The sequence below is a fragment of the Bos mutus genome, chromosome X, assembly GCF_027580195.1.
Source record: "Bos mutus isolate GX-2022 chromosome X, NWIPB_WYAK_1.1, whole genome shotgun sequence".
Classification (NCBI taxonomy): domain Eukaryota; kingdom Metazoa; phylum Chordata; class Mammalia; order Artiodactyla; family Bovidae; genus Bos; species Bos mutus.
In genome coordinates this window covers 34,348,095-34,417,336 of record NC_091646.1, presented here as the reverse complement: position 1 = coordinate 34,417,336, position 69,242 = coordinate 34,348,095, and the positions used below count along the sequence as shown (strand labels likewise).

General features: G+C 55.6%; 2 protein-coding genes across 7 annotated transcripts; one reads left to right on the top strand and one right to left on the bottom strand.

Annotated features, from left to right (window-relative positions):
- Window positions 1-9,201: 9,201 nt before the first annotated feature.
- On the top strand, window positions 9,202-50,223 carry ATP2B3 (ATPase plasma membrane Ca2+ transporting 3). Its single transcript, XM_070365498.1, is given in 22 exon segments — window positions 9,202-9,409; window positions 12,824-13,021; window positions 13,258-13,515; window positions 13,721-13,846; window positions 13,970-14,095; window positions 16,815-16,856; window positions 17,963-18,127; window positions 18,417-18,631; window positions 19,116-19,358; window positions 19,683-19,924; window positions 22,212-22,345; window positions 22,348-22,445; window positions 27,102-27,281; window positions 27,398-27,485; window positions 28,169-28,275; window positions 29,087-29,278; window positions 30,652-30,865; window positions 31,586-31,797; window positions 32,959-33,066; window positions 34,425-34,607; window positions 39,602-39,715; window positions 49,797-50,223. Coding segments are annotated over 22 exon segments (3,774 nt in total). The 3' UTR covers window positions 50,118-50,223.
- Window positions 50,224-57,146: 6,923 nt separating this feature from the next.
- CCNQ (cyclin Q) lies at window positions 57,147-66,766 on the bottom strand. 6 transcript variants are annotated; one of them, XM_070365774.1, is made up of 7 exons: window positions 66,508-66,657; window positions 64,817-65,007; window positions 63,698-63,881; window positions 62,293-62,425; window positions 60,657-60,884; window positions 59,811-59,846; window positions 57,147-57,648 (listed from the first exon to the last, which is right to left on the bottom strand). In XM_070365774.1, the coding sequence occupies exons 3-7, from the start codon at window positions 63,865-63,867 to the stop codon at window positions 57,559-57,561; spliced, it is 657 nt and encodes a 218-aa protein (XP_070221875.1). In that variant the 5' UTR covers window positions 63,868-63,881; window positions 64,817-65,007; window positions 66,508-66,657; the 3' UTR covers window positions 57,147-57,558. The 6 variants fall into 6 exon arrangements, with proteins under 6 accessions (XP_070221875.1, XP_070221871.1, XP_070221873.1 ...); XM_070365770.1 differs by lacking the exon at window positions 64,817-65,007 and having other exon boundaries at window positions 66,508-66,766; XM_070365772.1 differs by lacking the exon at window positions 64,817-65,007 and having other exon boundaries at window positions 57,147-57,588; window positions 66,508-66,765.
- Between the last annotated feature and the right edge of the window lie 2,476 nt (window positions 66,767-69,242).

The window sequence follows — 69,242 nt, the reverse complement described above, 5'->3', positions numbered from 1 at the left end:
ATGTGAGGCCACCCATGTAGGAGTGTGGACTTCCCCCCAGAAGCATCCTAGGGACTCAGCTCCTCTCCAGGCCCCCCACCCAGGCCTCGTGGTCCTCAGGAGGGATTTGGGGCCTGGGTCGGCTTGAGGATGGCCCCAGAAATGGGGAAGCATGTGAAAGGCCCCCCCAGGGGTCAGCCCCTGGCCAAGCAGAATGGTCTGCCCTCCCTGGTGGAGCCTGGTCCCAACCCGTGAATTCTGGTCTACAGGTGTGGCTGCTGGGCTTGAGAAAACCCTCCAGGGAAACGGGCCCCTGGAGCCCTTCCTATGTGGGCAGTGTGTGGTGGTAGCAAGTTCACAGCAATGGCACCAGGAGGAACAAGGCACCTTTCCCTGATTCCGAAGTGGAGACCAAGAGAGGTTGAGAGATTTGTGCCTGGCCTCACTCTAACCCCAACATCCCCAATCTCTGAGGTATATGGAAACAGATTTCCTGTCTGGTCACTTTGGTGAACTCTTTGAATTGGTTTGAACCACATGTTCATCACTTTTCTGGGCCTCTCTGGCCCATCACTTGGCAGATGAGCAATGTAGAGTTCTCCGCAATCAGACTACTTGAGTCCACATCGGCCACTGCTCATTGCTGGCGGTGTGATCCTTTTCTGTTTTAAGAATGATTTATTGACTGCAGAAGACTTTCGTTGCAGCCTGCAGGGTCCTTGATCCTCACTGAGACATGTAGGAGCTGCAGTTTCGGCATGTGACCTCCCAGTTCCCCAACTGGGGACCAAACCCAGGCCCCCTGCCTTGAGAGTGCAGAGTCCCAGTCACTGGAGCACCAGGGGAAGTCCCTGGCTTTTTGATCTTGAGTGAGTTCTTTAACCTCTGTGCCTCAGCAGCTTAGTCCTGATTTGGGGATAATGACTCCTCCCGCCTTTGAGGCTTGGGGCACAGAGGGAATGTGGAATTCCACCATGACACAGAAAGGTGCTCGGTATTGCCTGTGACCCGATGGCTTGTCTGTGTCTCTCTCTCCAGTACTCTGCTGGTTCTGTCTTCTCCTTTGCCTAGAACTTCTAGGACAATATCAAATGACACAGATGAGAGGGAGCCCAGTTCAGAACCACCCCATGTTCCAGGGAACCCATGGAAATGTCACAGATTAGCAGGTCATGGAAACTTCAGGGAGGCCTCCTGGCTCTCCGAGAACCAGAGCTGACTTTGGTCAGGGAGGTAAGGCAGGCATCTTACCTGCTGGCTGAGTTCCTCCCTATATACCTGAATTACCCAGGAGAGAGACTTAAGCTCTGTAACAGAGACCTAGCTTAATGAACATAAAAGCGAAAGGGAGAGAGGATTTCTTCTGTGCGTAAAAGTCTAGGGAGGCAACCTTGGGCTACTTGGCCATCAGGGAACTGGCTTCTTTGCATGGCATTGCCATCCGTGACATATGGATTCCACATGCCAGATGGAGCAAGAAAACTGCCTCTGCTCCAGTCTTCACATCAGCATTCCAGCCGGCAGGAAGGAGAGGGGCAGGGGAGAACACATCCTTCTCTTTAAGGACACAACCCTGAAGTTGGCTCTGTCCCATGTGCTGAGAACCCTTAGTGCTGCCTGAGAGTAATGCAGTTCCATGTCCCTTTTGCTCGCATTGGCCAGGATCTAGTCACATGGTCCTCCGTAGCCACACTGGAGTTGGGGGAGGATAGTTGTTAGCTGGATGACTAGACTCCTAGCTAAAGATTAAAATACGACGTGGGAAGATGGGAATAGAAATCAGGGAAAGTCTAGCAAGTCTCTGCCACGAGCTCTTGGGGATTCGTGAGCAGCTCCTAAGGCTGGATTGTCTGCTCTGGCCACACCACCTTCTGGTTCCTTTGGAGAACAGGGTGGTGTCAGCACCTCTGAGGAAGTGCACATGCGCAGCAAAGAGAGAGGGGGCACCCACGGAGGCCCTGGGGGCCACACGGCTTTCCAGAAGGGGACAAGAGTGGTAGCAGTGGCTGCCAGCAAGTCTGGCCTCTCAGCTCATCTGTTTCTCTGCCATGTATTGAGGCAGCCACACAGCTGAGGCAGGCTGTGGGTGGTGCTGAAAGCCCCCAAGGCCGCAGAGTTCGGGTGCGGGAAGGTCTGCTTAGGTCTCTATGCAGGCAGGTGCTGCTCCAGGAAGTTAACATTCACATGGGCCAAGTGGTCAGCTGATCTGCCGGTCAAGGCAGTGGAAATTCTGTGATGACTGTATGACCTGGGGCACCACAGGAAACTAATCTGGATACAGAGCAAAGGGGCCACATGGCCTCTTAGGTTTCTTAATTGTGGGAAAGCACACAGAACTTCCAATATAGCATCTTGACCATTTTTAAGTGTCCAGGTTGGCGGCATTAAGTACATTCACGTGGGTGTGCAACCATCCCCAGAACGGTCCATCTTCCCCAGTGGAAAATCTGCCCCATTAGACTCTAACTCCCCCTCCCCCAGCCTATGCCCCCTCCCCATCTTCCTCTCAGTCTAGGGTCTGACGATTCTAGGCACCTCATACCAGTGGAGTCATACGAGGTCTGTCCTTGTGTCTGGCTTCTCTCACTGACCATCACGCCTTGTCGGTTCAGCCGTGTTGTAGCGGGTGTCTCTTAAAGGCTGAATCACACTCCATTGTGGGGCTGGGCCACGTTCTGTATATCCAGGCATGCATTGATGGAGTCTTGGGTGGTTTTAAATGTTATAGTTATTGCGAATAAGGCTGCTGTGAACACGGGCGACGAATATCACTTCAAGGCCCTGCTTTCCCTTCTGTTGGGGAGATTTCCTTCTAGTAGGATTGCTGGATCCTGTGGTAATTGTACGTCTACAGTTTTGAGACCCACCTGAGGGCAAGAGCTGAATCAGGGAGAGCCCAGTCCCTGCCACCTCTAGGAATCCAGACTTGTGTTTCTCTGGATTCTAGAATCCTTCTGGAGTGGACTGTGCTCAGTAGGGACCTCCAATGTCCAGAGTCCATGCATCTGTGATTCGGTTGACCTCACATGGTCCTTTGAGTCTGTCCCTGGGGCAGCCTGGGTGTCCTGGTCACAGCACGAAAGGGGCAGCCCCACGTAGGCGGAGACAGGAGCGGGTGCTGCGCATGAGTTTAGGGAGAGTATTGACCCTTTTCTGCTGTTATTGTTTTTGCCCAAATCTGTTCCCTGGGAAAGCCACTTGGCGGGTGCACAGATTGTACCAGGAACAAGGGGGAGGGAAGGCATGGAGGTGGGGGAGGGGAGCTGGGCTGTCCCTTTAAATCTGTTTTCTCTGTTTTAGTTCCTTCTTTTATCCCATCCTCCTCCCTCCACTAGCAAAGTGTTGGAGCTGTGAGGGCCCAGGAGCTGCAGTGATGGCGCCTCTGAAATATTAATGAGGCTGTTCTCTGCCTCAGCGCCTTCCCCCCCCAGCCTCCCTCCCTCCCTCCCTGGCTGAAACCAGGCCTGGTCCTTGGATCCCTCCTTTCCCCTGCCCCGGTGGTCGTGGTCGCCAAGGTGCGTTGGGCAGAAGGGAGGGGGTGGGGCCAGCAGGAAGGCGAGGGCCTGGGCAGGGGTGGCTTGGGTGAAGTCAAGAGGGAGGGGGTGCTGGGACCCCCGGCCCACCTACCTGGGATCACGGGGATCTCCTGGGCAGGACAAGGGGAGGACACCCACTCCCCTGAGTCTCCAAGGGCTCCCGGCCCCAAGCTCATCTGCAGGTTCCAGGTGCCTGGACGTATGGAGAGGAGGGGACTGTTATTTCAAGAAATCCCCACGGCGAGTCTGTGTGCTCAGCCCCCTGGTCACCACACAGCTGGGTCAGCCAGAAGGGCACGTGCAGGGTGGGTGTCAGGTGGCATCTGGTGCCCTGGGACTCTGCCTCGGATGGGACTCAGATGGGACTGGGGACTCTACCGTGGGGGTTCTGCTCCCTGGCGGGGGTGTTCTCAGCCCCAGCTTACTGCCAGGAGGGCCCAGGGACTTCTAGCTGGTGCCACCAGCCACGATCAGTCCACCCCAGGGAGGTGGCAGTGCCAGTCACAGATGCCCGGTCAGCCCTGTGGGCGCAGATGTCCCCCACCCCTTGTCTCCTCCACGAAGACGTTGGGGAATCAGAAGGGCTATCTCTCCTGGCAGCCTGGGGTGGTCTGACCCTCCCTCTGGGGACATGGAAGGCAAGGCCTAGAGGTCTGAGCCTCAGTTTTGCCTTCTCCAAAATGGAGTGAAGGCGTCTCTTTGCCCTCCTGGGGTGTCTGTGAGGAGGCAGTGAGGGAAGCCTCTGGAGCCGGGGCTTGGGAACGGCAGCACCCCCATCTCATTCAGAAAGCTCCTAGCTGCCCAGGGCCCCAGGGGGAGGGGGTTCACAGGAGGCAAAGTGGGGGACCCAGGCAGATTAAGTCAGAGGTGCTGGGACAGCTCCCAAAGCCGGTCAGTGGTGGCCAGGGAGGGCCAGCACAAGGCGGAGAAGACTCCTGGGTTTCTGGTTGAGTGGGCATGAGTCACAGGGCCCAGGGGCAAGAGACATCGGAAAATCCAAGAGTGAACTTGAGCAATCTCCAGCTGTGCCCCACGCGACCCCCCCACCCCCCCAGGTAGCAGCCTGTTGAAAGTCACACAACCAAGGGAGGTAGGTCAGGAAGCCCCCAGCAGGTCGGCTCCTGCCACCCCACCAGTGCCAGCCAGTTTGGGCCAGGATGGAGCAAAGGCCAGAAGGTCTGAGTCCCCTCTCCATGGAGGTTTACAATTCAACTAAGCCAATTAAAGTTTGAGAGATGGAAGTGTACAGAAATGGTATGTTCCCTGCCCTTTCAGTGCCTACAAACCGTTCTAGGCAGCCAGCCCAGGCCAGGAAGTCTCTGTCAGGCCTGCAGCCCTGATAGGCCTGATCACTTCTGCTCTTGGCCATTTCGGGATGACTGCTGTCCTTTTTTTCAGGCGGAGGGAGGCCATCTCCCAGGCTTATAGGGAAACCAAAGGATATGCTGTTTGGTATTGATCTTACTGATGACTCCTATACCTGGTAGCCTGTGGAGTTGATGAAGAGGAACGTTCTTAAGAGCACACTCTCCAACGTGGGAGGGTCAACTTATCATCCCTGCATCCCACCTCTCGAGGCCCCTGGCTTCTCTCAGACCACCCAGGCCTCCACTCACTCACTCGTCTAGGTCCCTGTCCCCAGCCACAGCCCACAAAGTGGGCTCCCCACCCACTCAATAACCACGTGTCTCAAAGAGATGATGACCCAAGCATAGGACAGACCCACTCAGGTCGGCGCCCTGGCAAACAGAGTGAAATAAAGATTTGGCCGTGGGATTCTAAACTCAGTGGCAGTTGGTTTGGGCGGGACTGTGTGGAGAACCATCCATGTGAATTGCCACTCAGGTTTATCAGAGGCCATCGGGGGAGAGGGGGACAGGACCATGTGCTGACCGGGCTACGGGATGGAGCTGACCAACCAGCACAGGACAGGAGCTGAGGGGGCCTTTAAAGAAATGTGCAAAAGGGAGGTCTAGGAGGACTGATGCTGGGGCATGCTTTCTGGGCAGTGCAGCTTGGAGGCACAGACTGACAACTCCTGAACCAGGCCATGTAGTGACCAGTCACCCAGCTGGAGGGAGACCTATAGGGTGGTAGACAGGGAGATCCCTGGGGCCTGCCTGGCAGGCGCTGAGGGCCAAGGAGTGGGCCACAGCTGCAGGCAGGAGGCCAGGCCGCAGCGTGGAGCAATGGCAAATCCAGCCAAGGGACCGCAGCGAGGGGCTAGGAGAGCTCTGTGCCCTCAAAGAAGGCCAGGCCTCAACTCTCAGCCTGTTCCCCTTACCAGGAGTCACTTTGGAGCCAGTAAGGCCACAGCAATGTAAGGAGCAGCTCAGAGCCCCGGTGTGGCTGGATCTGGGCAACCGCTGTTGCTTAATGGAGGAGGATGAAGGCACCCTTGGGTGAGCCCTGGTTGTCAGGGCCAGGAGGGAGGGTGCTGTGCCCTAGAAGGGTGCAACCTTTGCCTGGATGAGCCCACCTGACTCATGTGGGTGGGCCTGGGTGCCTTCCAACCGAGTCTTGTCTGAGTGAGTGTAGAGGCCAAAAGGATAAAAGGAACAGATTGTTCACCTGGCTTCCCTTTTAGAACAAAGCACTGGGGAGGTGGCTCAGTGGGGGGCCACAAAGGCACCCAGCTTGTCCTTGGGACCCCGGGGTCGAACTCACAAGATCTTGGAATGCAGGCCAGTGGCCTGCCTGCCAAGGGCATCACAGCCCAGGGTGAGTGCCGGCCGGAGCTGGGGACTCTGCTCAGGGACAAGTGACTCACATATTTGCCAGATGCCCCCCAGCCTCCCGAACTCATAGTACCCCCAGGTTGATCAAGCTGCCTGTCTGAGCCCTGGGATCAGACTCCTGAGGGTGTCGGTGCCCTGTCCATGGGCCCAGGGCTGATCAAAGCCGAAGCCAGGGCCTCCATAGATGGACAAGACCCCCCTCTCCCCTCCAGCAACCAACAGTCAAAGGGGCTGGGGTGACTGAGCCCAACCTGGCCAGTTTCATCCAGGGTGCTCCCTACTGGGAGTGTCGAGGCAGGGGCACAGAGCTCAAGGCAGAGAAAGCAGGGCGGACAGGTATCCCAGCACAGGCAGCACCTAAGCAAAGGTGGAGAAGGAAGCTGGGGGGGTGGGGTGACAGTTCGGGGCATCTGCAGAGGACTCAGGAGTGTGACTGACAGTCAGAAGCTGCCATTTCGGCCTCTGGCGCTTCCATAAAGAGCCTGCAGTCAGAAGCAGGAGACCCAGATGTCCCTGTGTCTCTGCCCCTTCACCTGGCCAAGTGACAAATAGGAGGGGGATTCCTGCCGTGCCTGCTTGGGTGGGTGGCGCCTTCACAGAGCATCCCAGAAAGAGCCCACCTGGCCTCAGACTAATGCCTGGAATCCTCGCTTACTTCAAGTCCCCTGAGCTCCAGGCGCACCCTGGGGTCCCCACTCCCCCTTCTCCTGCAGCCCCAGCCCTCATCTCCCGCCTCCCTCCCCTATTGTCCGTCATCAGTCAGCAGCCCTCTGCTTGGTGGTGGCCTCTGCCACTCTCGGTGGCATGGGATCAGCAAGCCCGGTTTCCTGTCTGGGACCCTGTCCTGTTACCTGCCTCCTTCCTGGTCTCAGAACACTCTTCCCTCCAGAAAGAATGGCTCACTCCTCCATCCCAGCCCCCAGCTGAAACTGTGCCCCCACCCCAGCACTCTGAAGCTGTTATGGCCATGTGTCTCAGCAGCAGGACCCTCTAGGTACCCACCTCCTGGCCAGAGAGTGCAAGGACCTGTTCAGTCCTGCCCACCCCTCCGTAGCCAGCAGGGATGGCCAGCACGGACACAGAGTAGGTGCTCAGGAAAGATCGGTCAGATGGCGAACAGGAGGGACAGGCAGTGGGGAGATGCGTGGGAGCCGGAGAGGACCATGCATTTGCGAGTCTGCCATCTTGTTCCCACGTCTTCTGGCAAGGAAGGCTGCTTCATGCAGAAACTGTCTAGAGTGTTAACACTTAAGTGCCCAAACTTTGACAACCTGGCTCACTTTAGATGGCCATTGGCTGAGATGCCTTTCAGACTACACCTCCGAGGCAGGGACCGCCTCAGTGTTTAGAGGAACTGAGAGCCCCTCTGTGTTCTGAGCCCCCTTGGGCCAGTGAGCAATGAAGGAAATGAACCTTGTTTCCCAGAGACCTTGGTCTCAGCCCCTGAGTACTGGGGCACATCCCTGCTCCTGGCATTGGCCGGCCTCTGAGAGCAGCCACGGCTCTCCTGAGATCAGAGGCCACACACCTCTCGGCCATTGTGTTTCCATGGGCAGATCTAGATCAGAAACCTGGGTGGGTAGCCAAGAGCTGCTTCCAAGAGGATCCTTGTGAGCTGGGAGCTTCCCCAAAGGTGAGGGATCCAGCCCAACTGAGCGACGTTGCCAGGAGGCATCTGCGCTGGTGTGAAGGCCAAGGCCACATGCGCTGAGACTCGTTCAGTCCTGGGAGCTTAGTGCGTGGCCTTGGCGATGCTGCCACTCCGCGCAGGCCACCAGCTGGGATGAGAGGAGGGGAGAGACTAGCTAGAGAAGCTCGAGACCCAGGACCAGACAGCCCAGCGGCCCCTGTGGCCCACACCACCAGACCCAGTGAGGGCTGCGGACGAGGCAGCCAGGGGTACCGGAGTTCCTTGGGCAAGTTTCAGGATGCTCCGTGGAGGAGGAAGGTGGATGGCCTGGGACTTAGCCAGCTGTTGTTAATTTCGGGGAGACCCCAGCTCCTCACTTTGCCATCTGGAGGGCCGGAGGGTGTGGGAGACGGGGTGGCACTGTGTTGTGGGGCAGGGCGACAGGGAAGTCACCCGTGACCTGTGGCTGTTTTCCGCTTTCTCCTCCGCTCTCCCCTTCCACTCCCTCCCTCCCTGCCTCCTTCCCCTTCCCTCTGGCCCTCTCCCCTCCTTTTCCCCTGCCCAACCCACCCTCTCCCTTCCTAGCCCTGGACCCCAGGTGCCCCCAGGGCAGCAGAAACACCCTGTGCACTAAGCCCTGACCTAGCGCCCAGCTGGCTCTGTCCATGGCTTGCCCTGTTCCCTGGACCCCCGCGGGCCTGAAACCTTGAGCCGCAGGGGCCCCGCCGGAAGACCACTGCCCACTGCCGTCAGGGAGGAGTCTTAAATCAGGCAAGCGAGGGAGTATGATGGAGCGTCTACGCCGGGGCAGGACCACCCACTGTTCGTTCCATCCCAACATGTCACGCCTGCTCCAGTGTGGGGGCCCAGGTGAACTTGGGGGACAGCGAGAGCCCCCATGTCCCAGGTTGCCTAGTGCTGGCAGCTGCAGGTCCCCACTGGGAGGCTCTCATTCTTCCTCCTGCCCCCAGTGGCAAGCCCTGCCAGCTTGTGTGCTTGTGGTGGGCAGGACTGAGGGGTAACCTGGCAGGCAGGCCTGGTAGGCATGAGGGCCTGGCCTGGCCTGGGGGTGGTGGTAGGGGGGCGGGGGAATTTTGCACCCAGTGAGTCGTGGCTCGACCTGAGTGCACATTTGCAGAGAACGTTCCAGAGAGGGGACCTTGGTTTCGTCTCAATTGTGCTTCTCACCTCCTCCCCAGGTGTCTGCACTTGGCCCCCCTGGCTACACCTCACCCCGGTGCTGGGACCTCGGGGGGCCGCCTGCCCCCGGCGGAGGCTGCACCTGCGAGAACACCCCCGCCCCCGTGCCACAGGCAGGATGGGCGACGTGGCCAACAGTTCCATCGAGTTCCACCCCAAACCCCAGCAGCAGCGGGAGGCCCCACATGCAGGCGGCTTCGGGTGCACGCTGGCCGAGCTGCGCTCCCTCATGGAGCTCCGGGGGGCCGAGGCACTGCAGAAAGTCCAGGAGGCCTATGGGGACGTGAGCGGGCTTTGCAGGAGGCTGAAGACCTCACCCACCGAGGGTAAGTCTGCCAGCAGGGCGGGTATGCCAGCGGTGCAGAGCCATTACCTCCCCACACTCCTCCCTGAAGAGGCTCCATAGCCCCAGGGCAGACAGGGCTTGCAGTCGCTTCCCAGAGGCACTCTTCACTAAACCATGACCACTATTGTGCCCTTGTGCCCTCCCTGGGCAACCATTTTCCCCTAGAGTGGGAGATGCTCTGCATGGGGCAATCTGCCCCGCTGCCCCCTGCCTCCATCACCAGTGGTTCCCACTCGCATCTCTTCTCTGGATGAAATAGCAATGAAGTACCCAAGCTGAGTAAGGGAGGAAGCTGGCACCGAATGGCACATGCTGGCAGGATGGGCCCTAAACTGAAACCTCAGCAAGGTTTCAGGGGCAGCGGCCCTTGACCAAGTGTTCCCCACGTGCTGTCCCCCTTCTGTGTCCTCCAGAAGGTTCTGGGCGTGGAGGCCTTATGGGTCTGCTGGGAGGCCAGGACCCCCTGGGGGGCAGCCAGCCTTGGCCCCGGATTTCACCAGCTGGAGCATTTCTGGCCTAGCTGTCACCTCCCTGGCAGGGCTACTAGGGCTACCCCAGGCCGGTGCCAGGATGATCCCCAGCCAGCGCAGATGGATCCTGTCGGCCCTGTCTCAGCTGGCACACCTTTGTCCACCAGTGCCCTGGCTGCCACCCTTGTCTCCTGCTCCCTGGCTCCATCTGTGTGCAGATGACACCAGGGCTGCAACAGGGGGTAAAGATGCGCCCCTGCTCCCCGCAGAGGAGGTGGGCCTGAGGCTGGGTGAGAGCACACCCACCTGGCCAGGTCAGGAGTACCGAGGACCTGCCTGCGTCCCTCCTGCTTTGTGCTCTCAAGGGCCCCAGCCTGGTGCAGGTGTGCAATCAATCATGGGCAGATGGCTTGGCTCGGGGCCAGAGGATCTCTATCCTCCCCTCCTCCTAGCCTGTCCCCGCACCCCCAACTTGGGGCTGGGTGGAGGGAGGCCCAGGGTAGAGGGCCATTTAGCCACCAGGGCTCTGGCCTCTCCCAGATAAAAGGAAGCAGATGGGCTTCAGCTGGCAGCTCCTTCCTCTGCCTGTCAGGCCTTGTTAAATATTTAAAATGTCAAGGCCCCTGGGAACATGCCCGATTCTGCCACAGCGGCTCTGGTGCTCACCCGGTGGAGGAGCAGGCCTAGAGAAGAGCAGGTGCCCAGGTGGGTGGCCCAGCCATGGCAGAGGGAGCCAGCCGGCCCGCTCTGCATCCAGAAGAAGGCTCGGGTCCCGGCCCACCTAGATGCTCCCACTGTCATTCAGACACAGTGACCTGAGCTCAAGGATTTGAGTGGGGGGGGGGGGGGCGGTTGGAGAGCAGCTTAGCTGAGCCTCAGGGCCCCCACACACCCCCTGGCAAGGTTGGGAGGAGGCAACAGGCCAAGCAGGTGCATGCTATATTGGAGGAGGGGACTTTGGGTTTCCTCCCAGCAGTAAGTGCATCCAAGAAAATTCCAGAAGCTGGGAGCCTAGGCCAGGCTAGGGTGAGCGGCCCTTCCCCTCGCTGGCCTCCACTGACACTCATGGAAAGGAGAGGCAGATGAGCGGAGAGCCGCGCGATGTGGTCCTAATCCAATTCTGATGGCATCTGGCCTCTGGTCCGGGCAGGGTGCCCATCTGTGTCCATGCCAACCGCCGGCTGCTGCCCCTGCAGCTTGGACCAGGGCAGGACCAGTGTGTGCTCGGAACTGGAGGGGCTGCTGCTGGCTGTCTTGGGTTGCCCCCGTGAGCACTTCTCCGGACCCCGGCGCCAACAGGAAGGCCAAGGCCTCAGGCTGCTCTAGGGCAAGGGAGAGAGAGGCATTGTGGCAGCATCAAGGGCAAACCAAGGCCAATGGACAGGCCAAGGGAGGGAAAGAGGAAACTCCTGGGGAAGGGGCCCTGAGTGCCCGGCTGGTCAGATGGGGCTGGGCAGGCAGCATGCAGATTCTTGAGGCGTGACAGGGGCCCAGGGGCTCTCTAGACAGTGGGTGGGGCCTCTGTGGTTCTTGGTGGCTCCAAGTCCGTGCCCTTTCCCAGAGTGGGGGTAGTGGAGACCCTGGGTGTCTGGGAGATTCAGAGTCCAAGAACCTTCTGAGTAGTAAGCCCACTTTTCATATCTTCTGTAGGTCAGGGGAGTGGGACACAAGCCCTCAGCTGGGTCCCCGGGCCCTTAGGAGCTGAGGTTCTCAGTTTCTCCTAGTGGGAGACCACAGCCTCCAAAAACTTGACCCGCGGCCAGGCCCAAGCACAGTGAGGCCAGCGGAGGAGGGCAGAGGCAGCTGTGGCTGCTGCTGGGGGGAGACAGTGTGTGGCCTCAGCCTAGCTCAGAGGGCGTGTTCCTGTCCGCCCTTCCACCCCGACGGGCTCCATCATCCCCTTCCCGGAAACCAGCTTTCCCTACCCAGCACATGCCCACCCTCCTTCTTTCAGACTCCTCTATACCACCCTCAGCACGTTCATCTTCTCAAGTCATCTGGAACCATGTCTTGGGTGGCTTTTCAAGCCAACAAGGAGCACCCCACGGGCTGGGATCCCAGCCCTTCTGGTTGCCCCACCCCAACTGCCGCCCCTCCGCACTGGAGGCCATGGGAGTTGTAGCTCCTTAGGGCTGGCAACTGCAAGCCACGGAGTCCATGAGGTGTCAGTGTGGGGCCAGGCACTTGGGGGCGCCGAAAAGCCAGAAAGCTTTGGGGCGGAGGGGTCCTGTGGAACGGCCTGGAAGGAAGCCGAAGCCCAAGAGCCGAGGTGGGACCAGGGCACTGTGTCTGCCGCTGGGGTAGATGGCCAAGCGTATGTTTGGCCTTGGGAGGCAGTGGCCTGAATGCCAGTCCCATGTGGAAGCTTTCGCTGCCTTCAGGAATGAGCCTGAGGAGACTCACCCTGTGAAAGCAGAGATCCAAAGGCCTTGATGCTGACCTGGGTAGGAAGTGGGTTGTCCCAAGAATGAGAAGTCAGGCCACAGATTCTGAAATGAGTGCCTGGGGCCACCCCTTTGTGGGTGTGGATTTTGCACCCTGCATTCCCTCCCTGCCACCCCACACACAGCAGCTTGTGAGGATGCAGAGGGGGGTGTGAGCTCCTGGCCCCACCCAGACATATGGGAGGGTGGTCCAGCCCTTCCTCATGCTAGGATCTCTGCGCTATCACGTGCTCGCACACCTGTGCCATCCAGACAGCTGGAGATGCTGCCTGCGCCCCCTATGTGCCCCCCAGGCTTTGCAGAAGGGCTCCAGGCGCTGGGCCAGTGCGGTTCTGCTTCCTGGGAGCTTTCAGTCTAGAAGGGAAGATGGGCGGATGTGGAGAAGGGACCGGGGCGGGGGGGGGCGGGGGGGGCGGTGCGGGGCTGGTCTTTGCCATCGTCTCCGTCTGTGCCTCTGCTCTGCATCCCCGCACTACACAGGCCTGGCTGACAATGCCAACGACCTGGAGAAGCGCAGGCAGATCTACGGGCAGAACTTCATCCCCCCCAAGCAGCCCAAGACCTTTCTACAGCTGGTGTGGGAGGCCCTGCAGGATGTGACCCTCATCATCCTGGAGGTGGCTGCCATCGTGTCCCTGGGCCTCTCATTCTATGCACCGCCCGGGGAGGAGAGCGAAGGTGAGGGGTGGGGCGTGGAGGGGAGGGGCGCCGGGGGCGGGGTGTTGAGGGGGCGGAGCATGGGGAGGGGCGGACTCGGAGGGGCGGGGCGTGGAGGCACACGGCGGGGCCGAGGGCTGCACCACCGAGGGGCCGGAGGAGGGGAGGGTCCTAGGAGGTACCGGCACCAGGAAGGAGCCAGTGAAGGAATTCATCTGTCGCCTCCGTCCTTCCCTTCTGTCCTTGGGCGGGCGCAGCCTGTGGGAATGTGTCGGCTGGGGCCGAAGACGAAGGGGAAGCCGAGGCGGGCTGGATCGAGGGGGCCGCCATCCTGCTGTCTGTCATCTGCGTGGTCCTGGTCACGGCCTTCAACGACTGGAGCAAAGAGAAGCAGTTCCGAGGCCTGCAGAGTCGCATAGAGCAGGAGCAGAAGTTCACCGTCATCCGGAATGGGCAGCTCCTCCAGGTGCCCGTGGCCACGCTCGTGGTGGGAGACATCGCCCAGGTCAAGTATGGTGAGTGCACCCAGGGCAGCACCTCCAGCACACCCAGCTGGGTGCTTCTGTGGGCCTGGTTCCCTGGCAGCTGGACGACAGGACTGGGGATGGGTGGCTACCCAGGCCCAAGGGGACATCCTCTGGGAGTGGTGGGAGGCAGTGGGGAGGAAGGCTGCTCAGACGCACAGACGGTCTGTGGTTCTGGCTGCCTGGCCGACCTTAGGAGACCTGCTGCCTGCCGATGGCGTGCTCATCCAGGGCAACGACCTCAAGATCGATGAGAGCTCCCTGACGGGCGAGTCGGACCATGTGCGCAAGTCGACAGACAAGGACCCCATGCTGCTGTCAGGTGAGCCCCAGGGGAAGCAGGGCTCCTGGTCCTGGGACGCCTGGGACAAGACCTGGAGGTGCTGAGCGTGCCTCCCAGCCCATGGTACAGATGTCTGTCTCAGCCTCTGTGTTGCTGTGCCAGGCACTCATGTCATGGAAGGTTCTGGAAGAATGGTGGTGACGGCTGTGGGTGTGAATTCCCAGACGGGCATCATCTTTACCTTGCTTGGAGCTGGTGGAGAGGAGGAAGAGAAGAAGGATAAGAAAGGTAAGGCAGCACTAACCGTTGTATGAAGCCTGCTCTCTCTTCTGAGCCTGCCTTCTGGTGGTCCCTCGCTCAACCCGTCCCTGCTCTGGCACTGACGAGAACCAGCCCTCGGCGGGTGGGAGCCCATACCCTCTCTCCTGGAATTCCTTTTGGAGGCCCCTCTTCTGAGGTCTTTTCCCCAAAGCCAGCACGTTGGGGCCCCCAGTCTTGTGTGAGACAATTTCCTTTGGGTGGCTGTGCCCTGAAGGCTTTCGGGAATATGTGCGCGGGCGCAGGTGTACCGGGGTGTGGGGACAGCCCTGCTTGAGCAGGAAGGGAGTTGGAGGGCAGAGACCAGCCACCCTGGCTTGGGAGAGTGCTTCAGGGCCATCCTTGAGGGGGGGGCGGTGTTCAGCCCCCATGGTGAGGTGCTGAGGGTCCCAGGCCACCATGACAGCTAGGTGTCACAGCTGAGGTGGAGGGCTCCCAAGTAGGAGGGCCTGGGCACCCTAAGGGCCATCACGGCAGAGGAAGCTGAGAGGGGGCTGGGGTCCTCACCCCAAGGGAAAGCACTGTCGAAGGACAGATGTCTTCAGAGATCCCAGCTCTGTATCCAAACTGGCACATGGCTACCCAGCTGCCTCCCCTTGCCACCATCCTGAGCCCCATACATGGCAGGTGACCCCTGCAGTCCTCACAACATCTGCTTACAATTCACCTTGCACTGACCTGGATCTCCCCTTAGGCCACTCCTGTGACAAAGCAGGTAAGGAATGGCGTTTGCTCCATGTGCATCCCACCTCTGAGTGAAGCCCCCTGAGCCCACTAGAAGTACAAAGACACACACTGGTACAGAGGGACCATGTGCCAGATGCCTGTAGCCAGGGTCCTGCAGACATAGGCAGTGGGTCACCAGTCACCAGCTCCACCCCAGTCAATCAAGGCCACTGGGCCTTGAGCGCAGGTGGGCTCAGTCTGCCAGCCCAGGAACACGGGGACAGGTCAACTTAAGGAAAGACTTCCTCATGTCCCCCTTCCTGGGCCACTGTGTTCCTTGGAGGAGATGGTGAGCTGCTATTGCCTAGAGGCTTCCCAGGGCCCCAGGTCCTGGCAGCCTGGGCCTGGGTTCCCTTCGTGGGTTCCCCTCCCTGCAGGGCTCAGCCCAGTGTCTCTGCACAGGCAGCACCCTGGGGCCCCCAGGACTGCCAGTGGGTGGGTAGGCAGGCCCCGGGCCTCCCCTAGGCTGGACTGGAGTCCCCAGTGACCCTCCAGTGACATCCTGATGGCTGCTTGGCAGGTCGCCCCCCTCCACGTTCCTTCCCGGGCTCCTCCCCTCCCACTAGGTCCCTTCAATGTCAGAGGCCTGAAGGCCTTGGTCCTAGGCCCCTTATCTTTGACCTCCAGCTCCCTGGGTCCCCACAGCCCCGGCTCCTGTCCCCCGCTTGCTATGTCAGGTAGAAGGTATCTCTAGCACCTGGCTTCCTAGAGGAAGGGAGCCCCGAGGGGAAGCTGACCTGGCCAGGCTCTGGGAGGGGGCGTTGTATCCACTACTGCGCACTGGAGATTGGAAGGTGGGGTCTCACTCTCTCCCCACCTCCACTGTGATCCATCCTGCCTGCGGGCTTAGCGCTCCCTGACCACCAAAGCCTGTTTCTTGCCTTCTGGCCTGACTCCTCGTGGTCCTCTTTGGGCTGACTTGTCTTTCCTCCTCCTCCCCTCCCTTGGCTCCTGACCCCTCTGCAGGCCAGGTCCAGCCGTCATCTTCTGGCTGGGCTCATCTCAAACCTCCCTCCCTCCTCCAGAAGGCTCCCCCCATCACAGAGCAATACACCTTCCTCGTGCTGGATTGTCACCCACCCCTTCGCCTCTGAACGCACCCAACCAACCCCCCATCAGGGTGGGGAAGGAGCCTCTCTTGATTGCCTGGAACCCCCCCAGACTACACAGGATCTCCAGTGATCATGAGCTATTCTGTGGGGGCTGACGAAGCAGCCACGCAAGCCCTTCCTGCCTGGGATCAGTGGTCTTTGGATGTAGGGCTGTCTGTGTATGGCTTCTGGAGAGCTCTCCTGGGTGTAGGTGAAGCAAGAGGAGCTGGCGTACAGAACCCGAACCCCCAAGCCTGAAGCCCCTCACCTGCTGGCTCTCCTGAGCCCTCCCAGTGGGACAGTCCTTGCCAACCTTGCAAACCAGAGGCACGGCTGGCACCGTTTACATTGACACGGGGAAGCCAGTCACTGCCACCATTCCTAGCAGGCAGCTTCAGGCTTTATGGTGGCAAAGCACATCAGCAAAGGATCCCCGCACAGATCCACCTGGGGTCCAGCCCTGATGCTCCCTCCAGTGCTGTGGGTGTCCTGAACCTGGCCAACTCCTCTCCCTCCACAGCTGTGCTGTGTAGAAAGCTGATCTCTAGGCCACTGGGCTTAGGAACCATCTAGGCCAGGGAACCGCAACCCTCCGAGCCCTGGATAGATACCGCTCCATGTAGGACCTGGGCTGCACAGCAGGACATGAGCCGTTGTCTTCCATGAAAGCGGTCTCTGGGGCTAGGAAGGTTGGGGACCACCGATCTAGGCAAACCCTTTGTGCTGGTTCTGGCCCATGGGTTCACCGCCCACCCCTCCTCCCGCACACACTGGCTGCAGTGTCTTGTGCCCCGCTGTCCCATGTGCGTGTGTGTTACCAGGGCCACGTGGTGTTCTCAAGTCTCCGTGTCTGTCGTTCCTCTCCGTTGTAGGCAAGCAGCAGGATGGGGCGATGGAGAGTAGCCAGACCAAAGGTAATGGGCGCTCTGCACTCAGGATGGGTGGCAGAGGGTGCCAGGCAGGGTGGGGGGGGGCGCCCACCTCCGCTGCAGGGGCAGGACCTGGAGGCCAGGTGAGTGGGGTGGGCAGCCAGTCAGCAGACCCTGCCAGGAGTGCACAAAGATGGCCCATGAGCTCGCATCCTGGTGAGGGATCTGACGCTCCAGAAGACTCACCCAAGACCTTGTGGGGCCAATGGGTTCCCGGCTCATTGGCCTTTCTGCTGAGGCTTTGAGGCCTGCTGCCCTCTTGGATGAGGCAGACAAAGAGTTCAGAGGCTGCTGGTGGTTGGACGGGTGCTTGGGACTGGAGGTTAGTCCAATGGCCAGGGCTCAGGCTGGGACAGGGAGTGGCAGACTGCATTGGGGGCAGAGGCTAGAGTGGTCCAGCTAGGTGGGATGTTGAGTGTCACTGAGGCTGCAGCTAAAGGGCTAGGAGATGGGGCCACAGGGATTGGCTGACCCCACAAGGTGGCAAGAGGCGTGCAGAGTCACTGAGAGCCCGTTGAGTGGAGACAAGGATGAGTGGCAGCGTTGGGTGCCCCCTCTGGGTGGTGGAGGGACCATAAGGGGTGGTGAGGAACACAGCACCACTAAGTTAGTGTGCACCAGGGGAGCTGTGACGGGACTGCTAGTTCCAGAGAGGAGGTGGACAGACAGCTAGTAGAGAGGAGCAAAGGCCTGAGCCAAGAGCAGGAGAGGACAGCACGGGGATTCTTGGGCCTCCCTGAGGGGAGTGGGGACATGGCTTCGACGCCAGTGTGCCAGAGTCAGCTCTGGGTTCTGGAACATTCCATGGACCCCAGGTCTCCGCTCTTGGGTATTGAGGCTTGGGGCATCACAGGACCGGCCACTCTGTGTGCATGCCCCAGTTAGCAGTGCTTCTGTCTGTCTTCTCTCCCCCTGCGAGGCCCCGAGAGGAGCATCTCGGTCCTGCCCTGGACAGCGCCCACTTCAGGAGGGCCTGGGCTGATGAGAGAGGAGGGCTGGCGTGCCATTGCTTGCCCTGTGAAAGCCCCCCTTGTAGCCGTCACCCCAGCAAGCAGGTCCTAACCTTGGCTTCGGGCTTCTCCTTTGTACAGCAAAGAAACAGGATGGGGCTGTTGCCATGGAAATGCAGCCCCTAAAGAGCGCAGAGGGCGGGGAGATGGAGGAGCGGGAGAAGAAGAAAGCCAATGTGCCCAAGAAGGAGAAATCAGTCCTTCAGGGAAAGCTCACCAAACTGGCCGTGCAGATTGGGAAAGCAGGTGGGGGCCGTCGATGGGGTAGCCGGGGGGCCACCTGGTGGGCAGGGAGGATGCTGGGTTCCTGGGCTTGAGGCTGGGCCAAAGAGAACAAGTGGGCAAGTGAAAAGGGATGGGGACCATGGGCCAATCAGCCAGGGGACCGGCCAGGGACACATGACAGCCTTCAGGGCCCACTTCCGCCTCTTCTGGTGAGGATGGACTGTGACCCTCCAAGAATCCAGGGACAGGCTGCAGCATCCCTTATCTCTTCCGTCTTGCTCTCCCTTCCTGCCTCTACTGCCTGTGGCAGGGCTGGTGATGTCCGCCATCACTGTTATCATCCTGGTCCTCTACTTTGTGATCGAGACCTTCGTCATAGACGGCCGGATGTGGCTGGCGGAGTGCACGCCTGTCTACGTGCAGTACTTCGTCAAGTTCTTCATCATCGGTGTCACCGTGCTGGTTGTGGCTGTCCCGGAGGGCCTGCCTCTCGCTGTCACCATCTCCTTAGCTTACTCTGTCAAGGTAATAAAATCAACACACCATGGATACGAATCCCATGGTACCAGGATACAGAACCAGGACTCGAGGCACAAAGCCCTTAAGCAGCCTGAACAAGCAAGGACCAGATAAAGTTTGGGATCGCTCAGGGGCAGAATGGGGGGCAGGGTGGCGAGCAGGGATGCAGAGCTGGGTTTGGACATCCTTGCCCAACCCGGCCTCCTGGACATGGGGGCACCACGAGCCAGCATCTGCCGGATGAGGGCAGGGTCCCAGGGGGGCAGGGAGTTGAGATGGGGGAAAAGATGAAGGACGACCCCTAGGACACAGGGGGGGAAGGCAAAGATCATGGTGGGTGGGGAATCCAAAGGGCCTGCCTGAGAGGGGGCACCGGGCAGGGGCATCATCCTGGCCCATCTGAGCTGTGTTTCTTGCTCCCTCACCCCCTGGGCCAATCCCCTCCCCCAGGACAGCTAGCTACCCAAGCCTCCATCTGTGCCCTTTACAGAAAATGATGAGGGACAACAACCTGGTCCGCCACCTGGATGCCTGCGAGACCATGGGCAATGCCACAGCCATCTGTTCTGACAAGACGGGCACACTCACCACCAACCGCATGACCGTGGTGCAGTCCTACCTTGGGGACACCCACTACAAAGAGGTTCCAGCCCCCAGTGCCCTGACCCCCAAGATCCTCGACATCCTGGTCCATGCCATCTCCATCAACAGTGCCTACACCACCAAAATACTAGTGAGCTGGGAGCCAGCGGTGGGCGGGCCCAGGCAGGGGCGGCAAAGCATGGCTGCTGGGTGGGCTGTCGCCAGGGGCTGGCTAGGTTCTCTTAAGGACATTTTTGAGCAGGGCCACAATCATTTCTGGGGTTCTGGGCTCCCTCCTCATCTGTGGACCCTGGGCAGGGCCTGTAGGTTCTGGAAGCCCTTCACAGCCCAGTGAATGGAGGGAAAGCTGCCCATCTAGTCCATGCTGGAGGCCAAGGCTGGCCTGGGGTCCAAGGACAGTAAGGTGGGTGGACTTGGGGCCCCCAGGGCCATGTTGGTTCTCCTCACCTCACAGCCTCCAGAGAAGGAAGGCGCCCTCCCACGCCAAGTGGGCAACAAGACGGAGTGTGCTCTGCTTGGCTTTGTCCTGGACCTCAAGCGCGACTTCCAGCCGGTGCGGGAGCAGATTCCCGAAGATAAGCTTTATAAAGTGTACACCTTCAACTCGGTCCGCAAGTCCATGAGCACGGTCATCCGCACGCCTGATGGTGGCTTCCGCCTCTTCAGCAAGGGCGCCTCAGAGATCCTGCTGAAAAAGTGAGTGGATGAGACGGGCTAGCCAAAGGCTATGGCGTTTCTGGTTTTCCTATTGCAATAGACAGTAGCCTGAAACTGGCCCTTTTAATCACTTTAAAGTGCATTCAGTCCCAGAACAAGTTGATAACCCCAAAGGAAACCCCGTGCCTATCCCCATCACCCCAGTTCTTGCAGGAGACTCGGGTTCAATTCCTGGGTCGGGAAGATCCCCTGGAGAAGGAAATGGATCTACTCCAGTATTCTTGCCTGGAAAATCCCATGGACAGAGGAGCCTGGTGGGCTACAGTCCATGGGGTCACAAGAGTCGGACACGACTTGGTGACTAAACAACCAAACAAATAACCAACAACATCTGCTTTTTTGTTTGTGAATTTACCTATTACAGACATTTCATATGAAGGGATCATACAGGATGTGTCACTTTGTATCTGGCTTCTTTCACGGAGCGTGGTTTGCAAGGTTCATCTGAATTGCAGCCCTTATCAGTGCTTCATCCCTTTCTGCAACGGAATAACATTCCATTGCATGGACAGACCACCCTCTACTTATCCAGTTGTCCTGTTGGCAGACCGTTGAGTTGTTTCCACCTTTTCGCTACCGTGAGTTGTGCCACTTTGAAGGCTTGCGTAGAGTTTCTGCTTAAACACGTATTTTCAGCTCTCTTGGGTATATTCCTGGGAGCAAAACTGGTAACTCCATGTTTCATCTTTTGATGAATGCCAAACGGTTTTCCTCAGCAGCTGTCCCACTTTACCTTCCCATTATCAGTGCCTAAGGGTTCTAGCTTCTCATCCTCACTGAGTTATTACCTGATTATTGTTGCTGCTGTTGTTAGAGCCATTGGGATCGCGTGGCAGTTTTGACCTGCATTTTGCTGATGACTAGGGATATTGGTGCCTTTTCATGCGCTTATTGGTCATTTGTTTAGCTCTTTTGGAGGAATGTCTATTCCAGCCCTTACCCATCTTGGATCTGAATTCTTTGTCATTTTATTGTTGAGCAGTGAGAGTTTTCTGTACATTCTGAATATTAGATTCTTAACACATATCTGATTTCAAAGCATTTCCTCCCATTCTGTGGGCTGCTGTCTTTTCACTCCCTTGATAGATTTCTTGTTCCCTATCTTGATTTGTCCTTGGGTGCACAAATGTCTTTCAATTGGGAAGTCCAATTTATCGCTCCTCTTTTGTTGCTTCTGCCGGGTTCCTTGTAGAGGTTAGTGATGTTCTCAAGGTGATAGCGGTAATAGCAGCACAACTATGAATATACTAGGAGGAATTGCACGGGTGAATCATGTGCTGTGTGAATTAGATCTCAACGGAGCTGTTAGGAAGACTGAGGCAGTGCCCTGCCAAGTGCCCTGCCTGCCCCTACCCCTCAGCATTCACACCTTCCCTTGGCCTTGACCTCTGCAGCCCTCAAGCACCCTCCCCCGCCCACCTGGCTCCTCAGCTGCCTTCTCCAGAGGAGCTGCCTTCTAAGACTTGACCTAATTGTACCTCAGTGCTCACCCCTCCCCCCACCCCGCCTCCTTCTGGAGCCTTCAGGACAAAGGCCTGAGCAGAATCTCCACAACCAACATTTTTTCCTTCCTCACCAGTCTTCTTGGGGCCTCCACTTGTCCAATGGCCATGCCGGCCCCCGGGGATCAGGTTTCCTTTGCTCCTTCCTTTTCTGTGCCCAAATCCTGTCAGCCCTCCCCGTCCCAGCCTTTCTGGAGCCTTGGGTTTTTGCTAACATCCCCCTTCTTGCCCCAAAGCTCAACAGGGCAAACGCAACACACACACACACACCCGCCAGGTCCCATTGAATGTGCAAAGATGTGCTGCACAAGTGTCTGAGCTCCTGGCTCCCGGGGAAACAGAGTACCATCAACCTGGTGCCAGAACCAGAAGTCCTCAGTCAAGGTGTGGGCGGGGTCACCCTTCCTGGAAGACCTCCAGGGTAGGATGCTCCCTGGCGTGTCTCCTTGGTCTTCTTTGGCTTGTAGCTGCATCTCTCCAGTCTCTGCTTCCATCATCACACAGCCTTGTCCCTGTGTCTGTGTCTCTATGTGTTCACTCCTCTTTATAAGGACAGCAGGAATTGGATTGAAGGCCCACACTCATCCAGGATGACCTCATCTTAACTTGGCAACAAGCCTCTTTCCAAATAAGGTCACATTCTGAGGTTCTGGTGAGAACAAGGTGGGGGGTCTCCTAAGCCCCAGCAGCAGCAGAGCACCACCCCCCTCGGAGAAACCCTTTACCCTGCCTCACACCAGCTCCTCCCGCTCCATCCGCCCCAGGTGCACCAACATCTTGAACAGCAATGGGGAACTCCGCAGCTTTCGCCCTCGGGACCGGGACGACATGGTGAAGAAGATCATCGAGCCGATGGCCTGCGATGGGCTCCGCACCATTTGCATCGCCTACCGGGACTTCACGCCACCCAGGAGCCCGACTGGGACAATGAGAACGAGGTGGTGGGCGACCTCACCTGCATAGCCGTCGTGGGCATCGAGGACCCTGTGCGGCCCGAGGTAGCTTGTCAGGATGGCTGAGGGAGCCGTTCTTGTCTGCATGGGGCCTCGGCCTTGAGACACAAATGCAAGGAGGGGACTGTGCCTTCCTCCTGTCCTCCTGGCCATCACGACCCTCCCTGCCAGGCTTTCTAGGTAGAACACACGGCAGCCAGCCAGCCAGAGTTGGACCAGGTGAGGAAGGTGGACGATGGCAGAGCCTCGGGGGCATGGCGGCCATGGCCCAGTTCAGACCTCCCAGGCGTGCTGGAGCCCCCTTGTCCTCTGGTGCTGGCGCCCTTCAGGAGGCTCTGTACTGCCCTCTGGAAGGTCCCCTCTGGCTTGGCATCCATGCCTGGCTCAGGTTCTGCTCTCCCAGGGGAGAGAGGGCAGCAGGTAGAACCCTGATGGCTGCCAAGGCTAGCAGAAGTGATGGACCAGAGGGGATGATGAGGAGGGGAGGGAGGAGCCAGGGACAGCTGACTGGGCTCTGGTTCAGAGAACTGGGTACATGGTACTTGGGGAGCGCTGGGAGAGAGGAGGACAGTTCTCAGCTGAAGCTTTGATTGGGGCTGAGTGGGGTTCCGGACATCCCTATGGAGAGGTCACATGGTTAGGTGGAAAGCTCAGAGCAAAGGTCCTGGCCAGAGGGACATTGTCCGGAAGTGACTTTACATGACTTAGGGTCATGAGGGTAGCCGAGCAGACGGTGGGAGAAGCCTGCAAAGGAAAGGGCCAGGCAGGGAGGTGAAACCATGGGAAACGTGTTGGCTGGAGCAAGAGGGCGGGTAGCCCACCCCACCCTGAGCTAAGCAGGTCCTGTGGGATGGCACAGGGAGCCAGTGCTTGGAGATGACTTCACTCAGAGCTTTCTTGAACAGGAAACACACCAACAGGGTAGAAGCTAATCAGGGCCTAGAGAGGAAGAGCAATGGGGAGAGGTGCATGTCCTTCAAGATGTGAAACCCCATCTTGGAGGAAGAGAGCCTACTAGACTGGCCCTGGAGTGGGCCCAGAGAAGGTGGGCAGTGGGTGGAGCTTCCCAGGAGAGCAGGATGAGAGGGTGCCATTGAGGGTGGTAGGGCCACCCCAAGGGACCCAGAGAACAAGCCTTTCCCCTCACCAGACCAAGGAGAAACTTTGAGGCAAAGAGGAGGGCTGTGTCCAGACAGCAAGCTGAGTCCTAAGGCCATGTGGCCCTTGCCTAGACTGACGGCCTCCCCCTCTGAACAGAGCCATTCACCACTGCTGTCCCCAGTGTCAACGGCAACAGCTCTACACTTTTCTACCCAGCTATCACAGACAGAGGAAGATGAGGTTCCCAGATTCCCAGGGCCATGGCCAAGGCCATGTCCACAGCATCATAACCAGGCCATCCGGCCCTTCCACCTCAGCCCCCTGGGCCAAGGAGCCCTTCCAGTTTCCCCTCATTTCCCCCATAAATATTCATTGCAAACTGAAGCTCTGGTCATCAATACAAGGTTGGAGGCCTGAGATGTATGCATACATCCTAAGACAGAACCGCAGAGGCAGGTCCAAGGTGGCTTGAGACTGGGGACTGGGGTGGGGGCTAGATGGAACAGTCCAGAAGGCAAGCATGTGGGTGGGGCAAGGCCTAGACCTTTCCCTGTTGGTGCTCTTCTCAGAGATACATTAAAAAAAAAATAATAAGTCTTCATCTTAGAAAAAACCTGGATAAAATTTCCAAGAAGGTCACCACGAAGGCTCAGCCTCAGTGGCTGCCCCAGTGGGCTGAATCAGAGGGGGAGAGCGCCTTCGAGGCAAAGTAATGGGGTGCTTGTTTAAGAACCAGAAATTGCCTTGGTAAAGGGGCCCTGGGGGCAAGATGGCTCATCTCTGGCTGGAGAATGGCTACATGAGAGGCTGGGCAGCAGGTGGCAGCAACACAGCCAGGACGGGGAAGCCAGGCAGGACGCCCTCCCCCCCCCCGACCATGGGGACCAGCCAGCAGGCGGTGGCCAAGGAGGACACCCTGTGTCCCAATGGCAGGCAGGAAGACCGATGGCACTGTTAGACTTGCCAGGATGTCTGTGGGCCTGGGACAGCTGCAACCCAAAGGTGGCCTGGCAGTGGCATGTCTCTGCCCCTGGGGGATCACTTGGCCCCTGTAGGCATGCTGTATTTATGCCAGAGGGGTGCGGGGGCTCATGCAAACATGAAGCCACCAGGCATCAGTGGACCAGGGCTGTGTCCATTGGGACAGCAGGGAGGCAGGTGAGGAAGGACAGTCACCCGATGAGGGAGAGGGCACCTACAGACGGAGGGGAGCTTCCTGCTACCTGCCTGGGAGGCCAAGGGTCTTTCAGACCAGACAGGGAGCCAGCGGGGCCACAGCCACGTGGAGACAAGCAGAGGCTAGATCGAAGATCCACGTGCTCAGGCACGTCATGACCACTGGGTGACAGCAGAGAGCCAGCTACCAGACGCTTCAGAGCCAGGAGGGAACTTGCTGGGAGGGTGTCTCCAGGCAACTCCCAAGGATCCCCAAAAAGCAGAAACGGTCCTGGATCGAGGCTAAGCAAGGAGACACACACATTATGGAGGGGGCGGGATGCAATGCCCCTTCCCGGGGCTGGGGCTTCTAGGCCACTTGGCAGGATGTGTAAGGTCACTCTGTCCCAGTCCTGGATACCCATCCTCTCCCTACTCTCTCCATGGCAGAAATCACAGCCACCACCCCCTGGTTTGGGAGGCCCTCAGCCTCCCAAGTGCCCCGATGTGCCAGGCCAGGGCTCCCCCACAGCCCACCTGGCCCAGCCTACCGGCCACCTGCCCTGAGGTCTCATGGATGCTCTGCCCCCCACCCTTGGCCCATGCTTCCCCGGCCACCACACATGTGTGTTCTGGATCACCCCTCTGTCCCCAGTGCCCAGGCCCAGTCGCCAGGCCACACCTGGGACATGGCGGGCTCTCTCACTCTCTGTCCCCAGGCTCACATTGTCCCCAGGCTCACATTGTCCCCTGGGCTTCCAGCAGTGCCCACTGGGAGCTCACAGAGGGTTGTGCTGGGGCCAGCGGACACAAGGGTCTCCCCAGGCTGCACCCCATGCCAGGGCCCCATCTGGGCATGTCACAGGCCTAGGTCTCACCTCCTAATCCAGTTCCCTGAGCTCTGAGCCTCCTGTCCCCTCCTGGCCCTCAGGCACTGTCACCCTGGCTCCCCTCCACACTGCCATCTCAAGGCTCACCAGCTCATCCTCATCGAAAAAACAAGAGTGTCTCCACTCTCTGGGACAGGAGCACCACCTCCTAGTTGGTCTCCACTCCCTACAGCCCATTTTCCCCTCAGCACCAGAGGGATCTCTTGTTCTGTCTTTTCTGGAATCTACTCTTACATTAGGAAAATGGAGATGTGAGGAACCATAGCGATGGCCCATTTCTGCCTGAGAACACCTAATCATGTCAACCCTATGGCTCTAAAAGTCTTGAAAGTGAAAATGTTCATTACTTAGCTGTCTCTGACTCTTTGAGACCCTCTAGACTAACCCACCAGGCTCCTCTGTCGATGGGATTCTCCAGGCAAGCATACTGGAGTGGGTGGCCATTTCCTTCTCCAGGGGATCTTCCCCACCCAGGGATCAAAGCCGCATCTCCTGCCTTGCAGAAAGATTCTTTACCAAAGTTAGTCTTGTGTTAGTCGCTCAGGAGTGACTGACTCTGTGACCCCATGAACTATAGCCCCCCAGGCTCCTCTGCCCATAGGATTCTCTAGGCAAGAATACTGGAGTGGGTTGCCATTTTTTCCTTCAGGGGATCTTCCTGACTTAGGGATCAAACCTGCGTCTCTTACATCTCCTGCATTGGCAAGCAGATTCTTTACCACTGAGCCACATGGAAGCCCATCTGTGCGTGTATGTGTGTGTACGTGTGTGTGTGAATATATATATATATATATATATATGTGAAAGTAACAGTCACTCAGTCATGTCCAACTCTTTGCGACCCCATGGACTATACAGTCCATGGAATTCTCCAGGCCAGAATACTGGAGTGGGTAGCCTTTCCCTTCTCCAGGGGACCTTGCCAACCCAGGGATCAAACCCAGGTCTCCTTCATTGCAGGCAGATTCTTTAACATCTGAGCCACAAGGGAAGCTGTTAAAGTCTTAGGTTTTATATTATTTAAAAAATAAAATAAGAGATGCAGAGACAAGTCAATCAAGGCCTGAGAGGGGAGGCCCATGATGGCTCCTGCCATCCGATCTATGGGGCAACTGGGACCAGAAGTTCTTTTCTCATCCTTCTGGACCTCACAGATACGGTACCCCACCAGCTAGCCTGCTAATGGGACTGGACCTGGCTCAGCTGCTGTGGGTCTCCACTTCCCTGGTGGAAACTGGGTGATTTCTACAGTCACCTTGCTGGACACAGGCCCAGTGGTGCTGCTCAACAGCGTTCCCGTGGCTTCTCTTGGCCTTGTGCCTGGGGTCAGGGCCTGGGTCTGAGTTGTTGCTGCTCCCTGGGACTGGCACAGGGAAGAAGGCACCTGGTAGGGATGGGGAACCCTGCTCCCTGCAGGTCAGGCCACTTCCCCCACCACCTCCAGGCCCCATGGTGAGACAAGGGGCACCACAGATCTGGACGGAGGAAAGGCTAGAGCTCAGACACTGGTGCATCTGGCCTGGACAGCTGCACCCACCCATCTTATTCCTTGCAGGTCCCTGAAGCTATCCGCAAATGTCAGAGGGCTGGCATCACAGTCCGCATGGTGACAGGGGACAACATCAACACAGCTCGCGCCATTGCAGCCAAGTGTGGCATCATCCAGCCCGGGGAGGACTTCCTGTGCCTGGAGGGGAAAGAGTTCAACCGGCGGATCCGAAACGAGAAAGGCGAGGTAGTTCTCCGCCCATTAGTGCCCCGGCGGGTCCAGGGTTCTGGCACTTTCTTCACCCTGCCCCTTGGTTCAGCCCCTTCAAGACTCTGCAGCATCTACGTGCTTTCCCCTCCCAGATAGAACAGGAGCGTCTGGACAAGGTGTGGCCTAAGCTGAGGGTCCTGGCGCGATCATCTCCCACCGACAAACATACTCTGGTTAAAGGTAATGGAGTGGGCTCGCTCATCACCCTGCCTTCCCCCTGGCCCAGGTGGCATGACACAGGGGGGGTGTGGCTGTCACCTCGATTGTGGGTCGTCTGCTCCCAGATGCCCAGTGCTGAGCTTCCAAGCGGGTGTCTGGGCCCTGCCTAAGAAGCAGGCTACTCAGCTCTAGACACGTGGCTCCTGGAGATTTTGTCTCAGAGGAAATCACTATGTCCTCCCCAAACCTCAGTTTCCTCATTGGGAAAATGGGGATAATAATGGAGACTCCCTCCAAGGGCTGAGTGGCCAGAGCTCGCCCCTCCACTCCCTTGCACTCACAGTATGAATGGAAGATGCCAGTAGGGGCCAGCCTCTCATCGGAGCAGATGGGCAAACTGGGGCCCAGGAGAAGGAGACATTTTTCCAAGTCACCCAGTGCCAGGCCCCTGCCTTGTACCAAATCCCACTGCCCTGTATTGTCTCATTGGGTGAGGGACCTGGGTGGGAGAAGCAGGATGCAGCTGCCAATCAAGGCACAAGACTTGGTCCCAAAGGTGATGGAGTGTATGGAGAGTTGGAGGCAGTGGGCTTGGTGGCAATCTCAAAGGCTTTCCAGAGCCAACTGGCCTCCCACAGCCCCTGGGCTGGTCACCCGGGGCTGCAGATGGCAGGAGCCGTGCCCTGCCCCTACCTATGTTCCAGGGATCATCGACAGCAACACGGGTGAGCAACGGCAGGTGGTGGCCGTGACAGGAGATGGCACCAATGACGGGCCAGCCCTCAAGAAGGCAGATGTGGGCTTCGCCATGGTAAGCCACCTGCTGTGCCAGTCTGGGTCACCGTGCCAGGTGGTGCCCTGTGACAGAGGATGCATAAGCTTTGGGCAGGAATGTGGGAGCTAGCATTGAGGCAAGTTTCCAAGTGCCATACATTTCTTTCTCTCACGTCCTGACCACCTAGTCCTCTGCCAGTGATTTGTGCCAAGGTATTTGGTGTGATGGTACCCACGGTGACGAGGGACTGGCTGCATTGCTAGGGGGTCATGGGGACTTGCCTGCTGAGCATTTGCCTCACCATCTCCAGGTCCAGTCCGAGTGAACCTCAGCCCCAAGTATGATGAGCCGAGTCCCCACATGAGCTTTTCCTCTGTGCATCTCTCTCGTGGCTGAAATAAAGCTGGTTCTTTCTATAAAAACAGCTGAGCAGGGTGGCCTTGGCACAAAACGGGCTATGTTTGGCTGCCAAAGGCAGAAACCAAGCAAGGCCTCTCCCAGCCCACCTCAAAGGAGGGGCGCAGCCCTTGGAGTGCAGGCACCGGGGGCACAGAGCAGTCCTTCCCAGGGCCATATCCAGAGGGGGCCCAGCCCCAGCTCCGGGCACTGAGGGAACCCAGCTGGGCAGCACCATGGTGACCTGTGTGGGCTGGGAAGCGGTGTTCTCTCTCTGGGATTCCCAGGGGCCCCTTACACAGGGACCCGACAGAAGACCAGGGGGAGGCCACTGCAGGTGTGGTGTCTTCTTCATTTGTGAGCAAAACTTCTGTAGTACGAGGACACGTTTGGAGTGAGCAAGGAGGGCTGGGGAAGGGGCCTGTGGACATGGTATGTGTGTGCCCCCCAGGGCATCGCAGGGACAGATGTGGCCAAGGAGGCCTCAGACATCATCCTGACGGACGACAACTTCACCAGCATCGTCAAGGCTGTCATGTGGGGCCGCAATGTCTACGACAGCATCTCCAAGTTCCTGCAGTTCCAGCTGACGGTCAACGTGGTGGCCGTGATTGTGGCCTTCACGGGCGCCTGCATCACTCAGGTGGGTGCTGGGGCTCTCCCTTCCATGACCACAGCTCTCCCACCTGGTGCACCTGGGCCTCAGGGCCCAGTGGTGGAAGCCAGGTTTTTCTTTGCTGCTGACTTTTTTTCCTTTTAGATAGAATTCACCTAACAAAAATTCACCGTTCAATGACTTTTAAGTACATTCACAGCACTGTGCCATCATCACCTCTGTCTAGTTGCATCATGTTTTCATCACCCCGAAGGAAGTGCCATCCTCATCAGCAGTCACTCCCCACTCGCCTTCCACCACTTCTGGGCATTTCAACTCCATGGAAGCAAATCATAGGTGGTCATTTGTGTCTGGCTTCTTCACTTAGCACAATGTTCTTAAGGTCCATTCATGTTGTAGTAGGTACTTTATTCCTATGGATGGCGGACTGATGTTCCATTGTATGGATAGACCACCTAGCTTTTCTGCATCCCTTCATCAGTGGGCATTTGGGTTGTTTACACCTGTGGCCACTGTAGACTTGTGTGTGCAAGTCTTGTCCTGTGTCTGCTGGGAACTCTGTGGTTAACCTCTGCAGGAGCCTCTTCCCCTTTTTCTGTCATCCAATTCTCCCCATTAGTGAGTATTCAGAATTTGTCTCTCTTTCAAAGGTATTTTTTAATTGAGATAAAATCCTCATAACATCCTCTGTACCATAATAGCCGTTTGAACCAAAGTGTACAATTCAGTGGTTTTTGATGCTGTCTCCATCTTATGCAACCGTTACCTATACCTGTACCCACTAAACAGCCACACTCCACTCTCCTCTCCCCCCACCCCTGGCACCCACCCATTTGCTTTCTGTTTCCATGGATCTGTCAGTTCTGGAAGTTTCATAGGAATGGACTCCTACAGGATGTCCTTGGTGTCTATCTTCTGTGAGGCTCATTTTTAACCAAGAAGTCAGAAGTGATGAGGAGGAAGGCCCAGTGCAGTTTCTACCTCTTCCTGGCCCATGGGCATGGGAGCACAGGAGAGCACCCATCCATCATGCTCTTTTATGGTCTGGGACAACTGACAAGGGGGTGGCAACCTCCTGCTAACAATTGGGACCACATCTTCTACATCAATGCCAGCAGGTGAGAGAAGTGAGACTAACAACATTTTAAGAGCAGCAATCTGAGAGCCAGCGAAAACTCTCTGCTCACCTTAAGGAAACATAGGGATAGAAATGTCAGAATGTTACGGGAAGGCTGGATTTGTTGCAATTTCACTTGAATTAAATTCCAGTGACATTGACCCCTAGCTGAGTTTCTTCCCAGGGCCAGTGACATTGACTCCTGCCTGAGTTTCTTCCCAGGGTGTGGGGGGGCCAGTGAGGGTTCCAGGCCCATGTTGGGGTGACTGGCTGCTCTCCACAGGACTCTCCTCTCAAAGCCGTGCAGATGTTGTGGGTGAATTTGATCATGGACACATTCGCCTCTCTGGCTCTGGCAACAGAGCCACCCACTGAGTCGCTGCTGCTGCGGAAGCCATACGGCCGGGACAAGCCCCTGATCTCACGGACCATGATGAAGAACATCCTGGGCCATGCCGTCTACCAGCTCACCATCATCTTCACCCTGCTCTTTGTCGGTAGGTTGATCCAGAGCCACATAGGTTCTGGCCCTGTGTAGCAGTGGAAGGGACAGGTACTTGGGAATCTGATTTCCAGTGAGGACCTCTCAGTCTTCACTTCACTGCTGTCCTGGGAGTTTTCTTCTGTGTCTGGCATCAGCAACTGTTATGCGATTCTTTTATTTACATGGAGTGGGATTGTCACTTCCTCTGTTTGTGGCCTCTCTGCCTGACATCAGGGGTCAGGTGACCCTTGGTGGCTTGGCTTTCAGCACACATTCCTGGGAGCAGACTTGAAGCTCAGTGTGGTGATGGTGCTGGCCGAGGGTAATACTCACGCAAAACGTCTTTTGGGGGCACCAAAAGACAGCCTCTGGGGATACTCTCATGGAACCTTTCTGTGCAATCTTGGGAGCAAAAGCTGTTCATGACTAAGCCAAGGTTGGTCCTTGTGACAGGACAGGCAGGGCAGAGGAGGGTCAGGCCTGCCCTGAGACTTCAGTTCCCATTCCTTCCCTAGCTCAAGTCAATGTGCAAATGGGTTTCATTGTCTTCACTCATGTCCTGGGGACACTCCTATCCTGGGTGACAGCCCCCGTGGTCAGGATCCAGCCTTTGCTGTGACCTAATGTGGATTAGCCCAGGGGTGCTAGGGGACTCATGACTTCCCCTGTATCACCCGGTGGGAGGTATCACCCACCTGGGTCCAGCTCTCCTCATGTGGCCCTGGGCTTGCAGGGGAGCTCTTCTTTGACATTGACAGTGGACGGAACGCTCCCCTGCACTCGCCACCCTCTGAGCACTACACCATCATCTTCAACACCTTCGTCATGATGCAGCTCTTCAACGAGATCAATGCCCGCAAGATCCATGGCGAGCGCAATGTGTTCCATGGCATCTTCAGCAACCCCATCTTCTGCACCATCGTGCTAGGAACCTTTGCTATCCAGGTAGGATGTGCGGCTCCACCGTTGGAAAAGGTGGGGGAGAGGGGACCATCACCCCACTCTCCACACCAGCCTTGGCTTCTCTTCCCCTCCTGCCCACATTCCCCAATGCCCAGCCCTCTGAGCATCTTCATCTTCAAAAGCCCTGAGGCCCCAGGCTCACCTGTTTAGTTCCAGAGGGTTTCAGTGGATCTTCCACAGAGCTGACCTCACAGGTTTTCTCACAGGTTTGCCACTCCCATATCTAGCACTCGATTCCTTGGCAAGAGGCCACCCTAGCTCCAGAAGTTTCCTGTGGTGATTCTCCCTGTGCCAGGCTGGTCACTCAGCTCTCCAGGAGGTGCTGAGCATTCAAAATCAGGGCATACTGATAGAAAATGTGAGGCAGAGTGAGGCCAATAGGCCAGTTTTTTTTTTCTTGCAGTTTTCAGAGGAAGGCCTGCCACACCATGGGAACACCTGGGGAAGAACCCAGGCTTCTCGGGAGGCAGAGGGAGAGTGGGGAACGGAGGCAGGACCTATGACGTTGGGGGAGCAGGCTGAGGGTCTGATGGTATGAATAATTTCTGGGCTCTGGGGTGTATGGCTGTCTACCTCATGGTCTAAGACCTGGCCCTGGGTAGTTAAAGCAGGAGGACACTGGCCTGGAGGGTGAGAGTCCAGGTACAGAGGGAGTTGGAGTGCAAGCTCAGGACCAGTTGGTCTGGAGTTGGAAAGCTCGCCCTTGGGAAGAGGCCACCTCCCATGGAGCAGTGATGAGGCTGAAGGAGGCCCATTGGAGTGTCCAGCACCTAGCACATTCAGACACCATGTCCACAGAAGCTGGGAACTTGGCTAGCACAGCCAAGCCACACCTGCATGCTGGAAAGAGGATGGTCCAGGGCACCAGGGTCAGCAGGCTCCTGGCAATAAGCAAGGCCCTGAGCCCAACTGGCACGACACCCACAGCCTGTGGTCAGCTGGTCTGGGAAGCTTTTTTTTAAGCACTGGCTGAGGGGGAGATGAAGGGAAGGAGCCTGGAGAAAGGAATTCTCCCATGAATGGCCTGTCTATCTGGGTGAATCAGGAGGCCCTCTGACTCCCTGAGCTGGGCCCACAGGCAGGGGTGACCCGAGGGCTAGAGGTGCTGGCTGGACCCACCTCTTGCCCACCCCTCTCCCACAGATTGTCATCGTCCAGTTCGGTGGAAAGCCCTTCAGCTGTTCCCCACTGTCCACGGAGCAGTGGCTCTGGTGCCTGTTTGTCGGTGTTGGGGAACTGGTCTGGGGACAGGTAAGCATCTGCCTCTGCCACTTTTCCAGCCCTGTGCTCCCTTCCCAATTGTCTGAGTAAGTGCAGACAGCCCAGGGGCTCCTGTCTTGCCTCTGGGACAGGCCATGACCTAGGTGCAAAGCCACAAGTGACGGTATCAGTGGAGAGCATGCAAACGAGCATGGCCGGGATGTGACAGACCCTGGTAAAACCACCTGCCACTCCCTTTTCCACAGTAGGAGTTGAAAATTGTGCTTTAGAATTGGGTAACTTGGAAGATGCTCACATATTTGAAGCTACACAATACCTCTGTGAACCTTCAAGAGGACAAGAGAACATCTCAAGGGAAATGAGGAAATCCTCTGAGCTGACAGCGGGCAAGTCTCACACTTCTGGCTCTGTGGCTGCAGCTAAAGCTAGTTCCTAGTGCCAAAGGTTACATTAGGAAGAAAGGGCTTGGGTACTGGGGCTGGGCAGAGGCCAGGAGGGGCCAGATCAGGCCCTGGGAACACAAGAGGACCCTAAGGATATTTCTCCAGAGTTCTAGAACATTGGTGTAGGAGGCTGAGTCCAGTATGTACTTTATCCTGTGTCTCAGGCCACCTCAGGCCACCACATCAAAGTATCATAGACCGAGCAGCTTCAACGTCAGATGTTACTGTCTGGAGGTTGGACATTCAAGATCAAGCTTACATAGGGCAGATCCAGGAGGGAGTGGGAATAGGCTTCTAGGTCCCCACCACAGGACTGTCAGCAGCACGATTTCTCCTAAGAGCCACATGTGACAATATGCAAGGATACCATCACCAGGGAAGTTCCCCTGAGCAGTGCCGTCTGGGGACTTGAGGGGGAGTCACTCCTGGAGGCCTGGAGCACCCATGTGGCTCACCTCATTTTCTTGATCTCTGGGCCCCAGAGGTCAAGCTGGTATATGAGGTCCAGGCCCCTGCCAGAAATCACACTGCCGTGATTTCCAGCATTTCCATGATTTCCAGTGGCATAGACCACCGGCCTCAAGATTTCCAGTGGCATAGACCACCGGCCCTCAGCCGCTGGCAAACCAAGACCCACTCATCAGGCAGGGCCCTAAAGGTCTCCTCCTAGGAGCCAGGCCAGAGCCAGACCTTGGTCTGGTAAGGTGAGTCCCTTATGTCACATACTGTGTGGAAAGGTGACATGCATTGCTCCTCTGGGCACACACTGCCCCCTCACTGGGAGGAAGCCTTGAGAAAGTAGCCAAGAATGGTGCAGAGCAGGCGGGGGGAGCGGCCTTGGCCTGGGTCTGAGGGAGGGCCAGTGTGGGTTCCTTTCTGGACCCAGCGGCCCTCCCACTTCTGACAGTCACTTCTGCCTGCTGTCCCTCACCTCCGGCAATCCAGGTCATCGCAACCATCCCCACCAGCCAGCTTAAGTGCCTGAAGGAAGCAGGACATGGGCCCGGGAAGGATGAGATGACTGACGAGGAGCTGGCTGAAGGAGAAGAAGAGATTGACCACGCCGAGCGGGAGCTCCGCAGAGGCCAGATCCTCTGGTTCCGGGGCCTCAACCGGATCCAGACACAGGTAAGCCACTGGGAGGCTTGGCCAGTCCGGCTCTCACGCCTCGAGACAGGGGCCAGCAAGCCGGAGGTAGAGAACGGGTGAGATGAGCCTGAGACCAATAGGGCGGCCCTGGGGTCTGGTCGCCATGAGCACAAGGGCAGTTTCTTGGAGTGCCCAGCGACGGAATGTCAGTGAGAAGGCCTCTCCCTGACACCCCCTCAGAGCCCAGGTGGCCTCCCCAGAGTGGGTGCAGGTGGCAGCTAAGACTGTTTGCTGTGACCAAGAGCTGTGTCTTGGAGAGGTGAAGGCACAGGTCACCTGCTATTCGAATAGCTACTGGGACTTGTTTTATTTCCTGGGGGTGGTCCCAGGTAACGGGAAAGGGACCTTCTGAGGCCGAGGCAGACACCCACTTCAAATAGCCTTTGATGAACTCACCATTTATTAGGTTATATTGTGAATTCTAGGGAAAGACTTCATTGGGATGCACACTCTGGCCACCAAGGTGATCCATTCTGTTCATCCCAATCTCCAAATGTCAGTGCTGGTCAAGGTCTAGGCCATCAGCGGCTGTCCTCTAGAAAGTCAGACAGTCGTGATGAGCACCCTGCTGGGGGCACTTGCGAAGGCTTCATGAGAGCCCGCCTGACAGAGCCACCCTCACTTCCTGCCCCCACCTCTTCCCGGCCAGCCTTCTTGCCAGAATGTTCCATACTTGCTGTGTCTCCGGGTCCTTCCCTGGCACTCCCTGGTGATTTCATCATGGCCTGACATCAGTCCTCACCAAGGTCTGCGAGACGTCCTCCTGGCTCCCGAGCTGGGCCATCCCTCCATTCCTCCTGCTGCCTCCCAGCGCCTTTCCGGAAGTGCAGTCCGCCCTGCTCTCCTGGCAACTTCCTGTCCCCTCTCCCTCTTCCTTGCCTGTCACTCCCACCCACTGTTGAGATCTTGGTCTGCCCCCGCCTCTTGGCTGTGACCCCAGCTGCTGGAAATCCCACAGGCCCTGGGGCGGGGTGGAGCGGGGAGGCGCCCATTCCCCACAGCCTGGCCCTCCTTGCACAGCCTCCAGATGGCAACCACCTCCTCCTCTTTCTGGCCAGATACCCAGCAGCCCTGGGCTGGGGCTCTGCTCAGCCCAGACCACAGGCCCCACCACCCCAAGCCCACCTCCTCACAGCCCCCCAGCCGCTGATGGATGGCTGCATCACTTCTGCACAAGCCAAGAACCTGGAGCTGCCCCCAGCCCTTTTCCTGTGTCCCTGAACACTTGGGTGCATGGCCATTGCATCCACAGACCAGCCACCACCAGCCTCCTCCGGGCCTAATCACCCGTGTCTCTGCCTGGATTGCGGTTTCCTGTGTCCACCCTGGACCCCTGAAGCTCTTTGTCAACCTAGCCAGTCTGTGACACTTACTACTCCCTGCTTCTCCTGTGCGTTTCTCCACGCTCTGTACCGGACCCCCAGCCCCAACTGCCCTGAGCCAGCTCCAACTGCTTCTTCCCCTGGAGACCCACGGGAGGGAAGAACACTGCCCAGCCCCTGTTTAGGCAACTTCCCGCCGTGGGCCCCTTGGCCTGGGTGGGGACCTCAGCCCACGGCTCTCACTGGCATCTGCCTGCAGCATCTCACCCATCACCATGGATTCATCCCAAAGTGCCCTCCTGGTGTGCACAGCTCACTGGCTGCTCCCGCACAGACCTTGGGGTCCTAGCCTCCAGGCGCCCCTCTCTCCTCCCCGAGCACCGGCCAGAAGCTCTCAGGCTCTCTCCTGACCCATGCGCCCTGTGCCCCGAGAACCCCTGCTGCCTTTCCAGACTTCCCTCTCTGCTTCCCCATGCTACTATGCCTCCATGCTGGCTGCTGTCTGGGTCCCAGGCCCCCTTAGCTCCTCATCCCGTGAAGCCTTCTCAGAGTCCACTCCCTGCTGCCACCAGGGCATACACACTCAGGGCAGCTGTGCCTACACTTGGCATCAGAGGTGGGCAGGATGCCCTGGGGGACTTTCCAAAGCTGCAGGATCCCGGGTCACCCAGAGCCTGGGATCCTATAGGGCTGGGTGAGGGGGCACCAAAGAGCACCATGTGAAGGAGCTCCCTGGGGTCCCAAGGGGCTTCTCCCAGCCTCTGGCTCATGCCTCCTGGCATCCCAAGCACCAGCATGGCCAGAGAAGGATGTCTTCGGCCCAGCCAGAACAGAGAGTGCCCAGTAGAATGGGAAGAGCCTCTGATGCCAGCTGTCTAGCTCTCCTCTGTGGCCTCCTGCTGCTCATCTGTGAGCCTCTAACCACCCTGTCCCGGCTCCGACTGGCTCTGGGGTGTCATGCCAGGCAGGTTGTGCAGCAGAGCCTATTTAATCCCATCAGTGAGCTGAAGACAGCAGCCCTGCCCCCATCTGAGGTGTCTGTGTGGAGGTCCCTGGTGCCCCAGCTAGCTGTGTCCCCTCAGACAGAGTCTGACACTTCTGACCCCTGCTTTCCACACAAGGAAATGGGGCCCAGAGAGAAGGGACCTACCTAAGGTCACTCAAGTCTCCCTCCCCTGGACTTGGTCACATTGAATCCTCCATGCTTCTCGAGAATGCTGAACCAACGTTACTATAGCTCACTTTTTAAAAGTTCTTTTTTACTCAAAATACCTACTTGAACCGAGAAAATAAAGCCCAGGAAAATTAAAGTCCCTTAGGTTGTATACACCCCAAGCCAAGAGAACCATTGTCTAGGGAACCAGCCTTAGATTTATGACTTTTGCAAAATACAGAATTGCTCCCAAGATTTCAGAGGCCACCACAACTTTTTATGTTGCTAAATGGAGGCCTTTCCTAACCTGCTGCCCACCCATCATGACAGCGCACCAGCCAGGCAGGACATCATTTGAGAATGTGCAGCGCTGTGCTTAGTCACTCAGTCATGTCTGACTCTTTGCAACCCTATGGACTGTAGCCCACCAGGCTCCTCTGACCATGGAATCCTCTAGGCAAGAATACTGGAGTGGGTAGCCATTCCCTTCTCCAGGGGATCTTCCTGATCCAGGAATCAAACCCAGGTCTCCCATATCTCAGGCAGATTCTTTACCATTTGAGCCACCAGGGAAGCCCAAGAATACTGGAGTGGGTAGCCTACCCCTTCTCCAGGGCATCTTCCTGACCCAGGAATTGAACTGGGGTCTCCTACATTGCTGGTGGATTCTTTACCAGCTGAGCTACCAGGGAAGCCCTCATTCCAGAATGAGTCCTCAAATCTAAGGACTTGGAGCTTTTCAAAGCACTCACGACATGGTCTATTTTGCATTCCATTATAAAGCAAAGAGAAGCTTCAGCAGTGACTGTGCCTTGTTCCTGGCCCAGTGTGGGGGCTTCTGGGATGGGGTGGGGGCGAGGGGAAATGATGTGGTATTTTGACTGATACCATCATCCCATCGGGACACCACCTGGAGAGGCCCAATCCGAGACAGGAAAGGCATTTTTTCCTTCCTTTGTTGCCTTTTCCACAGTAAGAGTCCCCTCTTGAGACAGACTTATCTCTGTAGCCTTAGAAACATCTCAACCTAGGGAAGAAATAGAAAGAGATGGCAACATCATGGCATGGGTCATCTTCCTTCAGTGTGTTGAGGAGCTCAGCACTGTGCCAGCCCTATGGGCACTCAGCAGTGGGCACACAACAATAAGTCTGTCTCACAGTGCATCCAAGGGTTGAAATGATGGACGTCTTCATTGTGGTTGGGGTGGAGGGAGTCCGAGCACTCAAGCTGCCTTCTTCCTAGAGGCTGGACGTATGTCAGACACATCACGGACCCTGGTGGCTACCACGTAGCCACCTGGGAGCTTGGGAGCAGGGGCCGTGACCTCGGGCCCAGAGCAGGCAGCCAGTGTGCTCTGGGCTCCAAAAATGCATACTGCTCACATCATCCAGTGAACTCTCTAGAAATAGTTCTAGATAGGCACTTTCTAGAAATTGGACCTACCTTCTAACTCCAAAAAATTCCGTAAACACACACACACACAGACACACATAGCCCACCCAAGAGGTCATTCCCTAAGAAGCACTCCAAGTGTGTCACAGCAGGCTGGCGTCCCAGAATCTATACACACAGATTTCTGATGGCAGGACATTCATAGTGCCCACCCACCCACAGTTACCTGGAAACCCATGCCTGGCTTTGCTCCACCCCCCAGCCCCCCCACCCACCCACCCCCACCCCCTACCCCACCGCCAGCCAAAGGCAGGGTCGGGAAATCTGAAGACACTGTGTCTCTGGCAAGTTCACCCCCATGGCACTTCTTTCCCAAAGGCTCCCTGGAAGCTTAAAGGGTGAGGGACAAAGCCAAAGCCATCTTTGCTCCCCAGACCTAGCTCTCCATTTTCCTCCCGCCCTTCCTGTGGCTCTGTGGGTAAGCATTCTGATAAGACAAAGCGGGGGCTTTGAGAAAACCCCTCCCCCTCTTGTAAAATCCATTCTTCCATTGAGATTTCCCTCTGAATACCCCTCAGTCACTTGGACGAGCCACAGGAGCAGAGTGATGCCAGGTTAGAGCCATGTAAGCAAGGACGGGTGGGGAAGGGCAGCTGTCCCCACCATTCACGACCTTGTTCCTAATGGGAGCATGTCACATCCCTCAGGTGTGTTGGGGCAACAAAAAAGTTGAGCACTACTGACCTAGGATAACAAAGTATTGCCAGACACAGGTATTTATTGACGAGTGGCTTGCAATGAGCATATCGTGAATGCAAATGGCTCTCCCTAAAATCATTTGTGGTGCACCCGATCCATCACTAATCCCCGAGCGCCCCAAGTCTTCTGAGCCCAAATCATTCGCTCAGCAAACCGTCTCTTGATGGATGACGCAGAGGCCGAGGGCCTTGGCCACGGTCCCATCGGAAGCACCGCGGCGACCCCCATGAGGCTTTGCTGTCACGATATGCACCCAGCATGGTCCCCGTCCCCACCTAGCCCCACCCCCGTGCGGTCCCCAGGACCACAGTGCAAGCCAACCTTTATCTCATTTTCTCTCCCACAGATGGAGGTAGTGAGTACCTTCAAGAGAAGCGGTTCATTTCAGGGTGCTGTGCGCCGGCGGTCCTCGGTCCTCAGCCAGCTCCATGACGTAACCAATCTTTCTACCCCTACTCACGTAATTCTCTCTGCTGCCAATCCCACCAGTGCCGCTGGGAGTGAGTCTTGAGTCCCCTTTTCTCTCATAAATGGCATCTCTGGGGAGGAAAAAGCCTCCAACTCTTCCTTCTCTTTTTTTTCCAGTCTTGCATCCTCCGCGCACCGTGGCTTTTCCGTTCTTTCTTTATTGCCCCGTTCAGTCCTTCCCACCAGATGGTGTGTCGCTCCAAAGCCATAGCCTCTTATGAAATGTACTGAATCCATGGCACTGCTGGACCTTCGTTCTTTTCTCTGTTTGGTTTATTTTATTTTATTTTTGTTTAGTGCTCCTTCTGTCATTGGTTTTCTTTTCTTGAACTGGTCTGCCTTTGCTGATGGTTCTTCACGAACTTGGGCCGTATTCTAGTGGCGTTGGGGACTTGGTGGGCACTTGGTCAGTGTTCTGCGAGGCAGAACAAGGTTGGCGTGTGGGCTCAGGGCCATCTCCGGGACTCGAAGGAGAAGCCTTTGCAGCATCTTTCGCAGTGGAAGAACTCAGCCCACCAACTGGGGACTAAAGAAACAGCTTCCAGAACTCTCCTTGAGGTGGTTTCCCAAGGCAGTAGACCTGAGCCACCAGGCATTAGAGGTGTCCCCAGGAGCCCTCCTCATGCCCCAAATCCACCCTCGGCCACATTTCCATTTGTTCCCAATGCATCTTTGCTCTTTCCAAGCAGGCTTCAGGATTGGAAGGTCTTAACCTGATCTGGTCCATACTCTCTGTCCTCCTTCCTTCGAGAAGTTGGGAGACATTGATTCCTTGCTATACGTTCCACTGAAAACTTCCCGCCATGTCATCACATTTAGAAAGGAACCCAGGGGCGGTCCTAAAGAGGTAGAAACTTCCACATTTGCTCACATTTCTTTACAAAGACAAAAGGAAAGCCATTGGACCATTGAATCCACTACCCCATGGTCCCCCGAATGACAATGCAAGGAACCATGTGCACCCCCCCCCACCCAGGGTCACCTACTTCTCATAACAAACTTGATGTTTTCAAAAACAAAACAGTGAACCTTCAGATATGAGCCTCTTTCCTTTCCTTCCAGTGGGACCTGGCAGCTCTCACTCTGAGAACACACCACTCCCCACAGACAGGAGTCGTTAACTATGCTTTTCCCACCAGACTCTGGGATTTTCTTTTACCTTGATTTCTTCTCTTTTCCTTTTTTTCCTTTGTCTTGTAGTTTTTTTATGGTTTTTTGGTTTGTTTGTTTGTTTGTTTTCTTCTTCTTCTTCTTTTTTTTTTTTTTTTTTTTTTAGGAACTGGTGAGAGGTCCAGAGTGGAGGGCGTCCCTCCTCTTGCTTAAGCTATTGTTTCAGGCCACTCTGCCCTTTAAGGAAGGGATGTGGGTTGCACTGGTCCCCACTGGGGTTCACCTTGTCCCCTTTGGAAATGTCACGCATGTGAACGCACACACACACACAAATGCATTCTCCATCCCACAGGCTACACATCCGGCTACCTTGAATGCTCACTGAGACACCCACCTGAGCCACAAGTACTGGCTGTTGGCCATCATGGGTGAGCTGGAAAGCTCCAGCCTCATCACACAGGGGAGTTGCCACCACTCCACCCAGAGAGACTTACAGGAGGCTTGGCCAGGGCCCACTGGGCAGCTGCTGCCCTCCCCCTGCCCCACTTCCTCCACGTGTTCCTTTGCCATCTCTCTCTGTGCTTTCTGTCTGTCTGTCTGTCCATCTGCCTGTCTGTCTGGGTGCCTCCAGCTTCCTCCCTTGGGGCAGTGTCTCTCCTGTGTCTTCCTTGGCTCCTAGTGCCTTCCTTCTTTCTGCGACCATGTGCCACAGCCCCCTTCCCACTGCCGGGAGCCCAGCAGTGTAGAGTAGGAGCCACTCTACAGGGACCCAAGTAGCTCCTGGCCAGAAGAAGTTTCGCTGTCCCTTCCACACCTTGTGCCACTGGGAGATGAGTGCCTTCGGCCTGTGGAGGGCTCTGATGTTCTGATTCACAAGGGGCGGCCTCAAAGGCACAGCACCTCGGAAAGGACCCCTCTGCAGAGGAAGATGCTGGATGGAGGACCAGGTGACACCAGGGGACATTCCAGATTCCAGATACTGCCCACCAAAACTGCTTCCTCCCACCATCACTGCGTGGCAGGTTGGCTTGGAACTCTAAACTGGTTCCCAGTCTGAGCTTCAAAGACCCTGAGAAATCACCAAGCCTGGCACCCACATCATGCAAATCAGGGGAAGGCCTGGTGGAGCAGAGGACAGCCCCAGGCCTTCAGTCTCTCTCTCAGAACTTACCAGTGGTCACGGGGCACAAGGTTTCCTCGGGAAAACCTGGCTCTTTCAGGAAGGCTCCTGTCCTCCTTGCCCACCACTTGGCCAGGCCGCGCCTCGTCCTGAGCACCACAGCCAGTCTCAGCCCAGTGTCACTTCTATGGAGAACCTCGGGCTGTCTAGGTGGAAGGCCCAGTCCAGGGTGTGGACGAGGATTCTGAAGGCCAGAATGAAACTTGACACAGATTACCCAACGCAGGTCCCAGCATGCAACATCAATGGAAGAAGTGGCCAGAGAATGTCCTCAGAATCTGAAGGAGAGGAGAATCCTTCCAAAAGATGTTTGGGGGGAGGCTAGAGATGCAGTGATCCTTGGGGCTCAACGTGCCCACATTTACAGCCACCCACACTTCCTAGTCAACCTCTGCCATCCCCCTGAGCTGGGCTTCCCATGCCCATATGTGCTTGGGGGTCTTTGCTGCTCCTGAATTCAGGAGTCCTAACTCGGTCCCCACATCCCTGGTCAACAGGCAATGACCTCCCAGCTCCACAATGGCCTTAGCTGCCTCCTCCTTGCTCACTCAGCCATTTCTCCTGCCTGGCTCAGTGGCTGCCCCACCACAGCCATTTCATTCTTGGCCTGCCACCTCATTTCACAGGACCTCAGCCATGCTTGGCCTTGAGGCCTCCCATATGAGTGGCTTAGGGAAATTCATCCTTTGCTAACCACCTTCAGTCTTTTGGAAATGAAAGGGGTGTGAAATCCTATCCTCTGTTAGTGTGTCAGTCACCCCCATTCCTGCCCTGATTACACTCTCACACAATAATGCTGGCTGTCAGGATGCCCAAGGTGGAGCCAGACAGGGAGTGTCTGTTCACTCAGGTTTACTTATAAGCAGCAAGCCCAGGGTGCCAGGTGGTTGCCCCCAGGTGTGAGGGGGGACACACAGACACACCCCAGGCCCTCTCCCCAGCCACACATCCAAAGCCCGTTCACATCAGCCCAGCCGTCTATACTCCAATGTTTACTGCCGCAGGGGCAGCTTGTGATTTTGGTCAGATGTGGCCAGAAGAACTCCCTCAGGGTGGTTTTGTTCTGATCAACTGTGCCAGAAACATATCATGGCAGTTGTTTTGTTTTGATTGGCTTTTGCAACATGAAAACATTCCATCCAACTTGGCAAAGCCCAGCTAGGTGGGGCCTTGGGTCTTCCATGGACATGCCCTTCTGGAGAGCAGGGAGTGTGCTCCTCACACACTCACAGAGCAGTAGTTAAGGCAGCCCCATGGAGGATGGAGGAAAGAGTCTTGCAAGTGAAAGCTGTCTCATTTGCTGGAGTTTGCTTCCTTCTCAGGAAATCCATTGGTTTCGAGCCAACTCTGCCCGTGTGGGTTTCTGGGAATAGTGTATTGGCATTTGCAGTTGTCTCTTTGACAGTGTGCACACTGTCTCCACACTAGGAACAGTATCAACCCTGCCCAAGCCTTCATGCAGGTAGGGGCCCTACCATGTGGAAGGACCTTGCAGACAATTCCAAAAGCACACACCAGCCGAAAGCCTCAGGCCGACCCTGGAAGCCCTGCTCTGGAGCCCTTCCCAGTAGGCACTTCCAGGCCAACTGCAGGGGCTGGGAGCCAGGGCTGAGACAGCTCAAGAGACTTAGTTGAGATCCTGAAGCTGGAGATGGCTGGGGTGAGAGGCAAGGCCAAGCTCCCAAAAAGCCCAGGACTCTCCATGCCTGGGTCAACTGAGTGCAATGTTGTGCTGATGCCAGCCACTGAGGCTGGACTATCCCAGTCCTGGGCACACACACATGCCCACAGAATGGGGGGTAATCTTTACAACCTCATCAGCCACCAGCATTTTCGGTTGGCCAACACCCCCAAATCCATGTCTTTTGTTTGGGATTCAGTACCTCAGTGAAAGGGCCAACTCTGGAGTTTGCATTTTCACATCTCCTAATTCCATGGTTGAGGAAAGGGAACCTTCCCCTTGCTCTCCCCTCAACTGTGGTTCCATCACCTTACATGTCTTTGTGTTGCTTTCAAGTCATGATTCACCTTCATGCCTATGGGGAGGGTTTGGGAATTGATAACCTGAAATTCATGGAGGCCTCATGGCTCTCCCCGGCTGCTGTGCTCGGAATTTGCTCTAAGTCCAAAGCCCCAATGCCAGGGAAGCTGCCAGCTTCCTTCCTCCTACAGAAAGTTCTGGATTAGTAGTTGGTCCAGAGCCAGGCATGTCCATCAATCATGCACAGGCTTTCAGGGAGTAGAGCAAGACAGGGCAGGAGTTGGCCGGAAGAATTCTGAGTTCTGTGAGCCTCATGCTGAGACAGGAGCAGAGGGTAGAGAGGATGTCAACCCCCCAGGGCCTGTTCATCCCACAGGACAGAAGGCATCAGGCCCAGTTTCTATTGTGACTGTTGTTATTGCTTTTAGTTTTCTCTTCTCTCCTTTTCTTCTCTTTTAATAGGGTAGGTGTTCCCTCAGTCCTTCACCATCCTGTCTGCTTTCATGGCCCTTCCCCGCCTCCACCAGCACCTCCATTGCAAACTCCAGCGATTAAAATTCAAAACCAAAGCACAGTCCATCCAATTTCAGCCATGACCTTCACAACCCTGCCTCCTCAGGCCCCAACTATTCATCAGTAGCATGGCCCCATGGCACAGTCTGACACAAGCACCCCTCCTCCGTGTGGCCCCAGTGGTCCTGCGGGTCAGGATCTCAGGGTGAGAAGAAGGTAGGCCCTGGGCGGCAGACAATAAAGAAGTAAGCTTGCACTCAGTGCAGATGCTCACCAGCCTCAGAACAAAAGGAAGAACAAGAGAAACGTTAGGGATGGCGGGGCCCCCCCGAGCCACCTTCCCCGCCGGCCAGGCGCTGTTTGGGATAAAGGTTGTCTGAGACAGCCTCTTAGAGGGTGGACTGTGAGCTGAGTTCCAAATGAGGACACAAGGCTGACGAGATGATCTGGTGGAAGAAAAGTCTAGGCGGGGGAAGGGGGCAGGTGTGATGGCCCTGTGGGACACTCAGGCTAACTGTTCTGAGCAACACGGGTAGAGAGTGCTGGTTGGGGGAGCTATGATGGGAGACATGTGCCAGTCCATGTGGGCCCCCTGCTCTCAGGGGTCTTATGTTCCAGTGACAGGAAACAGAGAATAAATAGGATGTGTGAGGTGTTTGAAGGTGAACTGTGCTGGGGAGAAAAGGAGGCAGAAGAGGTACCTGGCTGCTGAGGGAGATAGGTGGATTGCAGCTACACATGGAAAGAGGTGAAAGGGAGCCATGAGGCTCCCTGGGGAAGAGCCTTCCTGACACAGGGAACAGCCAGTGCAAAGGCCCTGAGGCAAGAGTGTCCCACTTGAGGAAGAGCCAGGGGGCTGCAGAAAGTAAAGGAGGAAGAGGAAGACAATGGCCCAAGGCAGGCCTTGGCAGTACTTTTCCTTTGAGGGACACAGGGCTACTGAAGGGTTTGGGGCACTGGAGGGTGTGACTCGGTCTGACTTGTGTTTGTTTGAAAACATGGCTCAGGCTTCCATGCCAAGAGAGAGTGGAGGTCAAGAGCGGCAACAAGGGAGGAGACATGGGAGTGGGAGGTAAAATTGAGGAAGCAGGCAGAGCCCTGAGTATGGACATAGAGATGGGGTCTCCTTACCAGACAGATGGCTAGAAGCACCCAGGAGATGCATGGACGTGGGTGGAGAAAAGGCCCGGATGACCCGGTGTCCAGCCTGGAAACAGGGGTTGGCGTGGAGAGCAAGGGGCGGAAGAGAACAGAGCCAAATGAAGCTGGGGTCCTCCGTAGCCACAGCTGGAAGGACCGAAGCACCAAGAGAGGGGCAAAGAGTAACCTAGATGAGGGATAGGGAGATGGCCGGGCGGCACGCCCAAGCAGTGAAGGAGAAAAAATGGCAGTTCTCAGATGCCAGGAGGTGGGGGTTGTGACGGGTCTCAGGAGAGATGGGGCAAGAAACTACAGCACGGCGTCCAGCCCCAGCCAGACCTGCCCTAACCTAGGAGTCCTCTTCGCTGGCTGGTGCTTTTCATGTCTTTCTTTCACCTTTAAATTATCTTACAGTCACCTGGACTTGGGCGGGGGGTGTCCCACACTGCACAAACTGGTGTGAGTGCCACCATGGTAGGGCCCAGAGCTGCCTCAGCAGCTGCTGGGATGTTTGGAGTCCTCACCTGCTAGACACAAGGGCAGGGCCCGACTCAGTGTCAGACAAAAGGGATGGGGACAGGGAAGACCCCCAGGGACCCAGGGAAGATCCAGGGGCCCGGCCCCCAGCATCTCTGGGCTTGGGGATTGTGGTCCCCGGGAAACACAGCTGCAGCCATGGAGGTGGGAAGGGCTTCAATGGGGAGAGGTTTGAGAACTAGGGGCCGCAAGACATGCTGATGTTCAGCCCTGGGGTTGCAGTGCTGGGTGCCTCCAAGGTTCAGCCAGAGCCCTGCCCCCTGGATGGGAAGACAAGGCAAGGGGCAGGATCGGCAGAGGCAAGGCTGGGGGTCCCTCCAGGACCTCCTTCAGTTCAAGAGGCCTATTAGCCATCCACAGGAGCTGCAGGGGCAGCAGGTGCCAGGAAGGGTGGGTCCTGGCTGCAGGTGGTCGTGGTACAGGGGGTGTTGATGGCATCGACTTGGGCTGTAAGCTGTGGGCAACACTGGCAGCCTTGAGCGCAGTGACATCCCTTTGGGGTTCTAGAGATGGAGAAGTGACCTGAGGGCCTTGCCCTGGCCTCTGGGACAGTCCCAGGCCAGGAGAGGAGCTAGGGCAGGGTGCTGAACCCAATTGGCTGTGACCAGGCTTTCACAGGGAGGCATCAACTTCACCATGGGGACATCCTCAGGCCCCCGGGTGTGAGCCCAGGCCTCCAGGGTGGTTCTGTCTTCCCAGTTCCCACCAAACCCATGTCCCAGAGGTTGGCTGTGCCCTTTGGTTGGAGGTGGCCTGAAAACACCCCATCGTAAGACCCATCTTGAGCCATTTGTTAAGAGCCCAAGATTGGGATACAGGGAAACAGAAGCTGGAGGGAAGCTGACTCACGGTCAGCTGTAAACACACTCAGGTTGACTTGAGCCAGAGGCACATGTTTGAGCGGGCAGCCCTGGCATTTCATGTTGGTGACTGAGCAGCTGCTCTGTGCCAAGCTTTGGCACCAGGCAGCAAAGAAGGCTACTGACAGGCATTCAAGTGAGTCTTTGAGTACAGCCTGGAGGACGGCCATGGCAAGGGTGGTCTGGGAGAGCTGAGGGTGAGAGTGAGCAGAGGCCTGGCCTGATCACATGACCCAGGCCCAAGGGAGGGCAAAGGAGGTGGCCAGGGCACCAGATGACTGCTAGTAAACTTACCACGAGGGCCACCAGGGTTGAGGGTGGCAGGATGCCACTGGCTCCCACTTCTGTGGCTTGTAGGGTGTGGCTGAGAGCCAAACCAAGTCCTCCAGCATGACCATGCAGCCAAGAAGCTGCCCATGGTTCCCCCACAGTCCTGGCACCAGAAAAGCCCCAAATAATGAGGCCACATCTGCCATGGCTACAAAAAGTGAACTGTTCCTTTTCATTTAAAAGGTCAAAATGACACTCAATTTTGGTGTCAGCCCCATCTCAGAAACCAGTCTGGGGAATGAAGGGGCTGACAACAAATGATGGCCATCTAGCAGCCAGAAGATGGGTCTTCACCAAATTCCAAGCAAATCCTCACAGGATTTAAGATATGCAATTAGAAAATTCCAATTTGATGGTGCAGTGTGGCTCATTTTTTGGCACTTGACTGTGAGGTTCTCCTGGTTTAAACTGATCACGGAGCACTGAGCCTGGTTGAGCAATGCCAACCCGGGTGTCCAGACACTGCTGCTGCTGCTAAGTCGCTTCAGTCGTGTCTGACTCTGTGCGACCCCATAGACGGCAGCCCACCAGGCTTCCCCGTCCCTGGGATTCTCCAGGCAAGAACACTGGAGTGGGTTGCCATTTCCTTCTCCAGTGCATGAAAGTGAAAAGTGAAAGTGAAGTCGCTCAGTCATGTCCGACTCTAGCGACCTCATGGACTGCAGCCTACCAGGCTCCTCTGTCCATGGGATTTTCTAGGCAAAAGTACTGGAGTGGGGTGCCACTGCCTTCTCCGGTCCAGACACTAGAGGGTAGCAAAGGACTCATTGTTAACAGTGGGATTCATGGTCAAAACCAAGGGGCAGTGAAGTTGTCCTATGAAGAGCCAGGGAGCAAGTACTTTTAGGTTGTGGTCCAAGTCACTGTGGAAACTACACGGCTCCGCCCTCCAACACAGCCAGACAAAATGCTCATAGGGATGGGTGTAGCCGTGGCCCCACTAAGACTTCGTTAACAAAACCATATTGAGGGCCAGAGTTAGCTCTTGAGCCACAGTTGCCAATACCTTCTCTAAACCAAGAAAATCCAACCCTAGCACCTTGAACTTGGAAGTAGCTTTAGAACTGACATGTGTCCATTCACTCACATAGGGAGGGTCTGGCCTCTGAATCTCAGCACAGGGCCAGCTGGTTAGCATGGGGCCAGCTTAGGGTTTCCCATCCATTCTGCCTTTTAGAAGCATGAGAGTGGCCAGGCTGGGGGCCTAAGGAAGGAGCAGAGAGAGGCAGCAGCTCTGCAGCTTGTAGACCCGACGAGACTTGAGCATGCATGGAAGTGAAGGCAGGGCCGTCAGAAGAAGCTGAAGGGCTAAGCCTGCAGGAGGTGTGAGGCTCAGGGCTGCCTGAGTGCAGCTGGAGCTGTGGTAGCAGGGGAGCAAGGCATTGTGGGAAGCTCTTTCCTGGGGACCTTTGTGCTGATCTGAGGCCTGCAGATGCCAGTGGGGTGGCCAGAGAACCTGAGAATGGGGCAAATATGGCAGATTCCAGGGACTGAAAGAAGTTGTGTGTCTTGGAGACTGAAAAGGGGGAGGGTGAGAAAGGCTAGAGGGGCGGGTTAGGTGCACACTCCAAAGGGTCTGTGAAAGGAAGTGATGACTTGGTCAAATGCTGGGCATCCGAGAAGGACAGGCTTGGTGGGTAGAAATCAAAAGTGGAGCCATTTTCCGTCTTGGGTGCCTCCAGATGGGGGACTGGCAGGGGCCTGAGCCGCAGTCCCCTGGTTTCAGCCAGATGAGCCCTGGGCTGTGGCCAGGGCCAAGAGGTTGGCCTGGCAGTGTGGACAGGGAAGAGGAGGGACAGGGACAGGCCAGTGCTCTAGGCACCCTGGGACAGAGTAAGGAAGAGTGGAGAAGAGGGAGACAGAGAAACTGGTGAGGTAGGAGGGCCAGAAAGGGGCAGTGTCATGGAAGTTTCCAGAAAGAGGGGCAGTTGCTGAGGCATGGTAGCTGGGGTCAGAAGAGAGGACCTAGAGAAGCTAGAGGGGGACCCACTCAAGAAAGGCCTGCCGTGTGCCCAGAGGCTGGGGACTTTTCTCATGCCAGAAAGTTCCAGATTATTCGGAAAGAGAAAGTAGAGAGCCCAGGGCCCATCACATTCCCTTTTCCCAGTCAACTTTCTCGGCTCCCATGTTGGAATCCCCCTGCCAACCCCCCCCACCCCCGTTGTAGCCAGCAGTCCACTGCATCTGTTGCTCTTGAGTTCCAGAATATCTACCATTTGTCCTGCATGCATGTCAGATGATGGGAGGTAACCGCACCCAGGCAGAGGGCTCCGACCGTTCTCTTCCAAAAGACCAATGTTTGTCATGCAGTGACCCCTGCCATGGATGTGGGCATGACTGGCAGCGCCAGCTGGCTGCTCATGGTCTCCTTCCTTCTTCCTTCCTCCCCCTCTCCTCCCTTCCCTCCCCCATCCCCCTCCAGATTCGGGTGGTGAAAGCGTTCCGTAGCTCCCTCTACGAAGGCCTGGAGAAACCAGAATCCAAGACCTCCATCCATAACTTCATGGCGACGCCCGAGTTTCTGATCAATGACTACACCCACAACATCCCGCTGATTGACGACACGGACGTGGATGAGAACGAGGAACGCCTGCGAGCCCCACCGCCGCCCTCCCCCAACCAGAATAACAATGCCATAGACAGCGGCGTCTACCTGACCACGCACGGCACCAAGTCAGCTACCTCTTCACTGTTTTCTTCCAGACCCGGGAGCCCGCTCCACAGCGTGGAGACGTCCCTCTAAGCAGGACTGCTCTGGGCACACGCACCATGCACACACGCGCACTTGGACGGGCGGGGTCACGGGCAGTGAGGACTGTTGAAGATGCCTGACCACCCTTGCCCGAAGCCAATCCATTCTAGGAGGGGGAGGAGGACAAAGGAGCGATCAGAGAGTGAGAAGAGTTGTGTGTCACACCCCCCTTTTTCTATGGAAGCTTTTTTAAATGAACACTGTCATTCCACCAGATGTTCACTGTTCGGGGCGTGCGGTGGGACAGAGGTCTCCTTGTCATTTTTCGGGGGGAGCACTCACTGCAGAGCAATTGGATCAACAGTTTCAACAGGGGAGCGCCACTCTGCAGGAAGGATGCTCTCACCCAGGTGGCCCACCAGCCTAGCACCCCCTCCCCAGGATGGGTGCAGTTGGTCTGTGTGTGCGTGTGTGCCTAGCCCCATGTGCACGTATATACATGTGCGTGCACACAGAGGACCAGATGCATATCTCAAGAATAAGGAACTACTTATTGGCATGATATTTCCATTCCTCTTATCCAGTATTTTCATTTTGAAATTTCATTATTTATTGTGCCAGGGTCATTTTTTTTTTTTTTTCAGGGAACTAGACTGCAAGAATATCCTTTTGGTTGCTTGGGGCCCACTTCACTGCTCCTCCCCCGAAAGTCCCCTCCATCCCTCATCCTCCCAGCACAGTTCCTGGGAGCAGGAAGGTCAAGGAAGGCAGGTGCAAATCAGAACACTGGGAACATTTGCACTTTGAGACCCCTGCCTATAGAGGAAAAAAAAAGTCAAAATTGTTCTTTCAAAGGAAAATACCAAAGTATTATTGAGAATGATCCCCTCCAGTAGGTAGAAGGGGGAGTTTTGCTTTTGGTTTCCTTTGGCTCCAACTCCGATTCTCTAAGTCCTGAATTCTGCCCAGTGGGTGGGTTTTCTTTGTCTGCATCTCCAACTTCAAGAGCACGAAGCCCGGCCCTGGACATGCCTGACCTCATGGGGACAATCCAGGAGAGCCAGGTCTGCAGGTGCCGCTGATGCAGAATGCAGAGTCAGAAAGAAAGCAGAGAGGGACCAAACCCAGGAGGAGCTGACTTGGCCACAGCGCAGACCTCAGCCCCCATTGGCACCTCCAGCTGGACTCCCACTCTGGTTTGGAGAATGCCAAGAAGTCTCTGAGCTGCCTCTAAAGAGACTTGGATCAGTTCTCAGTCACCCCTCGCCAAAGCACTCTCCTGACCCTGGTCTTCTCGCTCAAAGATAACTATGACGCATGAGGGCATGGATTTGGGTCTGCAGCCACCTACAGTGACCTTGGGGATGCCAAGCCCCTGGGGGTGATGGTACCTCGTCTCTGTGGCTGTAATTGAGAAGGTGGGAAGCTGAGGAGGTCAGCTCTGCCATGTGGTTGGCTGAGCTCAAGTGGAGGGCTGGGCCTGGGTTCCCCAGACAGTTCCCTTGGGGGCCTCTCCTGGCAGTGTGGGCACCCAGCATGCCCTCCGTTTTCCTCGAATTTATGATATCCCAGGAGGGAAATGCAGAAAAAAGCAGTGGTTCTTTTACCTTCAGAATTCTTTTTCTGTCTCCCATTTTGCACAGAAGAGGTTGGGGTCCAACCACAGCCTGTGGCTGGGGCCTGGGAGCTGAGCCGCTGGGGGGCAGCTGGGAGCTGAGGGGCGGAGAGGCATTAGCTAGACCGCTGGCAAGGCTGGTTCGCCCATCCCGGGCCCATCCCACAGCCCCTCGCCAGGGCTGGTCTGACCTCGACCTGTGTCTGTGCACGTCTGGATGGGTGGTGTCCCAAGCGCGCCCAAGTCCCCACTGTTAACATAACACCATGTCACCCCTGAGCAGGAGTAGTCATATCTTGGGCCAAGGAATTTCGGTTAGAAAGGCAAATCCCACTTACAATGCCAGCTACAGATAACTTAAAGCCATCCCTTTTTTCCAAAGGGCACATTGAGAATGTTACCCATTTGTAAATTGTTCTCCAATGTCCTTGTTTAAACAACAACAAACAGGGCAACTCAATTTGTCGCAGGTCTGTGTGTTCTTAAACAAGAATTCAAATTGTAAATGTTGAAATGGAAGAAGATGCACACGGAACACTATGCTCACGGGCTTCTTTTCATCCTCTGTTGTAGACACACTGGTAGGACACATGGTTGACATATAGCGCAAGCCTCACTGCTGCTATCCAGTCGCCTCCTGTGCTTGGCGACCGTTTAGTCCCCGGGTGCCTTTCCACGGGGTGTGGGGTGCAGACCGCTGCTCTCGTTTCTGTGCGTCTTCAGACCAGGGGGCCCTGTCTCACTGGGAAGGCCCTCTCTCTAAAGCATTATCTTATACGGAATGGCTTGGTCAACTGTGTTCAGTTATTAAATCTGTTTTACATTTTTATCTGCCTGTTAAAAAAGATGAACAAAAATAACTTAATGAAGAAGACCACAGATGCATCATAATTTAAAGTCTGTAGTTGAATTTCCTAATTTTAAGACTAGACCAAAATTTCTGTATATTAAAAAAAAAAAAATGCAACGCTCCTACAATCTCACTCTGGGTAATGTGTGTGATTTATTATTTGGTGAATTCTCCTCTGAAGCTAGAGAGGTGGTGTTCTCCCCTTCATCAAGCTGGGGTGAGCCCCAGGAACAGCGGGGTTCCTGGGGGTGCAGCCACCTTGCTGATCCTAGTGGAAGAAGGAGAGTGCTCAGCTCACCTGCTCTGTGTGGTCAGGCTTGAATGGTCTTGACCTGGAAGGGCCTCACCTGAATGTCCAGACTAGCATCCTCAGAGGTGGGTGGGGTGGGGAACACCACCCAAATGACAGAACCCTGGCACACATGCAGATGGTGTCTTTTTATTTTCACTGCTGCAAAGTACAGATAACATCACATTTAGCATCTTGACCATTTTTAAGTGTCCAGGTTGGCAGCATTAAGTATGTTCACGTGGTGTGTGGCCATCCCCAGAACTGCCCATCTTCCCCAATGGAAACTCTGCCCCATTAGACACCAACATCTCCTCCCCCAGCCCGTGCCCCCCATCCTACTCTCTGTCTAGGGTCTGACGACTCTAGACACCTCATACCAGTGGAGTCATATGGGGTCTGTCCTTGTGTCTGGCTTCTCTCACTGACCATCATGCCTTATCGGTCCAGCCGTGTTGTAGTGGCTGTCTTTTTAAGGCTGAAACACTCCATTGTGGGGCTGGGCCATGTTCTCTTCATCCAGGCATGCATCGATGGATGCGGGTTCCTTCTACCTTTTGACTTCTGTGAACTGCGCACCTGTGAACACGGGCGTACATATATGTGTTTGGGCCTGTGTCTTCACTGCTTTTCAGTAGATACCCGGAAGTGGAATTGCTGGATCCTATGGTAATCTTTTTTTTAAATTTATTTATTTATTTTAATTGGAGGCTAATTACTTTACAATACTGTAGTGGGTTTTGCCATACATTGACATGAATCAGCCATGGGTGTACATGTATCCCCCATCCTAAACCCTCCTCCCACCTCCCTCCCCATCCCATCTCTCAGGGTCATCCCAGTGCACTAGCCCTGAGCACCCTGTCTCATGCATCAAGCCTGGACTGGCAATCTATTTCACATATGGTAATATACATGTTTCAATGCTATTCTCTCAAATCATCCCATCCTCACCTTCTCCCACAGAGTCCAAAAGTCTGTTCTTTACATCTGTGTCTCTTTTGCTGTCTCACATATAGGGTCATCATTACCATCTTTCTAAATTCCATATATATATGTGTTAATATACTGTATTGGTGTTTTTCTTTCTGACTTACTTCATTCACTCTGTATAATAGGCTCCAGTTTCATCCACTTCATTAGAACTGATTCAAATGCATTCTTTTTAATGGCTGAGTAATACTCTTGTGTATATGTACCACAACTTTCTTATCTATGCATCTGCCGATGGACATCTAGGTTGCTTCCATGTCCTAGCTATTGTAAACAATGCTACAATGAACATTGGGGTACACGTGTCTCTTTCAATTCTGGTTTCCTTGGTGTGTATGCCCAGCAGTGGGATTGCTGGGTGGTATGGCAGTTCTATTTCCAGTTTTTTAAGGAATCTCCACACTGTTCTCCACCTATGGTAATCTTGTATTTACTTTTTGAAGGAACAGCCAGACCATTTTCCATGGCACCCTTTTCCATTCCCCCCAGCAGTGTACAAGGGTTGCCATCACAGATTTCCTCTTTAAACCAAAGCCATGGAAAGAAAGCCCGTTATTGCCCTCATTCACTGGCTCCGAGGGTCACTGCACCATTCATGCCTTCACACATCAGGTGTCTTTGAACATCTGTGCTGGGGCCATCTGTGCAAACAATTTGTCCTGGGGACAGCCAAGCTGCATGGCCCAGCCCCTCTGCCCCACCAGCAGAGCCACGAGGGTAACCCTGGCTCATGATTTGCAAATGACTCCTGTGGAAACAGGGCCCAAAGTCCCTGCATCCTGTTACCTCGTATTTCTATTCCTCCACCGTGCACATCACCCTGGTAGACTTGGCAGTGCCAGAGGGAGCATTTTCCAGGGAAACTGCCAAGAAACAAGTAAAATGGCTCCTAAGCTCCCTCCCAACCACCTGAGGCCATACTTTCAGAAAAGGTCAAAGGCAAATGGCAGCAAACAGCAGAGAAACGAATAGCAAGAAGTTCTGGCTTCATTGATACATGAGGTCCTCTCAAATAAGAAGGTGAAGTCAGTGGGGGTTGGGCCAAATACCATATCAAGATAGCTGTGCCTTCTGGGGAGATATTACTCATCTATATCTGATTTCTGTTTTCCGTGGACTTCCATGAGCAAATAGGACTCAGGTTGCCAAGGGGAAAAAAAAAAAAACAACTGGTCATTCACCAATGCCCTGAGGCAGGGAAAATACTACAACACCCATCCCTTCACAAAGCTGGGAGCCATTTTTATCAGCAGGCAGCCTGGGAGCACGGGTGGGTGCCATGAACTCAGGGGACCTAAGCTGCAGGCCTTTCTTCTCTCCTGGTTCTGGAGGCCAGAAGGCAGATTCTAGTTTTCCCATTTCTGGCATCACTGGCAGTCCTTGGCTTATAGACAAATAAGTCTAGTTTCTGCCTGCATCATCATGGGGCCTTGTCCCTTTGAGCTTGTGTCTCTACCTGGTATGCGTCTGTCTCTCTCTCTTCTTATAAAGGACACCAGGCATATTGCACGAGGGCCACCCTACTCCTGTAAGATTGCATCTTACCTTGATGACACTACAAAGGCTCTATTTGCAAATAAGGTCCCATCTCCACAGGTTCTGGGGCTTAGGACGTGACCATGTCTTTGGGGGACAACAGACTCTCCATCCCAGCTACAAAAGAAGAGATGGAGAGATGGACTGAGCCCCTCCGAGGACCTGGCTTGCCCTCTCCTTTCTCTGGCTTGACAGGCCAAGGAAGTATTTATCGCTTTAATTAAGATGCGCTCTGGACTAAAAAGTTCCCGGAGGCCTGGGGTTCTAGAAAATCTTCATCTCTCATTATTGACCTTTTTGAACCTAAAATAAAAAAGGCAGAAGATCGTATCTCTTTAATCCCTATTATCTTTTACAAAGCCTCGTAATAGGAAGCCAAAGCAAATAAAAGAAAACCACTCTGAACCAGATTTTAATTCATATTGTGTGACCGAACTGTCCTTACAAAGCAGAGCTGGCCATGTCACATATTCCCCAAAAGTGTCACATATGTCCCAATACCATTCCTTACCTCTGTTCCAATGACAACACACACAGACAACCCCTCAGTGATCTCCTAAGTCCCCAGGGCAGTGTGACAGATAACACACGTGGGTTGAGGGAGTTAAAATAGCTATCACACTCTGAAATGTTTTGGTCTAACCTGCTTGATTTACACAGTGGGAAACTGAGTCCCATTGAGACAAAGGAACTTGCCTGATACCTGATAATCGTTGAGAGGAAACTTAGGGCCACAAAACCTCCAGAGAGGCTGCTGTTAGCCCCGCAGCCCAGAGCTCACCCAGTTCAGCTCTGTGGCTCTCAGCTGGGGTGGGGACACCAAGGACAGAGCTAGTCAATGCAGGTCAGGCAAGTCCCAGGGTGGGGGGCTACACCCAGCCTGTGGGGAGAAAGGGGGTGATGGAAGCAAGGTGGTTTTTAGAAAGCACAAAGTGGAAAGGACTAGCAAGAAAGCCAAAGCCGCCTTCAGAGCCCAGCCAGGCCCTCACCCTCCACCATCCACACTCAGAGCCCAGGCCCAGAGCTTGGGCACCAATTCTGTCCTCAAAGGGAAGAACAAAGTGGAAAAGGGGACCTTGGCTCATATCCTTCACCTTGAAGCCAAATAACACAGTCACTTCATAACTCAAGGGAGCCCTACTGCCTGACTTAGCACCCAGGTATGACTCCTCCTTATGCCCCTGACCGAGTGGACCCCAGGTATGCCAACCAGCTCCCACACCTGTGGGTGCCAGAGGGCATGGTGGCCAGTGTCCAGAGCCCACGTTCCCTGGGTGACAAGCTCGGAAATGCAGTGAAGTGCCTGGGACAGTCCCCCAGGCCCCACACTATCATGGTGAAGGACAGTCCCACCAGCACGCGTGGAGCCTGGATCCTTTCTCCCAGGAAGAAGGACATTTGGGCTGGAGATTAACTAGACTCTGCATCTAGTCTCACCATCTCGGCACTTTTAAAAAAATCTGTAACTTTCTAGATACATTTTGGTCAGATCTAGATTTCTTGATCTCAAATGATAGTCCTTAACCTAAGTTCATTCACCAAGCAGAATTACTGCCAAGCCCTCCAAGTATCCCAGCAGAGGAAGAAGGTCACGTGGGCTCCTCTAGGGGGTGCCATTGTGACATGTGCACAAGTTGTGTCATCCTGCCCTTCCAGAAGTGGTGGAGGGTCTGCCCTTGGCACCTCAGGTTGTAGGAAGGGCAATTCTACCTGGAGAGCCTCTGAGGAGAAATCGAGTCTGGATGGTACCCACAGACCACTAGGGCAGCACGAGCTACAGAGCAAACACTGGGCATCTCAGTTGATTTCTATCATCTTTTATTACACAAAATAAAATTCCATCTATGTTGAACATTCATTCATACTTTCTATAAATTTGGCTTTTAAAAAATCCCCAGGGGTGCAGTCCCATAGCTTCTTAGATTTTCCTGCTGATAACATCACTCTTCAACGGCAGTCAGGTCCTCTCAAAGCACAAATGTTGATGCGGCGACTGGCCTTGAGCCGCCCCACACGGTACATTCTCAGCCTGCCCGCTGAAGGCGTGACTCTCGTCATTGTCCCGACCACGGCTGCTGGGGACAGTCATCGCCTTCACCAGCCCTCCCAGCTGGTCCTCTGGGGGCTGGCCTTCACGGCCCTTTGGCAGTGCTGTCCCCAGGCTGCCAAGCGTCCCGGGCTTCTCTTTGGGGAGGCCTGGACCAGGGCTTTAGGGGATCTCTGTGTCCATGGTATAAATCTGAATGAGATCAGACACAATGTTATCAATGGTTGGCTTGGTAAGGTCTTCACTAAACACCTAAAAAGGAGGAGAAGGAAAACAGGCTCTGGTTAGACTCCCTCTGGGTTAAACAAGGTACCTGCCACTAAGCACAGAACCACAGTACACAGGAGTGGAGATGGCATGGGGACTCTGCTATTGGAGACCATTCCAGACAGAAGAGGCTTTCATGATCATCCAGCTCACACAGAAGAGGAGACTTGTCCTGGGTACATGGGGAGCTGGTGACAGAGCTGGGCCCAGATCACAGGCTCCTACCCACAGGCTCTCAGCTCCATGGTTTCTGGGGGGGTCCATTTCCAGAAGTAGACTGGACACACCCCACCCTAGGCCAGCCCGCGAGGAACACATGGACCTGCTCTCTAGCCTGGACCAGACCACCTTTTTTTGTTTTCTTCTTGGTGGCAACACTTAGCTTGAGGGATCTTAATTCCCGACTAGGGACTGAATCCAGGTCCCAGCAGTGAGAGTGCAAGAGTCCTAACCACTGGACCACCAGGAAATTGCTCAGACTGCCCCTTGACTGTGCCACAGAGCTTATAAAATTGCAAGGTGAGTCCCCAGGGGCCCAAATGAAAGGGGTAACCCTGCCTGTTTCCAAGTAAGGTCTGGCCCTGGCCCTGCTCCTGGGAAGGGACTGCTAAGCCCTGCCTGATGAGAGGGGGACCTGGGAGCTTGGACCTACTCTCTCCTGGGCCATACCTCCATTCCTCTTATCTTGGCTAATTTCAACCTGCATCCTTCCCCAGGAACTAACCCTGACACCCATAACCATGAGTATAATGGCTTTTCTGAACTCTGGGAATCCTCCCAGTGACACATGGAGCTTAAGGGTGCTTCTGGGGACCCCTGATGACACCAGAAGTAAAAGGCAAAACAAGGAGTCCCTGGTTGGATGCTGTGGCCCCCAGGCCTGGGGGTTGCTGCCTGGGCTCCAGGTCTGGGGCTGACCTGGGGCAAAAGCTGGACCTGAGTCCCCCCTGCTGCATGGACACCCAAGGAAGCTTGAACCCATCATGGGCTGTCATCTCAGGTGGGAGACAGTGACCTGGAAAAAACCCCGCCCTCCCCATCCAGCTCAGGAAGATCCAGCCATTCCCCTCCCACCCCCCCTACTCCCGCACTCTGGGTGGAAAATGAATATCTCAGAAACACGGGCTTGCTTGTCAGGATCCACTACCTGAATGCTTCTGGAGACCCCAAGCCAAGAAATGACCATTAAAAAGTAGCCCAGGGCCAAAATCTGGAAGCAACCCAAGAGTCCATCCACAGAGGATGGACTAACATGATGCAGACCAGCTATACCATGGAACGGCACTCAGCCTTAAAAAGGATGGAAATTCTGAGTCCTGCTACAACTCACTACTGCTTTAGAGCTGGAGCGTCATCCACCAAGAGGACCAACGCAGTTGGATGCCAAGGGCTGCCCCACTGCCACCACCACACCCAAGGGCAGACAGGCTTCGGGGGGATGTCAAGCCTCTTGAGCAGCGTGGGAAGCCCACCCAGAGCAGACAAGTGGCATCACAGAGGTGGCAGCTGGGAGCACGTGAGCAGGAGGTGTCTCTCATCAGCAGGTGGCCTTCACACGCCCAGAGGGGGCCCAAGAGCTCCAGTGCACGGAGCCCAGAGCCACCCAGAGAGAGCGAAGAACAAGGGAAGTGCGGCTATGCTGCCCAGAGAAGTAGGCTCATCCAGGGGAAGTGTGTCACCCAGAAAAGAGGCCCACTACCTGATTCAACAGAGGGGGGACGCAGGGGGTCACACGATCTGGAAGTCCCCAAGAAGTCCAGCACAGAGCAATGCTTTTGTCCACACAGCCACCCTTCCCGCTCCCCCCTCCAAGCTGCCATCAGGCTACATCCAGCCTGAGGTTGGTTGGGGCCACAGATGCCTTTGTTCGACAACACTTGCACACCTACTACCCGCCAGGCCCAGGCACTGGGCTTGGGGCCACTGATGAAGCAGACAAGATCCCTGGCTTCAGGAGAGGGGGAAGGACAGACAGGCAGGAAAGGACAATGAAGCACAGAGAGAAGCTGCTATCTCTGAAGAAGGGCAGCCTGGCGGAGGCGGGGGGCGGGGGGTGCTCAGGAAGGGGGAGGCAGCCACTGTAGGTTTGCAGGGGAGGGGTAGTGCACAAAGAGGGGGAGTCTTCCAGCAATTCAAAATCTGCTCACATGGAATCTCATTCCAGGACGAGGAGGGACAATGAGCTTCGTTTCATGAAGAAAGGAACAGCAGATTTCAAGCATGGGAAAGGAAAAACAAAGAATGATCTCAAAATCCCATTTTAAGCAATGGTGGGACTACTGAGGGAAACCTGCTAGGACTGCATGCAGCCTTTCTGGCAGACACAGCTGACCCAGCTCTCAATAAACTGCTGCCTGGGTCTAGCTGGTCTTGAGGAGGAGGGCTGTCATCTATCTCCTCTATTTATCCATTCATCCACCCACCCATCCATCATCCGTCGACATTCCCGTTGTAACATCTATCCATCCGGCCATCCACTCATCACTGATCCATCTCTGTATCTATCGCCTATCTACCTACCTACCAGCCTAGACAGTAAAACCTACTGTCATTTTAGGGCACCCCTGATACTTTGAATGTGATGCCAGACTTACTGATGTCTCATCTACAGCAAGCTCTCACTCAATGCAATAAAAGTGCTTGCTTGAGCTCAGTAGTTCTCAACCAGGGGTGATCCCCTCCCCACCCCAAGACACTTGGCAATGTCTGGACACCGCTTGTGTTGTCTCAGCATCCAGTGGGTGGAGGCTAGTGATGCCACCCTGCACCCAACAATGCCCAGTGTGAACCCCTCAAACATCCACAATATCAAGGGGGAAGAGCCCAGCTTTGGCTATGGCAACAGGATATTTTCAAGCTTCAGGGTTCCCCAGTAGCCTGTATCTTTCTTTGTAGGTAATTACTACAAAGACATTTGACACCTGGTGTGGGGACTGCTGAAGGTCCTCAGGGAGGGAAAAGGCGGGGGACACACGCCAATGCAGTCACCTCACCTGCCACCATGGCTTCTCAGCCTCGGCCTCAGCAGGCACTTCGACCCCATAGGCTTGTAGGGCCAGGTGGATTACTGCCACGGCTATGTGCTGAGCCCGGAAGCGGAGGCACAGCCCCCCGTGGTAGCTGTCCTGTAGCAAAGCCCAGGCGGTGATGGAGACAGGGGTCCGCTGCCAGCTGTAACGGTTCAGCCAGTTCTTGAGCGAGACCAGGTAGTGGAGCAGGTACTGTAAAGACACGCCAGTCAGCTGCCCCCCACCATCACCTGCCTCCTTAACTGGGAGTCTGCAGGCCCTCCCCCTGCTGGCCTCTCTCTCCTAAATTGCCACGGTGTGTATACATCACAGATCAGATGTCGTCTCCCTGCCACCAGGTCCACCTCCACCAACCCTCGCCCCAGGTCCCCACGGGTTCGCCCTCTCTTGTCCTCTGAACCCAGCTCCTGAAACCTGCCTGGGCCTTTCTATCAACATGGCCCTGCTCTGGACACCATCAGCAATTATTCTGCTCCTCCCCTTGGCCCAGCCCAAACATAAAGCTTCAGAAACAGCAGCCTGATCTGCAGAACAGACCACAGCCCCCACGGGCCAGCCAGAGACAGGACATCAGGGGAGCTCAAGTCTCTGAACATCCTCCAGCTTGACTGTCAGCTCCTATTCTGCTTGAACACATGCTCTCCTTGAGCCCACGGGGAGGGGAGCCCTGCACTGCGCACCGACACAAACCACGACTGCTGAGCATCTCCACCATGGGTTCTGGGATTAGGGAGGTGGTGCGTGGAAGACATGGTAACAGGGGCAATAGGAAGGCCTCCATGGTGACCAAGTTGTTGTTTCATATGTTAACCAAGGCAGTGGCCACCAGTACATGTGACAAGCAAGCAACACCCAGAACTTGGGCAGGGGTGCTGTATCAGTGCCCACACCCTGACTGTTATCTTGTATTTATTCGAGTTTTGCAAAATGCCATTTGGGGAGGCTGGGCTATTTCCTCTGACTCCTTCTAAATCTACAACTCACTTGACAAAAATTCCAATGGGAAACAGACAAAATCACAGTGCAGAGGCCCACATCACAGTGCCTCCCCCTTCTCTCTGCAGTCCACCCACAAATTACCCACATGAGGCCTCAGGCCCTCAAAGGAGTCTGCTGCAGGGCTACTTTCTGTGATAGCTCTGCTGTTGGGAGGAATGTGTTCCTAGCAGTGAAGTCAGTGACATGGCTTTTCTCAGGGTTTTTCTGCACAGATGAGCTGCGTGTGAGCTGTGAGGCGGAGCAGCAACTCCCAGGAACAGACACTCCAGCAGGTCATGAAACCAGCCTTGCCTCCGCTTTTGTGGGTCAGTGAACACACAACTTATATGGGTCTGGGGACAGACACAGGCTTCAGAGGGCACATGGATCCCAGCTTTCAGCCACAGCCGAGTGGGCAGAAAGGCAGAAGCTGAAATCAGAGCTGCCTGAGAACCCTGGGAGTGGGGATGAGACAGGCCACCCGAGCGTCACTGTGCCTCCTCGGGGCCCCATGTGGCTCCAGGCTCAGGTGACTGCACTTTCCGGATAAAGAGCAAAGACTTTCATGCCGCTGGGAACCATAAGTGACTGCTGCCCTTCTACCAACCCCCGCCACACGTACCTTGTGTGGGTGCTGGAAGGAGACCTGGAAACGCAGGACCCGCAGCACGAGCAGTTCGCACTGTACGATGCTGTCCCGGATCTCCCAGAAGCGCGAGTCCAGCTCCAAGGGGTCACTGCCCGGGTGGAAGTACCTGAACAGAGAAACAACATGGCTGGCAATAGAAGGGGGTGCCCCCAGGAGCCCCATCATGGGGCGTCCAGATACACACACCAGAGCTCTTCTGCCATCGACGAGCATAGGGTCCACCTACATGTCTGCATAGGGGATAAAAACAGGAACCAGGGAGGAAAGAAGCTGCCTCCAGTGTCAGCCCCAGTGGCTGTGCCATGGCACTCAGCAAGACATGGGCTCTTTGCACCGGGGGTGGCAATGCCCATGGCACTCAGTCTGGGCTCAGGGAAGGTACTTAAACACAGGGATGATACACACTCAGAAACATAAAAGTATTTCAGCTATTTCCCAGATTGTCTTTCTTTCATTCCAGATCTTTCTGTCCTTGTGTACACCTTATTTGTCTACAAGACTCCCACCTACGCAAGATCACTAAGATGTACGGGAACAGGATTTATACTCGAGTGATCAGAACTCTCAGCCACTGAGTCATCATTCCCAGCTCCCCTCTAGTCTTCTGAGCTCCCCACAGAACCCACCTGGGTGCCCACATCCAATTAGTGAGCCCTACAACTTCCCCTCGTGCCCACCCGGCCTCCCTGCTGGGCCCTGGCAATTACAAGTGGACTCCAGCTGCCCCCCCTGCAGTGCTCTCTCTGTTTTTTTCTCCTAGTCATTCTCAGTACATCGTGAACCTGTCATGTTTATGGGGTGGGGAGTGCTTTTCCATTAACTGTTTATTAAAAGAGAAGCAGCACAAAATAGCTTTCTTCCTTAACGATTACAGAGTTCCTAGAAGGGCTATGATGCACTGCTAGTCAGTAACTTTCCAGAAACTGCTTTCTCCCAGACCCACTGGGCCTTGGCGCAGCCCATCCAGCTGGCTGGACCCCCACGTTCTTCCCTAACAGGAACATGGCTACTCAGGCCCAGGGCTGTGAGAGACACTCTTGGGCGACTCTGACCATCTAAATAGGACAACGGCCCCAGAACCCAATTGCTTTGATCTGTCCTGTCCAAGACACCTTGAGAATCTTCTTTGGTGCCCCTCTGCAAGCTTCCTCTGCTCTAGCCTGTGACAGCCTCTTTCCACCCCTCTCTGTACACCATCAGGCCTCTGAGGTTTCCCCCAAATCTGGCCCCAGTTGCTGCTGCACAGGTTCCCCTAGACTTCTGACACTGCACTGACTTCTGCCTCTGCTGCTGGAGCTCCTGGCCCCAGTTCAAGGCCACCCAGGTGCCTCCTTCTGAATTTGACTGCTGGCACCTGGGAGACACTGGAAGCCGCTACCTGTTGGAAACATTGATGATGTCACGCGTGCGCAGATGTTGTTCCTCCACTTTGCCGGCCAAGTAAAGGGAAGACATGGCCACCAAGTAGGGATCGTAGGCATCCAGGTTGATCTCGCAGAAGAATTTATGGTAAATGGTACAGGCGGTGGCGATGGGGATGGACCGCATCCCTAGCTTGACACCTACCAAGAGAAAACACGCAGGGGAGAGCTTCATCCAGAGCTCACCCCCTGTGAAGTGTGAGGTGTGCCACTGAGTTGGGCACTGAGGGTACACACGCCTGCTCAGACACCACCGAGAGCCCAGGGCCCAGCTGACAGGGGATGCCGATCCTTCCACGGGGTCCTTGACCTGAGGAATTTAGAGGCAGGCTTGTCAGACTCTGACAGGCTAATGAGCCCCTGGAGGTCACACTCAAGTGCAGCCTTCCCTTCATAGCTCTGCAGGTTCCTCATGTCTCCCAAGCCCCCAAGGCTTCAAACTTCTCCCCGATCTGTTCCTGGCATATCCCTTTCTGCACATCTTGAAAGCATCAGCTGTGTGTCTGTTTCCACGTGAGGAAGCATTTAACTAGAGGTCACTCCCACCTCTGCAGCTCGTAACCAAAACCCTGCCAAGGTGACAAGAGGAAAAAAGGTCTCTGAGTGCCACACAGATGCCACAGATTCTGATGCACTAGGGTACTAGTCCACAGGGTCAGAAAAGGCAAGCAAAGGAAGCAGGGTGACTGCTAAAGGCAACCACAGGCCGAGCAGGAGAAAAGCAACATCAATGGCCACAGCCAGGCTTGAGGAAAGAAGAGCAAGATACTGAAAAGGGAACAGAAAGAACTCAAAAACTGGAGCATGATAGTTTGATTTAGGCCTTAAAAGCCCTAAATCCCTCAGAAAGCTACTCATGAAATCACTGCACTGGGTCACAGAACTAAAACAAATTCACAATGACCAGGGGAAGGTTAACTTGACACCCCACAGACTGAGGGAAGGTGGAGAATCACCAATGATCATTAAAATTGTGTTCAACATCCTCTACCTAAAAAGATGTATTAGTTCCCTTGAGCTGCTGGAACAAATTACCATAAACAAATTGGCTAAAAACAACACGTTTTTTCTCTTACAGGGCCGGTTCCTTCTGGAGGTTCCAGGGGAGAATCCATTTCCTTGCCCTTTCCAGTTTCTAGAGGTGCCTGCAACCTTTGGCTCGTGGCCTCTTCCTCCAGCTTCAAAGCCAGCAGTGCAGCATCTTCTAACTGTGCTTCCATCATCACATGGCCTTTTCCTCTGCCGTCTACTTCTCCTGCCTCTATATCTAAGGATGGGTTTGATTATATCAGGTGCAGCAGATAATCTAAAACAGTTCCCTGACATCAAGATGCTTAATCCCACCTGCAAAATCTCTTTCGCTACATGAGGTTAACGGTCCCAGGTTCTGGGGATTAGGATGGGGCAATCTGTGGACCAGTATTCAGCCTCACACAGAGAGAGCAAGGGCATATGCAAAACATGAGAGGAAGGACATATGCAAACATTTTAGCATTAGCTTTCAGCATTTAGCACTTAGTAAAACCTAAGCATGTCAAGGTTTAAACTTGACTTTAGACAGTGAAGTTCTATGCAGACAGTTCCTACATGGGACCCATCATTCTCAGAGATGTCAGATGAGGTGGTATTGCTACATGTGAGCCTCCAAGGGTAGCATGTTTTCCTGGTTTACACAGACCTTCCAAGCATATATGTGGCATATATGAGGGGCCACTGCCATCCTTCTTTATACACTTTTCAAAACGTTTTGAAAATTAAATGTACACACCACTGGGATTAATGGTCCTAAACTATTTCTCCAGAGTCCACTTATGTTGACTTGAAAGTAGACTCACTCAAACCGCTCTTCCCCAGAGTGTACATAAAGTAACAAAGATTGGAAACTATGTAGCATTTTTGACAGAGAAACAATGTTTCTATGGAAATGTAACTGGCTTCCTCCCCTGTTGGGAATAGCGGCGCTCAACACGACAGTGGACGCCGAGTCAGGGTTGCTGCTGCTGCTGCTGCTAAGTCGCTTCAGTCGTGTCCGACTCTGTGCGACCCCATAGACGGCAGCCCACCAGGCTCCCCCATCCCTGGGATTCTCCAGGCAAGAATACTGGAGTGGGTTGCCAGTTGGAAACACTTAAACCCCTCTTCCACAGGGTGTACACAAAGTAACCAAGATCGGAAACAGCCTAGCATTTTTGACAGAGAAACAATTTTTGCATGGAAATACAACTGGCTTCCTAGCCTCAGCCTTGGGAGCAGGGGTGCCCAACAAGACAGGGGACACCGTGTCAGGGTTCAGAACGGAGGGTGTGCCTTGGGTCCTCGCTGTGACGGGACCTGTCAGGAGCGCCACCAATGGCATGTTCCAGAAGGTTCCATGTGACCAAGTGCCCGCGTACCCTTATGCTGGGAGACAGGTGTGTCGGAAGGCACCTCCTAAGCTAGGGCCAGTCCCTTGCCACATCCTCCCTGGGGCCTAGGTGCCAGTCGTGAAACGGCCAAAAGCCCAGGAGGCAGGGCGTGGCGTCAAGGCTGAGGCCAGAACCCACAGGCCTAGCCTCCGCTAGGGCAGGGTAGGCCCGGTCTCTGCCTTCCATTCAGCCACGCCAGCTCCGCGTCTGGCAGGTCCCCCTCCTCCGGGAAGCGGGTCCCCTACTCCAGTAGCCCCTGCCCGCCTGCTCGCGGCTCCCGTGACAGGCTGGGGGCCGGCTGGACGCAAGGGCAGCACTGCGGCTCCGGCCACCACGTCCCGCCCTCTTCCTGGCGCGGTTACCTGCCTCCATGATGAACCTTGTCACTCGGAAGTGTACCCTCGATTCAGGTGCCAGCCGCCCCTCCGAGCCCCGGGTCTCAGCCCCTCCTCCGCAGGTCCCGGGGCCGCCGGCCTCCATGAGGCCCCGCCCCACAGACCCAGAGCCCCTCACCGGAAGGAGAGGCGCCCAGACGCGTGGCGCCTGGCTCCCGGGGTGTCTTCGCCGCGGGAGCCGAGGTGCCGCCCCGCCCTGCCTGGGTCGACCTTCCCCACCCCCCCGGGTGAGGGCGCTGAAGGCGAGCCCGGCCGACTGCGCAGGCGCCAGATCAAGCGCAAGCGCACAGGCCCACCCTGTCAGGCGTCTGTCAGGCGACTGTCGCGCTCCCCGCCCCTCAGCCCGGACTCCGGACGTCATCCCGCGCCGCCTCAGGAGGCGTAGGCCCCGCCCCCGGAGACTCACACTCCGCCCCTGGGAGCCCACAGGCGGCCTCGGGGAACCCGGGAGGCTACTCCTCCAATGCGCAGGGAGGTTACTACAGTCCTAGGGCCAGGGTGCAAAAACAACTGCCCTAACGCCTGAGCGACAAGTTCCTACGGTGTCGCTCCGGGCTGATGGCCCAGTGTGGGGCCGAGGCGGCGCTTACCAGAGCTCACAACAGTGTCTCCCACCTGGACAAGACGTGGGGTTCAATCTCAGTGTTCCTAAAACCCAAATCCGGCTTTGCCAGAGTTTCCCAGACCTACAGATGACCCCCGAAGGAAGCGCTGTGCACAAAATGAGGACAGTTAGTAGGGCTGTTTGTGTCAGGCTTTTCCAGGGGCCCAGCATCCCTGGGGGACCTGCTTGTGGCTCTCATTTCCAGCCTGGCAGCAAGGGAGGAGCTTAAATGTTTGCTCAATGAGTGTTAATTGAATATCCAGTTCCTAGTGCAATCCCATACTTCGTGTCTTCCACAAGTAGGAAATTCTGCATCAGGCATTAGGGATGTACAACCCCAAAGGGACCCCCAAGCTACTGATAGACAGTGCACTCTGATCATTCTGATACAGCCAGACAGTTCCTATCATTTGAGAGAGTTTGGAAGGTTGAGAGGAAAAAGCCACCTTAAGGCCAACCTTTGTCTTCTTTAGCCCCTCCCTAGTCAGTTTCCCCGACCTGGTCCTCTCTACACCAGCTGGCTTGGTTTCCTGGCACTGCTATAATAAATGACCAGAAAAGTAGGTGACTTAAAACATTAGAACTTTAAATCAAGGTGTCAACAGGGCCATACTCCCTCCAGAGGCTCTGTAGCAGCATCCTTCCTTGTCTCCCAGCTTCCGGTGGCCCCAGATGTTCCTTGGCTTGTAGCCGCATCATTCCAGTGTCTGCCTCTGTTGTCACATGGCCTCTTCCCTTGTGTCTGTCTCTTTTTTCTGCCCTATTTGTCATTGCATTTATGGACTAATCCAGGATGGTAGCAACTTGCAGTCCTTAATCACATCTGCACATCAGCATAGATCCTTTTGCCAAATAAGACCACATGCACACGGTTCCAGGGATGAGAACACGGACACATCTCTGGTGGGAGTGGGGTGGCTACCATTGCCCATGACAGCAGCCACCAAAGTGAGTTTTTTGCAGGTCAAGACTAAGGGGACCCTGCCTGGCTTAACAGCCTCCAGGGCCCCTTCACCTCAGGAGAAAGCCCAAGACCTTGCCTGACCTTCTAGTCCTGGAGAAGTCATCCTGCTAACTGGTGACTCGTGGCAAAGGCCTTGGGCAGCTCCCTGAAGGTTATGGTCTCTCTGCCAAGTGAAGGAACTGCTCCCCACATTTTCTCCCTGGCTCCCTCTGTCCAAGGCAAGGGGCAGGCCCTCTGGGCTGATTACCTCTGAGTGTGCGTGTGTGTGCATGCTTGTGAAAGGGCTTGGGGCCCCCAGCCTCCTGGCCTGGTATAACAAATGACCAGAAATCTAGGTGATCAAGTCATGCCTTGATCACTCCGTCACTGCTGTCTGTCCCTGGGACCAGAGCAGTACCCCTGACCCTTCCCAGTTCCCCACATCTGTGTAGGACGCACATGCCCCCTCCCTGAAACGCATGCGCACACAGACGCACGCACGAGTCAGACACTCCCTCCTTGTCCACTGGGGTGTGCACGTGCACACACCCAAACTGTATCACTCTTCCCTCTGGCCCGCAGCCCAGCGGCCTGCCTGTCACCTCCTTGCCCACTGGGCTTGCTGCTTAAACAGTGCCCCTAGGATTCCTCCTTCTCCCCTGGGCCTTTTGTGGTCTGAGGAGTCTAGGCTCAGCGAGTAATAGTGCCTGCGAATGTGACTCAAGGGAATGACTCAATGAACACATTAATTTTGAAAGCGCTGGGTCACAGGGCACCCTCCTGGCAGGCCGCCTAGGTGCAGCGGTTGATAAGTGAATCATTCACAAGCCACCAATTGGAGCCAGCCAACCTCGGGGTAGCATTTCTTCTCTCACAGCAAGCCACATCCGCTATCGAGGCACTCCCTGCCTTGTCCCCCCTCATTCTGCCCCCCGACCTCACCTGGGGATCACCTCCAGGCCCCACAGAGAGAAGATGGTCAATAAAGGCAGGGTAGACATCATCTCAGAAGAGGACTCTGTGATATTTGCCAAGACTCCTTATCTACCCCTGACCATGCTCCGTGACCCCAAGGGAGCCGCAGCCTCCTCACAAGGGGGCTGTCCACTAATGAGCGAGTGAGGGGGTCACACTGAAGCTCAAAAGATGAGGCAG

Bases quoted from the DNA above. Each gene is read 5' to 3' on its own strand.
- CCNQ (XM_070365770.1), bottom strand. From the start codon at position 66,625: ATGGAGGCCGGCGGCCCCGGGACCTGCGGAGGAGGGGCTGAGACCCGG. The intron at 60,885-62,292 runs GTACGTGTGGCG...GTGTCTTTACAG, and splicing joins CCTTCCAGCACCCACACAAG to TACCTGCTCCACTACCTGGT. The intron at 57,649-59,810 runs GTGAGCAGATTT...CCTCCTTTTTAG, and splicing joins GTCCTGGAATGAGATTCCAT to GTGTTTAGTGAAGACCTTAC.